We start from the raw sequence: 69,109 nt of genomic DNA on the forward strand, positions 1-69,109 counted from the left end.
TCCCCTTCCAACCGCCGGTCGGACGATCCCCGGCCACGGCCGCACTATCCGAGTCTCTCTTCATCTCCCAACCGAAGAGTTGCTGCCCGAGGCCGACCGCCCGACCGTGCCCGAGCACACCATCACCTTAAAGGGGCCTCTAGTCGAGATGTGGGCCGACGCTCGGGAGCGCGTCACGCTGATCCCCCTCTGCAACTTGGCCAATAGCCACATGCAGGAGGCCATGGGGGTAAGATCGTTCTCTGAAGCTCTGCCTACCTTCTTCCGATCGGCTGCTAACAATTTTCTTTTGCCAGAGATGGGTGGAGGAAATCGTCGTCTCCAATCGCCTAGCCATGGTGGACGATGAGTTGAAACAACTGAAGGCGGCTAGCGGTCCGTCCGGCTCTCAAGGCCCCTCATATGCTGAGCTGCAAAAGGAGCTGAAGAAAGCTTAAACTCTGCTGGCGGCCGAGCAGAAGAAGACAGCCGATCAGGCCCATGCCTTGGCCGAGTCCGAGCGACAAGTCAAGTCGCTCGACACAAAAATAACCTTGGCCACCACTCGGAAAAATACGGCCATTTCCGACTTGGAGAAAAGAACGTAGAGGCTCGAGGCCTGGAGCTGAAGATAAAGGAGTTGACAGAGCAGTTCGACCGGGAGAAGGCGGGCCGTGCGGCCGATGCAAGCAGGCATCAGGACGAGCTGAAGACTCTGCAGGAGTCCCTTGCCGCGTCTCAATTGGCCTTCAAAGAATACCAAGGGGCTGAGCCGAGCCGAGTTGCCGCTCTGAGACAGAATTACATCCGCTCGCCCGAATTCTCGGAGAAAGTCTGCGAGCGGATGTACACGGCCTTCGACCTGGCTATGACCGCCACCACCAAGTATCTGAAGTCGAAGGGGCATCTTCCCGAGTCCGCTGTTATCCCGGCCGCAGATCAAACGGCTCTCCTCAACAACATCCCCTCGACGCTTTATGAATATCTAGAGTAGGAATCCCCATGTAACTGGGCCGCTCGGCCAAACAATGAATCTTTTGTGTATCCTTGCCGCTCGGCACAACTTATTTTTGCTGTAGTTTCCTTTGTTTGCCCCGCGTTTGGCGTAAATAGATCTTCTATTCTTGCAACTTTGGATTTGGGCAAGAAATTTTTCTCGTCATCTTCAAAGTGTTCTTTAAAACTCCTCCGATCGGCTTCATACTATAACATGAGCTTAAGCCGCTTGTTTACAAAAAACGCGTTTCAGCATGCGACTGCATAGCCGCTCGGCGTGCGGACGTTATTCGCTCACGTGTTTCCATTTTTAATTCGTATTAACCGTCTTTTGCTTAGCACCTTACCTCAAAGGGGTTTTTCATCTATTTTTGCTAAGCGAGCCACTCGGCCGTATGTTGGCCTTAAAGAACAGGCTCTGTCGTCGATCGGCTCTTACCGTCGGAATGTATCACGTGGACGGTCTTCCGCTCGGAGGGTTTATAGACGCCGGCTCGTCTCTCGATATTTAACATCGGAGCTCGACGGTCTTCCGCTCGGAGGGTTTATAGACGCCAGCTCGTCTCTCGATATTTAACGTCGGAGCTCGACGGTCTTCCGCTCGGAGGGTTTATAGACGTCGGCTCGTCTCTCGATATTTAACGTCGGAGCTCGACGGTCTTCCGCTCGGAAGTTTATAGACGCCGGCTCGTCTCTCGATATTTAACGTCGGAGCTCGACGGTCTTCCGCTCGGAGGGTTTATAGACGCCGGCTCGTCTCTCGATTTTTAACGTCGGAGCTCGACGGCCTTCCCCTTGGAGGGTTTATAGACGCCGGCTCGTCTCTCGATTTTTAACGTCGGACCTCGACGGTCTTCCGCTCGGAGGGTTTATAGACGTCGGCTCGTCTCTCGATATTTAACGTCGGAGCTCGACGGTCTTCCGCTCGGAGGGTTTATAGACGCCGGCTCGTCTCTCGATATTTAACGTCGGAGCTCGACGGCCTTCCGCTCGGAGGGTTTATAGACGCCGGCTCATCTCTCGATATTTAACGTCGGAGCTCGACGGTCTTCCGCTTGGAGGGTTTATAGACGCCGGCTCGTCTCTTGATATTTAACGTCGGAGCTCGACGGTCTTCCGCTCGGAGGGTTTATAGACGCCGGCTCGTCTCTCGATATTTAACGTCGGAGCTCAACGGTCTTCCGCTAGGAGGGTTTATAGACGCCGGCTCGTCTCTCGATATTTAACGTCGGAGCTCGACGGCCTTCTCAAGGCTAACTTTAGTACAGCCCTTCTCAAGGCCATACTTTGAATTAATTTTGCTTCCTGCATTACAAGGACATGGGCAACTAGAATATACACAAAAATGAATTACATCAGTGCACCTTTCACCCAGCTCGATAAGGTTGGAGATGATTTGCGCTCCAAGGTCGGTCCAGCTGTCGTCCGTCTTCATCCTCCAAATAGTAAGCGCCCGAGCGGAGCTTTTCGATGATTTTGAAGGGACCCGCCCACGGAGCTTCAAGCTTGCCGACGTCGCCGACAGGCTTGACTTTCTTCCTGACAAGATCGCCGACCTGGAATGATCTGGGGATTACGCGACGGTTGTAGTTTTGCTTCATCCGCTGCCAGTACGCCATCAGCCGAACGGACGCCTTGGCTCTTTCTTCATCGACAAAATCCAGCTCCAGGTTCCTCCGATCGGCGTTGTCCTCATCGTAATTTTGGATCCGAGCGGACTCGACACCGACTTCAACAGGAATGACCGCTTCGCCGCCATACACCATGTGGAAAGGCGTGACGCCCGTTCCTTCCTTTGGAGTCGTTCGGATGGCCCATAAGACGCCTGACACTTCATCCACCCAACTTCTTCCCGAATGGTCGAGCCGAGCGCGCAGAATATGAAGAATTTCCCGATTAGCTACTTCAGCTTGACCATTGCTTTGGGGGTATGCTACGGACGTGAAGTGTTGCTCGATGCCATAGCTTTGGCACCAATCTTCGAGCAACTTTCCAGTGAATTATCGTCCGTTGTCGGAAACAAGTTGGCGAGGGATGCCAAACCGACAGATGATGTTCTGCCAGATGAACTTTTTGACCATCTGTTCGGTGATCTTGGCTAGCGGCTCGGCCTCCACCCACTTGGAAAAATAATCCACCGCTACTAACAGAAATTTCCGTTGCCCGGTCGCCATAGGAAATGGACCAACGATATCCATTCCCCACTGATCGAATGGACATGAGACTGTGGATGCCTTCATTTCCTCTGCCGGTCGGTGGTAGAAGTTATGGTACTTCTGGCACGAAAGGCACGTCGACACGGTCCGAGCGGCGTCCGCTTGTAAAGTTGGCCAAAAGTATCCAGCTAGCAGGATCTTCTTAGCTAGTGATCGTCCGCCCGGATGCCCTCCGCACGATCCTTGATGTACTTCTTGGAGGATGTAAGCCGAGCCCTCCGAGCTCACACATTTCAACAACGGGCGCGAGAAAGCCTTTTTGTAAAGCTGATCGCCGATGAGTGTGAACCGACCGGCTCTCCTCCTTAGCAGCTGGGCTTCATTCTCATTAGATGGTGTGGCGCTCGAGCGGAGGAACTCTATGATGGGTGTCCGCCAGTCGGTTGGAAATGTGAGGCCTTCCATCCGGTCGACGTGCGCCACCAACAATACTTGTTCAATTGGCTGCTGAATAGCGACAGGCGTTATTGAGCTCGCGAGTTTGGCTAACTCATCGGCCGCTTGATTTTCTGCTCTGGGTTTCTTCTGGACAATAACTTCTCTAAAATTGGCTTTAAGTTTCTCAAACGCTTCAGCGTAGAGCTTGAGCCGAGCGTTGTTAATTTCAAAAGTGCCAGAGAGCTGCTGCGCGGCCAACTGCGAATATGAATGAAGCGTTACCCAACCGGCGCCAACATGCCGAACTGCCTGCAAGCCGGCTATGAGGGCCTCATACTCTGCTTCATTGTTTGTAGCTTTATAATCCAGCCGGACGGATAAGTGCATCTTTTCTTCTTGAGGGGAGAGCAACAATATTCTGATCCCGCTTCCGAGCCGAGTGGACGACCCATCCACATATATTCTCCACATAGCTTCCGGCTCCGGCTTTTGCACCTCAGTCACAAAATCGGCCAAGGACTGCGCTTTGATCGCCGAGCGAGGTTGGTATTGGATGTCAAATTCACTTAACTCCGTCGTCCACTTGATGAGCCGCCCGGATGCTTCTGGATTCAGTAATACACGCCCGAGCGGGCTATTGGTTTTGACAATGATGGTATGCGCCAGGAAGTACGGGCGAAGGCGCCGAGCGGCGAGGATCAGAGCAAAAGCCAGCTTTTCGAACCAAGTGTAGCGAGATTCAACATCTTTTAAAATATGACTAAGGAAATACACAGGCTCCTCTCCGCTCGCCCTCACTAGTGCCGAGCCAATTGCTTGCTCGGTGGAAGACAGGTAGATGCAAAGTGGCTCACCTACAGCCGGCTTGGCTAATATCGGGAGGGAATTCAGATATGCCTTCAAATCTTCGAACGCCCGATCACATTCTTCATCCCAGTGAAATTTAGTGGCCTTGCGCAAGATCTTGAAGAAAGGCAGGCTCCGGTCGGCGGTTTTGGATATGAATCTGGACAAAGCAGTTATCCGACCGGTCAAACGCTGCACTTCCCTCAGATTTCTCGGGGGCGGCATGTCTTGTAGGGCTTTTACTTTGCTGGGATTTGCTTCAATACCCCGCTCGGTCACTATGTACCCCAAGAAACGCCCTCCTTTTGCTCCGAACAGGCACTTCTGAGGATTTAGCTTGACTCCATATTTACGTAGCGTTCGGAAAGTTTCTTCCATGTCCTTGAAGAGATCGGCCGCTCGGACGGACTTGATGAGAATGTCATCCACGTACACTTCCAGATTTCGCCCGATCTACTCTCTGAATACTTTGTTCATCAAGCGCTGATATGTGGCCCCCGCATTCTTCAATCCGAACGGCATCACATTATAGCAATAGGTGCCGTCGGCCGTCACGAAGCTGACTTTTTCTTGATCTTCGCTGGCGAGCGGCACTTGATGATATCATTGGTAAGCGTCAAGCATACATATTAATTCGCAGCCGGCCGTAGAGTCCACCAGCTGATCTATCCGGGGCAGAGGATAAATTCCTTCGGGCAAGCTTTGTTGAGATCCCGAAAATCTATGCATACTCTCCACTTGTTGCCCGGCTTGGAGACTAACACTACGTTAGCCAGCCAGCTCGAGAACTGCACCTCGCGTATATGGCCGGCCTCCAGAAGCTTCTCAACTTCCGCCCGGATGATGTCATTCTGCTCGGTGCTGAAATCTCTTTTTCTCTGCTTCACTGGCCGAGCGTCCGGTCGGACGTGGAGCTCATGCTGCGCTACACTTGGTGAAATTCCGGGCAGCTCATGGGTCGACCAGACAAAGACATCATGGTTTCTTTGGAGGCATTTGATCACTTCCTCCTTCTGGTTGGCCTCCAGATCGGACGCAATAAAGGTGGTGGCCTCCGATCGGGTTGGATGAATCTACACTTCCTCCTTTTCTTCATAAATTAAAGAGGGTGGCTTCTCAGTTATGGCGTTTACCTCGATCCGGGGTGCCTTCCGAGCGGAGTTGGCTTCTGCTCGGATCATCTCGACGTAGCATCGCCAAGCCGCGAGTTGATCTCCTCGTACTTCACCCACTTTATCCTCCACAGGGAACTTGATCTTCTGATAGAAGGTGGAAACGGATGCTCTGAACTCGCTGAGCGCCGGTCGTCCCAAAATGACGTTGTAGGACGAAGGAGAATCGACCACCACGAAGTTTGCTGTCCTCGTCCTCCTGAGCGGCTCTTCTCCCAACGAGATAGCCAGCCAGATCTGTCCGACCGGCTGAACTTCTTTACCCGTAAACCCGTATAGGGGGGTTGTCATGGGTAGCAGCTCGGCTTGATCAATTTGTAGCTGATCGAACGCCTTCTTGAATATGATGTTGACTGAGCTTCCTGTGTCAACAAATACGCGGTGAATAGTGTAATTGGCTATTACCGCTTTGATGAGGAGAGCGTCGTCGTGTGGTACTTCAACTCCTTCCAAGTCCGAAGGTCCGAAACTGATTTCGGGTCCGCTCGCTCGCTCTTGGCTGCAGCCGACTGCATGGATTTGGAGCTGCCGGACGCTCGCCTTCCTTGCTCGGTTAGAGTCACCTCCGGTCGGCCCGCCTGCTATGATGTTGATCTCGCCCCGAGAAGCATTGCTTCTATTTTCTTCTTCCCGAGCGGACGATCGGGGGCGTTCCCTTGACATCCGGAGATTCTCCTATCTCGGAGAGCGATGCCGCTCGGGAGTCTGTCGTTGTCTCCTGTCAGCTAACTTCTGCTCGGCTTCACGAGGCTTCTGTCGTCTGTCGGCTGATGGCGACCGACGACCGCCACCTCTAGGAGCGGGGTGGGCGATTAGTGGAAGGCTCCGACAATCCCTGGTGTTATGTGTGTCCGTCCGGTGAAAGGAGCAGAACATTGGAGTCCATCTCTTCCTTGTCCTTGGCCGCTCGGCTGCTACTTCTTGAACATGAGGTCTTGGATGAGCACGAATTGTTTCGGCCCGTGGTCCTCTGGGTGGCTGATGAACAGCGTGCGGCTTCCGTTCGACAGGGGGAGCCCGCTCAGCTGGAGTTTCTTTTTTCCGGGCCGCTTGCGCTTCCTCCACGTTGATGTATTCGTTGGCCCGGTGTAGCATGTGATCGTAGTCTCGGGGCGGCTTCCGAATGAGCGATCGGAAGAAATCCCCGTCCACGAGGCCTTGTGTGAAGGCATTCATCATGGTCTCCGAGGTGGCCGTTGGAATATTCATGGCCACTTTGTTGAACCGCTGGATGTAAGCTCGGAGCGATTTGCGGGCTTCCTGTTTGATGGCAAACAGACTAACACTAGTTTTCTGGTAGCGCCGACTGCTGGCGAAGTGGTGAAGGAAGGCCGTTCGGAAGTCTTTGAAGCTAGTGATGGATCCGTCCGGCAGTCTCCGAAACCACCGTTGAGCCGATCCTGAGAGAGTGGTAAGAAAAACCCGACACTTCACTCCATCTGTGTATTGATGCAGGGTTGCCGTGTTATCAAACTTGCCCAGATGATCATCCGGGTCGGTTGTCCCATTGTACTCGCCGATCGTCGGAGGTACGTAGTGCTTGGGTAGAGGGTCTCGTAGAATAGCCTCTGAAAATTGACGATTAATCCGCTCGGGCGATGAGTCCGTGCGGGGGGCTTTTCCTTTCCTGTCATCCCGTCTAGGCATTTCATCCGAAGAAGATCCCCGATCTCTATGAGTTGCTACGACTTCGGGGGTGCGGAATAGGGCTCGATGAAATGCAACGGTAGCCGGTTGTGCTTCCGCTCGACCACCAGACGCTGACGTTGCTTGCTGTTCCGGCCGCTCGGCTGCTGCTTTCTGTTTTTGCTCCACAAGCTTGGTGGCCCTCAATTCGACCAGAGCGTCGAGTTCCTCCGTCAAAAGTGTCACCGTGTGTTGTCGTCCAGCCTCGTCCATTGTTTCCGTTCGGATACAGGAACGTTCCCACAGACGGCGCCAAATTGATCCTGTCCGAATGCTGAATCAACGGACGCTGGGCACGTGGCGCTCCCGGCTGCTGACGTGGATCTTCGACTGGTTGCACGAACCTCCGGCGAACCTGCACAGAAGTCGGGCCGGGAAGGGGTTCCCGGCGGCGACCCTCCGACGCTCAAGTCAGGCAAGCAAACAGTGAAGAAAGTGGCTCCAGAGGAGTTAAAACGCGTACCTCCGGCGAAGTATGAGGCTCTTTATATAGGGCGGTGAAAGAGCTCTTGCACGCCCTCCGAAGCGCATACGTGTCCACAACCCATACCCCGGTATGTGGCTGTCAGAAAGCTTACCTGACCCATACTGCTACAGTCCAAGCATGTCCTCGATGGGACAGCGGAACCCCACGTCGCGTGATTTGGAGTATGACCATATCACGAAGCATGCCAGCTGTCAGAAGATGTCCCTTGTCTTTTCCCCCGAACTCCTGCCGTGTGTCCGACCGGCCCACGTCCGCCTTCCGTCCGACCGGTCATGTATGATGGTACACTTGGGAAATTATCAGTAATGTGTTTTGTGGCGACTGTTAGCAGTATGCTTCATGTCTTCGGCTGAGCGTGCTGTCCGCTCGGCTCTACGATCTTGCCCAATGAGCGCCGGAACCCCGACTTCCATAGGGGTGCCCTTTGCCCTCGGCTAAACACCGGGCGGCCGCCCGGTCGGTCAGCCCCCTTTCTCCGATCGGCCTAGTTGGTCCGACCTTCTTCGATGGACCGCCCGGCTCTTTGACTTCCACGTGGTGTAGACCCCTTACAACGAGGGTCCCCTGTTCTTATCGCCGGATCAACTAGTAATTATTTTCCGCATCATACTAGTTTTCTTTGTATAATTATTTTTAGAAATACCAAACACAAGAGGCATATCATTCTAGAGTTTTCGGATTTGTTTCGAATTTGTGTTTCTTTTGTTTTATTTTTCGAATTTGTGATTCGATTGTTCTTTTTGGTTAAACCTAATGTTATTTTAGGAAATTAAATATTGAATTTCTTTTAAAGGCTTTGTCGAGGCAGTAGTGGATGATCTCATACCCAAGAAGGTCTTGTGTCTCACCATGTTTGACCTGGGAGACGATTTTAGAAATAAATATTTAATTAACTTTGTAACATAGGTTGGACTTGGATCAATAGTGTTAAGTTCCGCTTGCGATCTAAGTCTAAACCATTAAGAACAGATAAGTTAAATTTGGAATCAATAATGTTAAGTTCCGTTTGCGATTCCTAATTTAATTTCTAAAGAACACAATAGGTTGTTTAGGAAAGGTTTGACACTTAGTACAAAATTTTTGTACAGTGGAACCGGTACAATCTTCCTAGGACCAACTAACATCCCCGTTCGGTTCGGCACGCCTATGCGTCCGACCATCTGGCGGCTGGGCGGACCCGGGAATAGACAAGACGCAAAAAAGGACAAAGGAGACAGATAGCAGGGTCAGCGGCTGGACTAGATAGAGAATCGTACGGTGGAAGTTTCCACTGTCCCGTCGGAGATATGCTCGGACGGTTGCGGTATGGCGTCAGACGCACTTTTCTGACACGACCATTTCTAGGTATGCTTTGAGGAGCGTGCACGCTTCGAAGAGCGTGCACATGCCTCGGGGGAGCCCTATATAAGGGCCCCCAACCTTCGACGGAGGTAGGCATTCTCATCTACTGTAGCTCTTGGCCTCGTTACGCTGTTTCGATTTCCTCTCGCCTGACTTGAGCGTCGGAGGACCGTCGCCGGGATCCCCTTCTCGGCTCGGTTTTGTTGCAGGTTCACTGGAGATCATGTCATCCCGGAGTCTACGCGGAGTCAGCAGAGAACGCCACGTCCCCAGCGTCCATCGACTCAACTCTCGGACAGGATCACCAGGGCTCTATCTATAGCCCACAAGTCGAAACTGACCGTTTGCTGATGTGGCACGGTCTGGGCGTCGCAGCATGGCAAATCTTATCTTCTAGCAAACGGCTATGCAACAGACGCTGGATAAAATTTTATCTCGCTTCGGACACCCAAACCATTGCTAATCCTGATCCACATCGCCGAGGAGTCGAGGCACCTCGGCTGGCACCTAAGTGGTATGGGCATTCGGAGAAACTCTGGGCACTCGGACTCTGGGCTCCTAGAAAAGAGTTAACTTTTAGTTGACTTTTTGTCCAAGTTTCCGCTCTGGTTCCGCTCGCTTCGGTGAACTCGACCATCCGGAATATGACTCACCCGAACTCATTTTCTAACCTTCTCCTCAAGCAAGCTTCCACTCCGGCTTCTCATCTCTTGAAAAACGTCGTACATTTCTTTCTCGTCCGCTAGCGTATTTTTCCGTAGCATCTTATCTCTCAGATGCACCGAGCCCGTCGACTCTCTCTCGTGTCATCCTTCTCATTAGCTACGTATTTCACTTGACTTCTTGTATTCCTAAATTTTCGCACATTTAGACACAATGATCAAACCACAACAAGATTTAATTTAACTTGGTTGATCACGTCAAAACTACCACAGGATAATTACAAATACCACATAATTTAGTATCCCATTTAGTAAATGTCAAAATAGCATGTATTTTTTGGTCAATTTAGAAATTTATGTATGCCCTTTGGTAAATTACTAAATTACCAAGATATTTATTCTTAGTGAGATTTAAATATTAGTCCTTTGAGCTATTTATTATTCAGCCAATATTTATAGAGGTGTAAATATACAACGATAAAATTAAAACTATAAGGGTATATATTGAAATATACTTAAAATAGAGAGGAAATGAAATATATTGTTAATAAGTTTGGGTAAAAATTAAAAAATACACTCCACTAAATTAATTCCTTAATTGTCCTTATTTACCAAACGGTTATAGATAATAATAATAATATATATATTAATAGGATAAAATGATAATATATATATATATATATATATATATATATTACCATTTTATCCTATTAATTTCTTGACTTAACAAGTGTCATTATTTGCTTGTCCTTTGTCAGGTATTTGGATTTATGTCATCATTACGTTCTATTTTAAAAAAAATTAAAATGATCGTGATGCGAGGGCCTTTACCCGGTCGAGTAGTCAGCCGACCGGTCCAAGGCCTGGTTCGGTTCAGTTTGGGGAGGCGAGTTTTTATCTCAGCTTTAGTGGGGGCATTCTCGTAATTACGGCGGCGAGTCGTCGCTTTCCCTGACGTCGACGTCAAATAGAAGGCCGTGGGCCTATGGCCCAGCAAACTGTTTGTTAGCATGAATTGACATTCTTGCCCCTTGCAGCTTGTCAGTTAGAACCCGTCTTTGCCAAAAACAAATTTTGCCTCTTTTTAAAAGTCCCCCTTGAAGGTTTAGAATTATCAACATACAGCAACAGTACACAAAAATTTCTTCACAGATGTCTTTATAGAATTTTTAGATTTTCCCTTTGTTAAAATATTTAATAATTTAAAATAATTTAATTTAATTTCCAAGTTTTGTAGAATGTGTACTTTGTGTTCTATATAATTTTGAACAATAGAGAACTTTTTAGTCCGATGTGATGATGCATTGATGAATTTTAAAACTTTAGGGTGGTTTTGATAACAAAGTAGAGATGAAGAATGGGGAGAATTGAAATATTCCTGGGAACGGCGCTCGTGCGCTGACGAGTGGCTGATGTTTACCGAGGCGACTCGGGGAGGAATCGCCGGGTTGTGACCGACTTGGGCCGGTCTCTTTAACTCGTTCCCGTGACTCGTCTTCCTTTAACTGAATTCCTCCTCCACCAAATCCCACTCTTCTTCCTCAGTCTCACAACCAAAGTTGCAACTTTGCGGTGGTTGTGACGCCGGCGGCGAGGCATGGTGGAAGAATCGGAGGCCCTCGCCGGATCTGCCGAGCAGTTTCTCTCCAGCGCCCTCCTCCTCCTACCCACTGCGATCGAGAAGGCCAGGTCCGCCTTGCGATTCGCTGGCCGTTGGAAGTCCATCGCCACCAAGCTGGAACTGGTGGCTCCGGCGTTGAATGACCTCGCTGGCCATCCCTGCTTCTCCCGCCACGCCCTCTGTCGGGAGCTACTCCAGTCCGTCGCCGCCACCCTCGCCGAGGCAGTCGAACTAGCCGACCGCTGCGGTGACCCCTCGGTTGGAAAGCTCCGGATGCAGAGCGACCTCGATGCGCTGGCTGGAAAGCTCGACCTCAACCTCCGGGACTGCGGGCTCTTGGTCAAGACCGGTGTCCTCGGCGAGGCGGCCCTCCCCGCTGCTTCCGCCGTGCGGCCTGGCGAGGCGGAGAGTGTGCGGGAGATGCTCGCTCGCCTTCAGTTCGGGCACGACGAGGCTAAGCACCGCGCTTTGGACGGGCTGCTGGAGGCGATGAGGGAAGACGAAAAGGGGGTAACGGCCGTCATCGGCCGGAGCAACGTTGCGGCCCTCATCCAGCTTCTGACCGCCGCGTCGCCGATGGTCCGCGAGAAGGCCGCCACCGCGATCTGCTCCCTTGTCGAATCGGGGAATTGGGACACGCTCCTCGTGTCCGAAGGGACGATTCCACCGCTGATCCGGCTCCTGGAATCGGGCAGCTTCGTCGCCCGAGAAAAGGCAGTGCTTTCTGTTCAAAAGCTCTCGACTTCCGCAGTCAACTCCCGCTCGATCGCCGGCCACGGCGGAATCCCCCCTCTCATCGATCTCTGCCAAGTCGGCGACTCCATCTCCCAATCGGCCGCGGCCGCGGCGCTCAAGAACCTCTCCGCCGTGCCCGAAGCGAGGCAAACCCTAGTGGACGAGGGCATCGTCCGCGTCATGATCAACGTGCTCGATTACGGCGTCGTTCTGGGCTCGAAGGAGCAAGCCGCCGAGTGCCTGCTCCAATTGACTTCCGGAACCGAGAAATTCCGGCAGCTGATCGTGTCGGAAGGTGGAATCCGGAGCCTCCTCGCGTACCTTGACGGTCCGCTGCCGCCGGAGCCGGCGATTGCGGCAGTAAAGAATCTTGTCGGATCCGTCTCCATGGAAAGCCTCATCTCGCTCGGTCTCCTCCCTCGACTGACAAACGTGCTAAAAACCGGATCTTTGATGGCTCAACAAACCGCCGCCGCGGCCGTGTGCAAGATCTCTGGTTCCCCGGAGATAAAAAAACTCGTCGGAGAATCCGGTTGCTTGCCATCTCTGATAAACATGCTCGAAGCAAAGAGCAATTCTTCCAGGGAAATCGCAGCACAGGCAATCGCAAGCTTGATCGCCTGCCCGCGGAATGGCAACGAGATCAAGAAGGAGGATAAATGCGTTCCCAATCTGGTCCAATTGCTCGATCCGAGCCCCCAAAACACGGCGAAGAAGCACGCCGTCGCGTGCCTCATGGCCCTTTCTTCGAGCAAGAAGTGCAGGAAAGTCATGATCTCCTATGGAGCCATTGGCTACCTCAAGAAGCTATCAGAAGCAGACGTTGCAGCCTCAAAGAAGCTGCTCGAGAGATTGGAAAGCGGGAGGTTGAAGAGATTCCTGTTCCACTGATTCAATCTAACTCCGAACGAAGAAGATGAATCAAAAACAGAAGAAAAAAAAACCGAAGAAAAATCTTACTCCATCCACTCTGTTCCAGAGCTCTGTAAGATGCAGTGTCAGTGTTCGACAAGCTGCTCGAATGGTTCTCAGTTTGCCAATTTGTTCAGTGTTGTTGTTTTGTGCAGTAAAAGAACAAACTGAAGTGAATAATGTTGGAAATGTGAATGGAAAAGATGAGGAAGGGAAGACAATTCTATTGTGAATGCCTGCTTTTATCTTCACACTGAATTTTTTTGGTTTCTAATGGATCACACATGTATAGGGAGAGTGGTAGGGATACAAATTCAGAGTTCTGGTTGTATTGAATTAGATGATTTATGTGTGAGCACGATCTATACGCGTAGAATGTCGGACCGATGAATAAAATTTATCAAAGTGATTGGATATTTCAAACTAAGCGGGTAAAAGCCATTGATCCGGCGGTAAGAACAGGTGATTCCCGTTCTGGAAAGTCAACGTCACGTGGAAGTCAAAGGGCTAGGTGGCCGACCGGATAAGGGTGGGTCGACCGCCCGGACGGCCCACCGGTGTCTAAATGATGGCAAAAGATGCCTCGGCTGGAGTCGGGGTTCCGACGCTCGCTGAACAGGATCATAGGGCCGAGCGGATGACACGCTCGGTGGAAGACATAAGGTAGCATATTGCGAGCAGTCCCCACATAGCACATTATCGAGGATCTCCCAAGCATACTAGTGCATATGGAGGGCCGGACGTGATGTGAGTGCCGGTCGGCCGGACGTGAGATGAGTGCCGACCGGCCGGACGCCCCGGCATGGAGTACGAAGAGAAGGACAAGGAACATCTTCTGACAGCTGTCATGCTCTAGGACTAGGCCGTACTCCAAACCTTACGACAGGGGGTTCCGCTGTCCCATCGAAGACGTGCTTGGACTGTAGCAGTATGGGGTCAGGTAAACTCACTGACAGGCCTTTACTGGGGTATGGGCTGAGGACACGTGTACACCTCGGTATGTGTGCACCCGCTTCTCCACAACCCTATATAAAGCCTCTCATCCTTCGCCGGAGGTACGCATTCTACGATTCTTGGAGCCACTTTCTTGTTGACCTTTGCCTGACTTGAGCGTCGGAGGGTCGCCGCCGGGAACCCCTTCCCGGCCCGACTTCTGTGCAGGTTCGTCGGAGGACCGTACGACCAGTCGGAGATCCACGTCAGTGACTCGAGGAGCGCCACGTGCCCAGCGTCCGTTGATTCAACTTTCGGACAGGATCAATTTGGCGCCGTCTGTGGGAACGCTCCTGCATCCGATCGGAAACAATGGACGAAGCTGGACGACCGCACTCGGTGATGCTCTCCACAGAGGAGCTCGATGCTTTGATCGAGACAAGAGCCGCCAAGCTCATGGAACAAAGACAAAAGTCACAAGCCAAGCGGGCGGAGCAGCAAGCGACATCAGCATCAGGCGGCCGAGCGGAAGCACCGCAGGCCACAGTTGCATTCCATCGGGCCCTATTCCGCACCCCTGAAGCCGTAGCAACTAATTGAGATCGGGGATCTTCTTTGGATGAAATGCCAAGACGAGACGACAAAAAAGGGAAAGCCCCCCGAACGGATGCATCGCCCGAGCGGATCAATCGCCAATTTTCAGAGGTTATTCTACGAGACTCTCTGCCCAAGCACTATGTGCCTCCGATGATCGACGAATACAATGGAACCACCGATCCGGATGATCATTTGGGTAAGTTTGATAACACGGTAACCCTGCATCAATACACAGATGGGGTGAAGTGTCGGGTTTTCCTCACCACCCTCTCTGGATCGGCTCAACGGTGATTTCGGAGACTGCCGGACGGATCTATCTCAAGTTTCAAAGACTTTCGAACGGCTTTCCTCCACCACTTCGCAAGCAGTCGGCGCTATCAAAAAATCAGTATTAGTCTGTTTGCCATCAAACAGGAATCCCGCGAATCGCTCCGAGCCTACATCCAGCGGTTCAACAAAGTGGCCATGTATATTCCAACGGCCACCTCGGAGACCATGATGAATGCCTTCACACAAGGCCTCGTGGATGGGGATTTCTTTCGATCACTCATTCGGAAGCCGCCCCGAGACTACGACCACATGCTACACCGAGCCAACGAATACATCAACGAGGAAGAAGCCCAAGCGGCCCGGAAAAAAGAAACTCCAACCGAGCGGGCTCCCCCTGTCGAGCGAAAGCAGCACGCCGCTCATCAGCCACCCAGAGGACCGAGGGCCGAAGCAATCCGCTCCCCCCATGCTAGGTCCCACGTGCAAGAGGAAGCTGTCGCTCGGCCCAAGCCAAAGAAGAAATTGACCCCAATGTTCTGCTCCTTCCACCGGACGGATACGCACAACACAAGAGATTGTCGAAGTCTTCCCTTGATCGCTCATCCCGTTCCCCGGAGTGGCGGTCGTCGATCGCCATCAGCCGACAGGCGACAGAGGCCTCGTGAAGCCGATCGGATGCAAGTTGACAGGTGACAACAACAGACTCCCGAGCGGCATCGCTCTCCGAGGCGGGAGAATCTCCGGATGTCTAGAGAATGGCCCCTACCGTCCGCTCGGGAAGAAGAAAATAGAAGTAATATTTCCCGAGGCGAGATCAACATTATTGTTGGCGGGCCGACCGGAGGCGACTCTAACCGAGCAAGGAAGGCGAGCGTCCGGTAGCTCCAGATCCATGCGGTCGGCTGCAGCCAGGAACGGGCAAGTGGACCCGAAATCAGTTTCGAGCCCAGGGACTTGGAAGGAGTTAAAGTCCCCCACGACGACGCTCTTCTGGTCAAAGCGGTAATAGCCAATTACATTATTCACCGCGTTTTTATTGACACAGGAAGCTCGGTCAATATCATATTCAAAAAGGCATTCGATCAACTGCAAATTGATCGAGCCGAGCTGCTGCCCATGACAACCCCCCTTTACGGGTTTACGGGCAATGAAGTTCAGCTGGTCGGACAGATCCGGCTGGCCATATCGCTGGGAGAGGAGCCGCTCAGAAGGACGCGTACTGTAAACTTCGTCGTGGTGGATTCTTCTTCGGCATACAACGTCATATTGGGGCGACCAGCTCTCAGTGAATTCCGAGCGATCGTTTCCACCTTCCACCAGAAGATCAAGTTCCCCGTCGAGGACAAAGTGGGAGAAGTACGAGGGGATCAACTGGCAGCTCGGCGATGTTACGTCGAGATGGTCCGAGCAGAAGCCAATGCCGCTCGGAAGACGCCCCGGATCGAGGTGAACGCTATCACTGAAAAGCCACCCTCTTTGATTTATGAAGAAAAAGAGGAAGTACAAATTCACCCGACCCGATCGGAGGCCACGACATTCATCGCGTCCGATCTGGAGGCGAACCAGAAGGAGGAAGTGATCCAATGCCTCCAGAGAAACCATGATGTCTTCGTCTGGGAGACGCATGAGCTGCCTGGAATTTCACCAAGTATAGCGCAACATGAGCTCCATGTCCGACCGGATGCTCGGCCGGTGAAGCAGAGAAAGAGGGATTTCAGCGCCGAACAGAATGCCATCATCCGAGCGGAGGTGGAGAAACTCCTGGAGGTCGGCCACATACGCAAGGTCCAATTCCCGAGCTGGTTGGCGAACGTGGTGCTTGTCTCCAAGCCCGGCAATAAGTGGAGAGTGTTCATCGATTTCTGGGATCTTAACAAGGCATGCCCAAAGGATTTTTATCCCCTGCCCCGAATCGATCAACTGGTGGACTCTACGGCCGGCTGCGAGTTGATATGCATGCTCGACGCTTATCAAGGATATCATCAGGTGTCGCTCGCCCGGGAAGATCAAGAAAAAGTAAGCTTCGTTACGGCCGACGGCACCTACTGCTATAATGTGATGCCGTTCGGACTAAAGAACGCGGGAGCCACTTACCAACGCTTGATGAACAAAGTGTTCAAGGAGCAGATCGGGCGAAATCTGGAAGTATACGTGGACGACATTCTCATCAAATCCGTCCGAGCGACCGATCTCTTTGAAGACATGGAGGAGACTTTCCGAACGCTAAGAAGGTATGAAGTTAAACTAAATCCCCTGAAGTGTCTGTTCGGAGCAAAAAGAGGGCGTTTCCTGGGTTACATAGTGACAGAGCGGGGTATCGAAGCAAATCCCAGCAAGGTGAAAGCCTTACAAGGTATGCCGCCTCCAAGAAATATGAGAGAAGTGTAGCGCTTGACCGGTCGGATAACAGCATTGTCTAGATTAATCTCGAAGACCGCCGATCGGAGTCTCCCATTTTTCAAAATCTTGCACAAGGCCACCAAGTTTCACTGGGACGAAGAATGTGATCGGGCGTTCGAAGATCTGAAGACATATTTGAATTCTCTTTCGGTACTAGCCAAGCCAGCTGAGGGTGAGCCACTTTGTATCTACTTATTTTCAACTGAATAAGCCGTCGGCTCGGCATTAGTAAGGGCGAGCGGAGAAGAGCCTGTATATTTTCTGAGTCATATTTTAAAGGATGCTGAATCTCGCTACACTGGTCTCGAGAAACTGGCTTTCGCTTTGGTCCTCGCCGCTCGGCGCCTCCGTCCTTATTTCTTGGCTCATACTTTCATCGTCCGGACGAATAGTCAATTGGGAAGAGTGCTGTTGAATCCCGAAACGTCCGGACGGCTAATTAAATGGACGACGGAGTTGAGCGAATTCGACATCCAATACCAGCCCCGGTCGGCGATAAAGGCGCAGTCCTTGGCGGATTTTGTCACCGAAGTACAAAGGCCAGAACCCGAAGCCATATGGAAGATATTTGTGGACGGATCGGCCACTCGGCTCGGGAGCGGTATTGGTGTATTGTTGCTTTCTCCCCAAGAAGAAAAGATGCATCTATCCGTCCGGCTTGATTATAGAGCTACGAATAATGAAGCAGAGTATGAAGCCCTTATAGCCGGCTTACAGGCTGCCCGGCATGTAGGGGCCGGACGGGTGACGCTACATTCAGACTCCCAATTGGCCGCTCAACAACTCTCAGGCTCCTTTGAAATCAACAACGCTCGGCTCAAGCTTTACGCTCAAGCCTTCGAGAAACTCAAGGCCGACTTCAGAGAGGTTATTATCCAGAAGATACCCCGAGCAGAGAACCAAGCGGCTGATGAGTTAGCCAAACTCGCAAGCTCAATAACGCTGGTCGCCATCCAGCAGCCAATTGAACAAGTTTCGCTGGTGGCTCACGTCGACCGGATGGAGGGCCACTCGTTTCTGATCGACTGGCGGACACCCATCATGGAATTCCTCCGCTCGGGAGCTACACCGTCCGATCGGGATGAAACCCAGCTACTAAGGAGGAGAGCCGGACGGTTCACGCTCATTGGAGACCAACTATACAAGAAGGCTTTCTCTCGCCCCCTGTTGAAATGCGTGAGCTCGGAAGACGCGGCGTACATCCTCCAAGAAGTGCATCAAAGATCCTGCGGAGGACATCCGGGCGGACGGTCGCTGGCTAAGAAAATCCTGCTGGCCGGATATTTCTGGCCAACTGTACAAGCAGACGCCGCTCGGACCGTCGCGACGTGCCTTTCTTGCTAAAGGTATCATAATTTCTCTCACCGACCGGCAGAAGAAATGAAGGCAGCTACTGTGTCTTGTCCGTTCGACCAATGGGGAATGGATATTGTGGGTCCGTTTCCTATGGCGACCAACAGCAAAAATTTTTATTGGTGACGGTTGATTATTTTTCCAAATGGGTGGAGGTCGAGCCGCTAGCCAAGATCACTGAGCAGATAGTCAAGAAATTTATCTGGCAACATATCATCTGTCGGTTCGGCATCCCCCGTCGACTTGTTTCAGACAACGGTGGACAATTCACAGGAAAGTTGCTCGAAGATTGGTGCAGAAGCTATGGCATCGAGCAACACTTCACGTTCGTGGCATATCCTCAAAGCAATGGTCAAGCCGAAGTAGCCAATCGGGAAATTCTTCGTATTTTGCGCACTCGGCTCGACCATCTGGGAGGAAGTTGGGTGGATGAAGTGTCGGGCGTTCTGTGGGCCATCCGAACGACCCCAAAGGAAGGAACGGGCGTCACGCCTTTCCATCTGGTGTACGGCGACGAAGCGGTGATTCCTGTTGAAGTCGGCGTCGAGTCCGCCCGGATCCAGAATTATGATGATGGCAACGCCGAGCGGAGGAACATGGAGCTAGATTTGGTTGACGAGGAGCGAGCCAAGGCGTCCGTCCGGCTGATGGCGTACCGACAACGGATGAAGCAAAACTACAACCAGCGTGTCATCCCCAGATCATTCCAGGTCGGCGACCTTGTCTGGAAGAAAGTGAAGTCGGCCGGCGACGTCGGCAAGCTAGAAGCTCCTTGGGCTGACCCCTTCAAAATCATCGAAAAGCTCCGCTCGGGCGCTTATTATTTGGAAGACGAAGACGGGCAGCAGCCGGATCGGCCGTGGAGCTCGAATCATCTTCAGCCTTACGGCCTTACCGAGCTGGGTAAGAGGTGCGCTGATGTAATTTCGTATACGTTTTGGTCGCCCATGTACCTGTAATGCAGGAAGCCAAAATAATTGAAGGATGGAAAATAGCTTCGCCGAACGGCTGTGTCAAGTTAGCCTTAAAGGTCGTCGAGCTCCGACGTTAAATATCGAGAGACGAGTCGGCGTCTATAAATCATCCGAGCGGAAAACCGTCGAGCTCCGACGTTAAATATCGAGAGATGAGCCGGCGTCTATAAATCATCCGAGCGGAAGACCGTCGAGCTCCGACTTTAAATATCGAGAGACGAGCCGGCGTCTATAAATCATCCGAGCGGAAGACCGTCGAGCTCCGAGGTTATATATCGAGAGACGAGCCGGCGTCTATAAATCATCCGAGCGGAAGACCGCCGAGCTCCGACGTTAAATATCGAGAGACGAGCCGGCGTCTATAAATCATCCGAGCGGAAGACCGTCGAACTCCGGCGTTAAATCATCCGAGTAGAAGACCGTCGAGCTCCGACGTTAAATATCGAGAGACGAGCCGGCGTCTATAAATCATCCGAGCGGAAGACCGTCGAGCTCCGACGTTAAATATCGAGAGACGAGCCGGCGTCTATAAATCATCCGAGCGGAAGACCTTCGAGCTCCGACATTAAATATCGAGAGACGAGCCGGCGTCTATAAATCATCCGAGCGGAAGAGGCCAATAAAAAGGACTGTAAGTGTCCAACTCGCCGTCAATATCGTTTGATCGTCTCTACGTTCCGCTCGGTTCAGAACCCGAGCGATCTCTGCTATCAAAGCGGAATATTACATATATAGCCGAGCGGAAGGGCAACGCCAAATACTTCGTAAAAACCCCTTTCGAATACTAGAGGTGTGATAATAGGCGAGCGGGCAACACGCATTAACTAGCAAAATGACAAAGTACGCGAAAGGAAAACATTGCATTAAGATTAAAACTTTAGGCCGAGCGGCATAAGTACAAAAAAAAGATCATTTTTTGGCCTAGCGGCCTAACTACATATAAAGACGTCTACTCAATGTAATCATAAAGGTCCTTGGGGATGTTTTCCAGGAGCGCCACTTGATCGCCGACCGGAATAGTAGTGGACTCCGGAAGAAGACCCTTAGACTTCAGATACGTAGTAGCGGCGGTCATAGCCAAGTCGAAAGCTGTGTACATCCGCTCGCAGACTTTCTCCGAGAATTCAGGCGACCGGATGTAGCTCTGTCTTAAGGCAGCGACCCGACTCGGCTCGGCCTCTTGATATTCTTTGAGGGCCGCCTGGGACGCAGTAAGGGAATCCTTCAGAGTTTGAAGCTTGTCCGCGTCGGCCGAACGGCCCGCCCTCTCTCTATCAAGCTGCTCCGTCAGCTCCTTTACCTTCAGCTCCAGGCCCCGAGCCTCCACGTTCTTCTTCTCCAAGTCGGAAATGATCGTGTTTTTTCGAGTGGTGGCCAAGGTTATTTTTGTGTCGAGCGACTTGACTTGTCGCTCGGACTCGGCCAAGGCATGGGCCTGATCGGCGTCTTTTTTTGCTCGGCCGCCAACAAATCTTGAGATTTCTTCAGCTCCTTTTGCAGCTCAGAATAGGAGGGGCCTTTAGAGCCGGACGGACTGACGGCCGCCTTCAGTTGCCTTAGTTCTTCATCTACCAAGGCCAGGCAGTTGGAGACAGCAATCTCCTCCACTCATCTCTGACAAAAGAAATAAGAAGTTGTCATTAGCCGATCGGAAGGAATGCATACAAAACTCAAAAAAAGAGAAAATAAACTTACCCCCGTGGCCTGCTGCATATGGCTATTGGCCAAATTTCGGAGGGGGATGAGCACGACACGTGCCCGAGCGTCGGCCCACATCTCAGCTAGTGGACCCTTCAAAGTGATGGTATGCTCGGGCGTTGTTGGTTGGTCAGCCTCTGGCAACAGTTCTTCCGTTGGAAGATGAAGAGTGACTCGTATTGTACGGCCATGACCTTGGGTCGTCCGACCGGCTTCCGGAAGAGGATCAGAGGCCGACGCCGAAAACTGAGAGTGGATGGTTGAACGCCTGACTGGTTGAGGGGGCGGAAGGGTGCTGACCGGAATAGCCTCAATAGGGGCCTCCGGCTCGTCCCATTCCGAAGGAGTCCGATCAGACGAAATGGCTTCGATCTCCGGAGCCTTTCCGCGAGCACTTGCAGTGGCTCGGGCGGAGGGTTGAACAGCAGATGTGGCTGAGCGGATGGGAGTCTCCACTTGGCGCCTTTTCGGATGAGGCTGCTCTTCTTCTGAAGCTGAGCCGTCACCCCGAGCGGAGGGCTCCTGGCTGAGGGTTGCCCCAGCCGCTGGCTCTGGGAGAGAAGCCTGAGCGGCCGACTCCCCAGCATGTGTCCCGCTCTCTTCTTCGTGCGAGCCGACCGGCTGGATGCCGAGCGCCTCCATTTCCTTTGTTGCCGCGGCTTCGAGCGCCGCCGCCTTTCTCTTCAGAATGCCGGCCATTACCGACTCCATGACGATGTTCGCTGTAAAGGAAAGGAGAAAAATCAGTTAGCAATCAAAGCAAACGTCCCAAGTAAAATCCTTACCGAAACCGATCGAAAGAGCAGTCCGTATGGGACTCAGACCGAAGATGTACATCACTCCTTCATGAAGAAGCTTATTGATGTCGAGCCGTAGACCGGCTAGCATGTTTGCAGCATGGAGGTAGTCCGGTCGGGTCTTGAATTTCTTCAGCTCATGAGTGGAGGGTAAGTCGACCTGCCACTTGGTCCGGAAATTGGCCTGATCGGGCATACGAATATAGAAAAAATACTCCTTCCAATGTTTATTGGAAGAAGGCAGTTTGTTAAAGAAGACTAGGTCGGGCTGAGCTTGGAACATGAAGGTGCCCGGTTCGGACTGCTTGGGGTAATAGAAATAAAAAAAGACGTCCGGTCGGAGGGGGATGTTGTGGATTTTGAACAAAACAATCCCGCAGAGGAGGCGGAAAGTATTGGGTACTAGACTGCCGAGCGGAACACCGAAAAAGTTACAAACATCTATAATGAAAGGATGTACAGGGAAACGCAGACCATCAATAAACTGGTCGCGGAAGACACAGAAAGCTCCGCGTGGCGGCCTGTGTGGCCGAGCGGAAGGACCGACTAAAAGAATTTCAAAATCATCGGGGATTTCAAAATTGTCTGTCAGAACATCAAAGTCACGCTGGTCGAATCGGGACTGCATGGTAGTGTACCATGGGCCGAGGGACTGGTCTTCAGGATGAGAAGAACTAGCCATGATCCGATCGGGAGAAATCGAAAAGGTAAAAAGGTAGAAGAAAGACGACAGCAAGCAAAAAGAGTACCCTGGGAGTGAAAACTAGGGAAAGAAATGCGGAGAAAGCACAGGGAACAGAAAGAAAAGAGGAGAACCTTACAAGAAAAAGGGGGGACCGAAGGAAGAACACCGGGGATCGCCGGAAGCAGGAGAACACGACCGCCTGAACTTTGGAGCGCGAGGAGTAACCGAAGGCACGCGAGAGAAGAAGTGAAACGACGGAGGAGGAAGCGAAGTTTTTATAAGGCGGGGGCCGGGCGGCCTCCACCGTTGGATCCAGGTCACGGGAATCAAAGTGCCCATCGCACCGTCCATTTCGAACCGCCTCGATCCCATCAAAGCACCACGCCACCGTCGTACGATGACAACAGTGTGCCACATGGCATTCAGCCATTCGAGGCATTTAATGAGCGCATGCTCAGCCTTAATGTCAAGAATTGACGCAAGTTACGAGAAGATCCGAGGAATGTTACGGTTGACTAACCTTACGGCCATCCCCGCAGAAAACCGAGCTGAGGATAATTGCACGAAAGCGCCGCTCAGCTAGATTTGCAGTCCAGTCAGTCGGACTAAGTGCCTCCTTCGACTAGACTTGAAGGGGAGATAAGTGATCCGGCGGTAAGAACAGGGGACTCCCGTTCTGGGGAGTCAACGCCACGTGGAAGTCTAAGGGCTAGGTGGCCGACCGGATAAGGGTGGGTCGACCGCCCGGACGGCCCACCGGTGTCTAAATGATGGCAAAAGGTGCCCCGACTGGAGTCGGGGTTCCGACGCTCGCTGAACAGGATCATAGGGCCAAGCGGATGACACGCTCGGTCGAAGACATAAGGTAGCATACTGCGAACAGTCCCCACATAGCACATTATCGAGGATCTCCCAAGTATACTAGTGCATATGGAGGGTCGGACGTGATGTGAGTGTCGGCCGGCCGGTCGTGAGATGAGTGCCGGCCGGCCGGACGCCCCGGCATGGAGTACGGAGAGAAGGACAAGGAACATCTTCTGACAGTTGTCATGCTCTAGGACTAGGCCGTACTCCAAACCTTATGACATGGGGTTTCGCTGTCCCATCGAAGACGTGCTTGGACTGTAGCAGTATGAGGTCAGGTAAGCTCACTGACAGGCCTTTACTGGGGTATGGGTTGAGGACACGTGTACACCTCGGTATGTGTGCATCCGCTTCTCCACAGCCCTATATAAAGTCTCTCATCCTTTGCCGGAGGTACGCATTCTACGATTCTTGGAGCCACTTTCTTGTTGAGCTTTGCCTGACTTGAGCGTCGGAGGGTCGCCGCCGGGAACCCCTTCCCGGCCCGACTTCTGTGCAGGTTCGCCGGAGGACCGTACGACCGGTCGGAGATCCACGTCAGTGACTCGGGGAGCGCCACGTGCCCAGCGTCCGTTGATTCAGCTTTCGGACAGGATCAGCCATTATTCTACCGTTTAATGTTATGCTTATAAGGATTGATTAGTAATAAAAGTGAAACCGTCCCCTCGGTTGTCCCTCCGGGTTGGTCTTTAACTATCCGGAAGGAAGGTAAATTATGAGAGACTTTGTCTAGCAACAATAACGCATGTAAGGAGGGTTTGAGACAACTAACGGGACATTTCGTACTCATTGAAAATTAACCTTAGATCTATTAGAAGTAACACTCTTGTATGAACGAACTGTGTTAATCTGTGGAGATTGCTGTCAAGGATTGATTGGCGGCAAAGGTGAAATTGTCACCTTAACGCCCCCTCTAGAGTGTCATTTCACTATCTACAAGAGAGGTAAATTACATGAGATTTCACCTAACAATAGCAGCACATGCAACGATGTGTTGAGACAACCAAGGAGGTATTTCACGTTCACTGGCAATCGACCCTAGGCCTATTGAAAGTAACATCACATAAATCAACTACGCCAGCATCTAAATCAAGGAACTGAATTTTATCACTTTGAAATTAGATAAATCTAATTTTAATTTTTGTATAATGTAAATTCAATAAATTCATATATCTCCGACAAATGTTGAGAAAATAATAAAATTCATGTAGTCTGCCCCAAAGGTTTTGAAAAATATAGATTTGCTACATTAACGACACTCCTAGTGACGACCTCGCGGATATGGAAGGATGTACATGCAGGTATACAGGCATCAGGCGCATGGTGGGACAAACCTCATGTCGTCAATTTTTGAGAATCGATCCCTGCCCATTACGCCAGAGATGTCATACGTCCACCATCTATACTACGCCCCGGGGCACCCCAAAGACTTTGAAACTCCTAACTCACTTTGTTCGACATTGTGTAAAGAACAAAAGGACACACAACAATAGTTAATATGCCTCCGATAGTATTCATCTTAGCCGACTCTAAAGAGTTTGCTACATTAGTTAAGCGCGAGAAAAAAAACCACTATTTCGATGGCTGAATGAATATGACCCATCTAGTTAGCTCCAAATATATTTACTTTCTTTGCTAATTTTTTTAACATTGTTGTTGTGAAGATAAAAAACTAACCAGAACTCATAACAAGTGTCTCGTGATCGATTAGTATTTTCGATTGAATATAATTGAAACTATTTGTTAGGTCATTGTAAATTAGGTCATGTTTGTGAAGTAGATGGGCTTCTAATGGAAGCAATTGAGGTACACTTGCAGGGTACTCATCTTTAATTATTGAGGCCTTTTAAGGTGGATTAGTTAAACATTGCATACTTTTCGATCTATCTTTGGCTATACTTTAACCTTTGAGGAAGTTTTAGTTTGCACCCTATAAGTTATTGCTATTCTTCAAGGGCCCCCTTCAATTACACCTCGAAAGGGCAATAAACTCATTTTTGAAAAGTTTAGGGGTTCTTTTGGAAGTATAACCTAAAGAGACCAAGGTAGAGTTAAGCAAGAAGCTTCTAGATGGAGAAATTGATAGAATATGACAACTTGTCCTTAATGGTCATTTTATCTAAAGAAAATTATTAGAATTTCTAATTTCTAAAAATGTTTTATGAAATTACTAGATTTGGAATGGGATAAATAAAATATATTCGGAGAATAAACATGTCTTTCCTTCTTTTGGAATTAAAAAAAAAAAAAGCTAAAATAATTACTTATCTTTTTTTTTTCAAAAAAAAAAGTGTAGAACCTTTTTAAAAATATTTTTGCACAAAATACAGAAAAATAAAAAGTATGAACAAAAGTTTCACCCAATCCCCGAGAGATTCTCCTTGGCCATGGGCCCCTCGGGCCTCGGCTTCGCCGTTAACTAAGATGGTGGTCCCTTTCCTTCGGTTGTCTCCAGCTGGCACCTGCCCGAGGAAAAAGCCTGCCCTCCTATCCCCACCTATTTTTCTACCCATTCGCGAACCCAGACCATTGAGCATGGACCCCACCCGTTCGGCTCCCAACTCCCAGATCAGTGACCGTGAACAATTACCGGAACGTGCTTAACGTTTTGCGGGTCTCCGATCGTCTGTTTAGGTCACGACATGTAAGTCCGGATGGTTGATAGTTCGTGACGTAATCAGCACATTCGTCACGAGAAAGAGGATGAGAATAGTGTATGCTGCTTGAGTTGAGACAGCGGATCTAGACGTACGACCCCCTTGGTCGAAACGACGAAGAAACTCACGAAGAAAAGGGCATTGAGATTAGGAAGGGCCACCAGAGCGTTGGGCCCACCGCCCATTAGGCCGGAGGCGGTCGACCCTCCCGGATCGGGCGGTCCACAACGCGAGTTGTGAGGGGCGGCGGGGCGATGCCGTCTAGTAGCCGTCCGATCTGGGGTTGCGGGCCCGGCTCACGCGCGATCAATGAATAAAAAGGTGGGTGGGGCTCGGCTTTGAGGGTTTAATTTGTTGGCTGCCATGGATGCTTCTTTGGCCAAGGAAGACGGCGGCAGCGCCGGGAAAGCGGGCGGTGCTACGGGAGGTGGAAGCGGTGGAGGAGCGGCGGCGGCCTTTCCGGTCCATCGTATGATCGCGCCGAAGCCGGAGCCAATGGAGTTTCTAGGCCTCGGTGCGCTTCCGATCGTTCGGCGTCCGGCCGCAAGGACCAAAGACCGGCACACCAAGGTGGAGGGGCGGGGGCGGCGCATCCGGATGCCGGCGGCGTGCGCCGCCCGGATCTTCCAGCTCACCCGGGAGCTAGGGCACAAGTCCGACGGCGAGACGATCCGCTGGCTGCTCCAGCACGCCGAGCCCGCCATCATCGCTGCCACGGGGACGGGGACCGTCCCGGCGATCGCCACCGTGGTTGACGGCGCGATCAAGATCCCCACCGACGCCCCTACCTCTTCCTCCTCCGTGGGGCTGGTGTCCACATCCGGAGAGGAGGAGTCCGCCGCCGCCGCGAAGCGGCGCAAGAAGCTCCAGCCTTCGCGCGCGTCCGCGGCCTCGGCCGCCTCCCTCGCCCCCATCGCGGCGGCGTTCTACCCGGTTCATGATCCCCTACTCCAGGGGGGAGGCGCCATCTCGATATCCACTGGGCTAGCGCCAATCGCCCCGACGGGGGTTGTACCGATGTGGGCGGCCGCCCCAGTTTCTGGCGGAGGGCGTGTCCTCCCACCCGGAGCTCTGTGGATGCTGCCGCAGCCTACGGCAGTGTCGGAGCCTTCAGGGCAGACTGCACAGATATGGGCCTTCCCTCCGGCCTCGCAATTCATAAACATCTCCGGGACACCGCCCGCAGCGGCGGCGGCGGCCGCGGCCGCAGTGTACCATGGCGGCGCCTTGGCTGGCGTCCACGTCTCCTCCTCCGGCGATTTCGAGCAATCGGCTGCACCCACAGAGAAGAAGAAGCAAGAGCTACAACTGATGGGATTACCGCCGGAGGCGGCTGGGCAAGACGACGAGGAGGATGAAGAGGAGGAGGAGGAGGAGGAGTCGGAATCGGGTGCAGCGGATTGAAGGTTTTCCACTTCAGCCCCTTATTTTTTCCTAATTGAAATCTGATATTAGAAGTCTAGGCGACAAAAATCCGCCCTTTCCTCCGGTTAACTTTATGGGTATGGTAAGAGAAAGGCTGCCCACGTGCGCACGTGAGCGGGGGTGTAAATTTCAACATTGTTTAAAATTGCCTGTTGGTGGTCCACGTCTCGCGTGGGTCATGCTCATCGTGGTCAAAGTTGCTCTGTGGACTGTGCTGGTGGGCCCCACCCCACTGGCCCCATGCGCGTGTTTGGTGGCGCCCCACCTCCTTCGAAGCAAGCTTGGCACAATTGATCATATTTTAACCTAAGATCACACGGTCCTCGTTGGCCATGTACTTTAAAATCAACGGCTCGGATCTAATTTGGTCGAACCACCTCGTTCAGTGTTATGGCACGACAAAGCACGAGCCCAAATCCTATGGAGTATCCTTTTTCCGATAACATAACGATCACTAACAATTGGTTAGCCATGGAATTTGCAATCAATGGCTCACATTGTCGTCGCTTATTTTTTTTTTTGTAGGATTTGTGTTCTTCTTTCTAGCATTACTCGGGCTCGAATTGGTCTATGTGTCGACTTTCCTTATGAGAAAATGGCAAAATTTCATAGGTCTTACTCAATTTCGTAATCAAGATTATAGTTTGATTCATAGTTTAGCATAAATTTCATAGGCATATCGAGATTTCTATAGTTTTAGCGCATCATTGGCTATCGGTATGCTATTTATTTGAGTTGAAATTTGAGAATTGTGTAGCCTTAGGATAGTGACTTAGATGAGACACTACGATGCGCATTTTGCTCAGTCGACTAAGATTTAAGCTAAATCATATTGACTATATTTAATGTGTTGGCCGATCAAAGTAAAACCTTTGATTGACCAAACAAGTTTTATATTATGGGAATTTTGATTTGTACAGTTGTTTTAGACAATGGTGGAGCCAGATATAGCCCCCAGGCTAATCGGACAAAAAAAGCTTCTGGGATATTTCTCTCATTTTTTTTCTATTGTTAGTATTAGTTTTAAAAGACAATTATGAGATAATTAATTTATTAAGTTAATGACTAATAGTTAATCTAATATACAAAATCCAATCCATAAGTTAATAGTTAATCTAATATATAAAATCTAATTCATTAAAAGGATAATATAGATGAATGAAGATTAATCAATAGAAGAAGAGCAAAAGACAAAGACTTTTGGTATTTCTTAAGACCTTTGGTATTCCTTGAATAATATAAAAGACCTTTAGAGCTTATTTTCATGTGAGACTCTTGATTTTTTTAGTCTTTTTTCCTCTTTTTTCTTTCGTTGATTTCTCTCTTCTTGCTCTTGGCCAAACCTCCAAGTGTGACTAGCTACACAATGATGATTTCTCTCTAAATCATGAGTTCGTGAGACGGACGGAATATGTTCGTGTGGATACTGTAGAGGCGCAATTATTTGATCACACTGAAATCCACCAAGGATAAAGTTATTGTCGGGAGTTCGTGTTTATGTAACAAAGGTATAACTCTTATCACAACTAGTATACGATTTTCTTTACATGATTTTTTTAGAAAGAATCTCGAAAATGCATTCCGTTGCGTTTGTGTTGTTTTGCGCTAGAGATCCCTACATCTATCTAGGCTACTTCCTCTCTTTTTCACATATTTTTTTCTTTTCCCATAGAAAATTTAGCTGCACTTCCTCGTCATCAATGTCGAACCTCGGGGTGTTGGGATGTATATACGAGTCACAAACGGGAATCAGATACCTCTCACACATACACATATATATAAATATAAGAATTTATTAGCCTGCATATTAGTTCGATGCACGCTTTAGGGATATCCTCACATGTCCGGGCGCTCGAAGTCCCTCTCGGGTGTTCAGATTCTCAAAAGTGACTCTGGAAGGGGGTCCGGGTGCCCGGACATAACACCCACACAGTTGAGGGGGGTGGGGAGAGCCCCCCACGTCGGTTGCCTCTCAGGTGTGTAACTCCTTTTCCTGCCAATATATATACACACACATGGTGTCGATTTGCTAGGCATTTCGTATGGGCACTTAAGTGTACACAGGACACTCAAAAGTGATCCAAGCATTTAATTGCAATTGGGTGTGCAGCGATATATATCTATATATAGATATATATGTGTGTGCGCGGCTGAGTGCGTGATTGAGTGGTCAACGCTCTCACGCGGTGCTTGTAGGTCCCATCCCATGTGGGTGTGTAGTAGTGCACCCCAAGTGTGGGGACCGAATTCTCTAGATCGCAAAGTGTGGTCTAGAGGATGAACCACTTCATTCATAGGTGGGATTTTATGGACCACAAATGTTATACAGGTAGGGTCCATGGGATCCCACCTATTAGTAACCCTTGGTCTAGGAGCATATCAGGGGTTGCGGTCTAGATGATCTCGGCTACCAAGCGTGCGCACTTGGGATGTAGCATAACGCTATATATATATATATATATATATATATATATATATAAGGATTTAATAGTTTATGTAAAAATAAATAAAAAATAATAATCACAGTTAGTTTTATTGACCATCCCTGGGATAATCGGTCCGATTTTACGAAAATTTTCCATCGGCCACCAGGATAAATAGGGAAGCGCACGCGGTAGCCAGCCTAGAAGTCAAACATTCTTTGATTGCGCCCCCCATTTGGAGGAAGAATTTTTACAAATACATCATAGTTAGGGATCGAATCGCGGATGCATGAGTGACAATCTGAATGTCTTACTGCGACATCATATCCCCGGATGATACATGATATAGTGGCGTAATCTTGATTATTAATCATCATCCCACATATTTTGATTAGTAATGTCTAGGTTGCCATATAAGTTGATGATTGTGCATGATAAGGTATGTAAAAGTATCCACATCAGTTTTTCTATCATTATATCTAAAATTTAAGATAAATAACTCACTTTATCAAATTTAGATAATTATTTTTCACTATATACTATATTAATTATTCTAAAATTTTTATTATTCTTAATTTTTTATTATTATTTTTTCTTTTTCTTCTATTTATTATTATTATATTTATTTAATGAGGGGAAGGAGAGATTGAAAACAATGAATGGAAAAAAAGAAATTAAAGAGAAATATTATTTTATTTTTAGGGTAGAGGTTAATTATTTAAATTTGGAGAATCATTATTTATCAAATTTAAATTTAGAAAATGGATAGAGTAATTATTTAGGATAAAATTTTTAAGAAAATTGATATGTTTAAGGAAAAAATCTTAATGAAAAATTCAAGGATAGACACATAAATTTATGGGGTCCAAAAAAAGTGAAATGGTGGGTCATGAATTTATGTGTCTATCCTTGAAATTTTTTTTGAGATTTTTTCGTTGAATATATCATTACTCAATTTTTAAATAGGATAGTTGATATGAATGCTGAAAGATTAGTATCTTACTTCACACACCACAATGAGTATCTAAATTTTTCTTTCTGTTTTGATATATTTTTTTACTTAATAATATTATAACTTAACTCGTAAAATACATAATAGAGATTTTTTAAAAAATAAATAAATAATTAGTACATTTTTAATTTAATAAAAAAATAAATAATGAATCTGATTTTGTCTAAATAGTGAAATATTTTATTTATTTATTATTTGTTTTCAAATTATTAACGACAATAACAACTGTTTAAACTTTTTTGAAATGCAATAGTTCGTTCAACAAATATATTTAACAAAAAGGGCCTTGATAATTCTTCGAAATGCAAGTGTTTAAACTTTTTTTGAAATGCAATAGTTCTTCGAAATTCCATTTTTTTTCCCACCTCTCGATTCTTATCAGTTATCGCCTTGATAATTTATGACAAACACAATTCGACGGCTGAATCCCTACCGTTTGCCATTCTCGCCGTACACATGGACGGCCAGGATAATTAGATAAGGCTTCAATCCGTGGGCCTGCTCTCGCCGCCAATAACATGTCTCGATTACTAACTTCCTCCACCTTCCACTATAAAAGCTCGACGTCCTCGTAATTTTGGTTATCTTTGAAAGAAGCCATGGCCGACGTCGACGTAGAGACGGCGGCTCCTGCCGAGAAGAAACCAGGGAAGGAGAAGAAGGCGAGGGCGCCGAAAGCTGCAAAGGAGAAGAAGCCCAAAGGTTCGAAGTCTTCCGCCCCTGCTCACCCTCCTTATTTCCAGGTAAGAACTAAAAAGTCACGTCTCTTTGGAATTTTGGTAGGCAATTTGATGCTTATTCTCGGAAAAGATCGATTTTCTGTGCTTCCGTGTGTTTAGATGATTAAAGAGGCGATTTTGGCATTGAACGAGAAGACTGGATCGAGCCCCCACGCGATCGCCAAATTCATGGAGGAGAAACACAAGGGAGTTCTGCCGGATAACTTCAAGAAGGTTTTGGCTGTCCAACTAAAGAATTCCACGACGAAGGGGAAACTAGTGAAGGTGAAGGCTTCGTTCAAGTTGTCGTCGTCCGGAAAGAAGGACTTGAAGAAGGTTGCTAAGAAACCAGAGAAGAAGCTGGTGGTGGAGACGAAGAAGCCTAGGGAAACAAGGAAGAGGAAGGTACCTTCCGAACCTGCGACGAAGAAGGCCCCAAAAACTTCTAAGGAGAAAAGAGCTCCCGCAAAGAAGGCAAAGGCGCCGCTCGTTTCTCCCAAACCAAAGCAACCTAAATCGATCAAGTCCCCTGCGGCGAAGAGGGCCCGAAAGGCCGCGGCTTGATGCCTTTGCTGTGATTTCGCCGTTGAGACTTCGCAGGCGAAGCTCTGTTTGTAGATAAACTAGTTTCAATTCTTCGGCGTCGTCGTTGTTGTAGTTTGTGGATAGATGAACTTCGACTATAGTTGTTTCTGGCGACTTAGTGACTGCTACTTGTGCATGGTTTATGCAGTTTCAATCTTGTTTTAATTGATGATCTTGATCAGAATCTGTGTTTCTTGGTGGAAATTCTAACAAGTTTCGATCTTGCATACAAAGATGTTTTGTTCTTATTAAATTATAGAGGGTAAAAATGGAAAATTCGGTAAACTATGGGACCAAAATGTAATTCTCTCAGCCGATTTAACGCTTCGTTCTACGCCGGTGGGTTAGGATATTTTGTTTTTATTAAATTATAAAGGGTAAAAATGGAAAATTCGGTAAACTATGGGACCAAAATGAAATTCTCTCAGGCGATTTAACTCTTCGTTCTCCGCCGGTGGTTTAGGGAGGCGAACTGGAGCAGTGGCTGTAAAAGTGGAGGAGGCGGAGGAAGGCTATGAGTTCGTTCACCGGAACACGCGCCGGTGACGGGGACTCGCCCGATCTCGTTTGCCAGCTTGACTGCGTCCAGGGCATGGTCGACGCGCTCTCTTCTGTCCGTTGGAAGCGTCATCAGGTTCATGTTCTTCGGCTCTTTCCTCTCCTTGTTAGGGTTTCATCTTACCCGCTTCCTCATCAGGATGCTGTGGTCGAGATTTCCGAACACGGACTCGTCCTCATCGTGGAGGAGTCTGGGTGCCTTCAGGCCAGGGTGTATCTGAAGCGTGAGGTATCCTAATCGATGAAAAAGAAATTAAAGTCTGCATCGTTTGGTATGAGCTTTGCTGTTTACTGGGATTGAAATGGTTGCTTTGTTTCTCGGCAGCTGTTTCTTGCGTATGAGTATGCGGCGGAAGGACGACCAAGGTTCGGCGTGAGCTTGGGGCTCTTCGTCGATTGTCTCAACATCTTTTCCACTCCTGGACATTCCCCTGCCATCGAAATCCGTTACCCCGGTCCGGACATGCAACTGCTTTTGAAGTAAGCTTCTTCTTTCTCTTGATTGTGTCTGTAGGTAAAGCTAAATTTCATTGCTGCAGAGGTTAGATTGTGAAGGTATGTGTAAATTCATCAAGCAGTTTGTGTTCTGTCTCTATGAATTCATTGTTTGTTAAATTGTATTGGGTACTCCTGTGATATCTACATTGCTGTGCTCAAAAACCAGTTGTTCTTTCTTTAGGTGCACTGTTGGATTCCTCCTTGTTCTTAGCAGGTTGAAGTATAGTTGTCTGATAAGTTATATGCGTTGGTTTGTGATGCGAGTAATCTATTTGATGTCAGTTTAGGTGCTTTTGTTTAGAAAGATATATATGGAAAGCTCTTGAGCCTGCATCCCCCAAATCTTTTTGATGAAGACAGATCTCCGATCTTACATCCAAGGTCTTTACCAGTTGCCCCAGCTGCCACTTCTGTCAGTTTAGGTGATTTAGTCTCTTTAGTCAAGGTGTGTTGAAAGAATATTGATCAGTTCTTGCAGATCCTGTAACATGATGGCTTTGTTTGCTGACAAAAGGGCGAATAGTGTTAACATTTCTGTAATAAAACATCCTTATGGTGTTACTCTTTCTTCTACTTGAGTTTAAAAATGTAGAGGAAACTAAAGAAAAACTATTAAAAACATTGTGATGATGGTTGATGAATTATAATAACTTTCACCATAAGCAGTTTCTGTCTCCTTTTAGAGAAGGATGATGATTCAATGAGATGTATATGTGTATTACACACAATTAGATTTGTTTCAATGACAAACTGTGGAGACTGTTACATTAATCAATAGTGTGAGTGTCTATGTTTCAGAAAACACTTTCGAGGGTAGCACAAACTGTTTTGAAAGAGGAACCTAATTTACTGGTGTTAACAGTGATATCTATTAAATTTATACTTCACTTAATTCTTTATCTCGGCATTCTTGGTAAGTTGTCAAAAAATGCATTAAACTTGAAGGCTGGAAATAGGCCTTCAAACTACTCACAACTTTATTGTGTGGATTATATACATGTAGAACCAGTATTCTGAGACTGATGATTGTTCGTTCAGTCGACCAACATTGTCTTGTTTTTGATCTTCAGTGAGCACTTTAAGGAGATCTCATAATATTTTGGAACAGAAACCTGTTCCGTTGGCACAATTTGACAACTTGAAAACTAGCTAATCATTGGCCTAATATCAAATTGATGAATGAAACATTGATCGACCAGGTGTCCTTTTTGGCGTACCTAAATCATCTCCTTCTTAGTTGTTTGTTTGTTTTTTGCTATAAACTTGACGATCTATGCTTTTTGTTGATTTTGCCATTATGGAATTCGGTTACATTTTTTGTTGCTTGAGATATTGAATGATATTATGAGCTCGAACCTATCTTTCGGCATTGTGAATTACTACTTCCATTGTCCCTGCAAAAGTTGATATCTTTAGAGTTCATAGGTTGGTCGACACTCCAGATACTTGTATTTATGCAGAGATTAGAACGAGAATTCCTGACACCATATCCTGGGACTATAACTTCGAACCTATTGGAAGTGTTCCTGTTAGCTTCACAGTCAAGGTAAATTCTGTTTTGCGCCAAGCTCGATGGAACTAATTATAATTCAACTCTGCTATGGTCGTTTAGTCTTCTGTTCTAAAGGAAGCGGTCGACGATCTTGAATGGCCTTGTTCGAGCATCCAGATAAGCCTACAACCAGACCCCCCTGCTGTGACATTTAGAGGTGAAGGTCATGGGGACTTGCAGGTTAGAGAAGTTTCTATACCAAATTCATTGAAGAACTGATGATAGCTTCACCCTTATCGACAGATTGAATTCCTGTATTATGCAAATACCGATCTTCTGATTGCGTTCCAGTGTGATCATTCTGTCTCGAACAGGTATCTACATTCCTTTCCGGATCCCCCTTGACAATGCCAATAACATCGCAATGTATTTTTCGTCGACGATATACACAGATACAAGTACAAATTTCTCCAAGCAGCGACATCAAACATTCCATTCAGTGTGTTGAAGGACAACAGAGGAAGCAAAGTGACTGTCGGGAGGGGCGGGATGCTAAAGATACAACACTTGGTATCGGTGAGACGATCGTCGGCCCAACATTCCCGTGGTGATCAACATCCTAGCCATATCGCTTACATCGAGTTCTTTGTCAAACCAGAAGAAGAAGAAGAAGAATGTCCTGTTGGTGACAATTAGGATCCTAGACTGGGTGTTTCTGTGACAATATTGAAATTTTGAGGGCTAAAGTGAGTAGAGTTTAATTCTGAGGTTCTTCCAATTTGTATTGTAACACTAACTAATATAAAAGTAGTGTTCAGGCTTTTGTTTTGCCTTCCAGGGGCAAATATGCATATTCACCCTTTAAAATATTGAAATACATGTTTATCAGTATAAATGTTAAAATATCTCTAAAATATTCTTATTTTAATTCGGTGAATGTTTATTTTTCTCTCTTTCTTTCATTTTAATTATTTTTTTTTTCAAATTTAATATCATCCTAAAACGTATAAATGCCGTTTTAAAGAGAGCGGATCCTCTGGTGAGTTATTTAAATCATTTCTGTTATATATAAATTATTGTAAAAGTTTATTACCATTTTAAGAAAGATATTATCTTGAATGATATTTATTAAATTTTAAATATAAATACACAAAATGGTGAGGATTTCAAGGATTGGATGTACTCAGGACTCCTATTATATTGAGGCCCATCAGATTTCATATATATATATATATATATATATATATATATATATATATATATAAATATATATGAAATTGTATATTAAGTATTTAAAATTATGATTAAAATAAATTTAATCAAGATTTATTTTAATTTTTTACTAGTCAAATTATATTTAGTCAATAATTTTTAATTTTTAATAGATAAAAATTTAATATTACATTATTAATTTTTTCTAAATTGTATTTTATTTATTTTTGTTCTATCTATTCCTTTGTTATATTTTTTTTTAAATTTTATTTTTCTTTCAATTTTTTAATAATTCACCATGTTTATTAGTTAACTATTTTTGGTTAAATAATTTTTCTTAATAATTTATCAAAGTTAAAATTGATAAAAGATAATTTAATTTATGAAACTCCTTCCAATATAAGATTTCAAGAAAGAATCTATTTTACGTAATGACTATATCTAGTATTCGAACCTATTTCTTTAAATGATATACAATAATTTTATTATTGTGTTAAGACTTTCTTTCATCAAAATTAAAATTGATTGATATTTTTTTAAAATAACAATTAAAATGCACATTAATAATATTATAATAACTTATTTCTCGTTTTCAAATTAATTAACATAAATATTTTTTATTTTTTAAATTTTACTAATAAAGAAGTTAAGTTTGACGCAAAGATAAAGTTATTGATACTTGATATAGTTTATTATTACTTCTAATTGTATAAATTATTATTGGTAATATATAAAATTGTTTTTTTAAATTTTACTAATAAAATTAAAGGACATGGTTGAATTGATTAATATACAATGGGCAAAAAATGCTCTTCCTAAAATAGTCAACTATAATTTTCTGATTTATTTTCTTATATATGATCATAAGATTGATTGTGTTAAGCTGCTAAATAACAACTTCTACTTTTGACTATAACTAATAAAATCAAACATCTCTAATAATATTTATTTTAAAAAAAATATTAAGATCGTATTTTTTTTCTGCCTGGGCTTCTTGAGACGGCCCTGGACGTTTGCACGAAGAGCCGTCGCGGAGGAGGTGGAAGAGGGGAACGCTGCCGACGTACAGAGGCGGAGGCGGAGGTTGAGGTGGAGGAGGGAAACTTCTTCGATCGCGGCGAGCAAGCCCGGCCGATCGAGATCAGGAGCGATTGGGAGGCACGGATTGTGTTGGAGAAGCGACTTCAAGAGCTGCGATCGTAGTACCGTCAGAGGTCTGCTCCATCTCTCTTGCTCTCGTAATGTTCCTATTTTATGGAAAAAAAAACAAATTTTCTTCATTTTGCTTGTATGCGTTCGGATATTTTTTCGAGATTGAGAATGCCATAAGCTAACGAGTTCATAAAACTGCGATTGTGTTTTTCAGCATCGATGAAAAAGAAATCGTGATAAATCACAGCTTTTGCTTTTGTTTCTTGAATTTGAAGATCTTTCTACTGAAAGTTACAAAAGAAGATAATGTGCTTTTGCGTGAAGACCTAAAAGTTCATCCAAAATCTCTTGGGGGATTGCATGGTGGTACCTTCCTATTTACAAGCTTAAAGAGAATTGACTTTGAGCAATTTCCCCATTTTGAATAAATTCCAGGTTGATGTTATTGATGTTTCACCTTTGTAGCCAATGATTGGGTTCAGTTCAGTTAACCACAATGGCAAGGCAGGAAAGGATTTCAGAACTGAGCTAGTTCCATGTGCAGTCAGAGTGAGAAAGGTTCTGATGGGCTTCTTGTCACCCTGCAAAAGACGACGTCAAGGGATCGAATAGGTTTGCACCTGAAAAATAACAAAGTCTATTTGCTAAGGACGAGTGTTTGACTTGATTGAATGCAACACAACTCAACTCATTGGCCATTGCATCTACCCTTTGCAGTTAATGCACCATATGTAAGCATTCCTCATAATGGAGGTTGTCTTCGATCCGAAGGGCTTCCACGCAATGCTCGTTAGAGGGAGGCTATCGTGCCCCGATCATCCAGACAAAAGGTGAACTCATGGACCTGTAATTCTCTCAAGGTTATATTCTCTCTGACTGTGGTTGACTACTAGTGCAGTCCACATTCCAACCAGAATGTAGGCCTTACAAATGGTCCCATGTTTTGTTGCTATACACTTGTGCAGATGTAGGCCTTACAAATGAAGTCCCTATCACTTTTCTTGTGTGGCAGCAATGAATCTCTTTATCCTGATTCATATAAATTAAATGATTGATCAAGAGCATGGCCAAGTTGTTCATCCCCTTGCCTCGTATCGAGTCCCTTAGCTTCAATCTCACTTCACACAAGCAACTGCTGAGCTCACTTCCAGAGAATTTGGACCATGTACCAGACAAACCCTACCTTCTTATGGTCAGTATTCTTCCTCAAATCTGTAACTCATGTTTCATGTTTCTTTCCCTTTTCTTCATGAAACATCTATACAAACATTACTCATTTCATGGTAATATACTTCTACTTTTTGCCTCTGTAATCACTGCATCATAATTGATACATAACTAGGTTTCTGCCCGAGTGCAATGGACCTTCTGTGTATGCCAACGACAAAGCTTCCAATTGCAAAATGGCGCGGCAGTGGTGCGCGCAACTATTGCATTCGATGTGCAGGGGTCATAAGGCCGACTGGTGTTCCGGCACCGATGGGCCAGAAGACACAATACAACGATGGGCTGTTTGAGAAACTGTTCATGTCGTTGTTTGCTCGGAAGATGGAGAAATTTGCATCCGGTGGAGCAGAGAAGAAACAACGTGCATTCTGGGATATGGATTATGAGAGTTTTGTAGATGTTTCCAAGAGGGTGATGACGGGGAGGTCGAGGAAGCAGCAGCTGGAGGTTGTTAGGGAGGTTCTTCTATCCATGCTCCCTCCTGGTGCTCCAGCACAGGTTCCAAATATAACTGTTTGCATAGTATTTGTTTATTTATGTGTTTCTTTCACTGGTATCTCATTTGTCTAGTAGTTAGTATATTTTTATAGTGTACTTGATTGATAAAGATAATTATTTCATTTTTCATGAATTCTAATTAACTATCCTAATATTTGATTGTAGAAATCAACTTTGAATTATGATTTCCTTGCAATTGTGGTGGTTTAGAGAGAGTTATTTCTTATTTTCTTCTAAGAATAGTTATTTATTTTTTATTTCATTATTCATAAAATAGATATTCTTACTTCGTTCAACCCCCACTTTGATCCATTGTTATTGTTACAGTCATAAGCATGGACTTGAAAATCCTATAATTGAATACTATATAACTCATAAGAAGTCGGACACTCTCAGCAATATGTAGGTAGAATTGGCCAATTGAGCTAGTCTGATTGAGCAATCAAGCGAATTGGTAAGGCCAAATGGCTTCATACGACTAGATGAGTCAGTCAGGTTAAAGAGGGGCAGACTAAGCCCGAATGAGCTAGTAAGATCAGGTGACTAGTAAGGTCGAATAAACCTATCAAAATAGATGAGTTTTTCGGACCAAGTTGGTTGAACAAGTAGGCAAACCAAGCGAATTGAACTAATCAGTCGAGCCAGGGGGCTGAAGGTAGTTGGAGGTAGATCAATGTGCCCAGTGAGGCAGTCAAGTAGAGTTGATCAGTTATTTCTAATCAGGAAGATCGTTTGAACTTGATGAGTTTGACAAAATATTTATGTAGAAATACTTTGCCATCGTAAAAATTATTACTTATCTATTCTTTGTAAAATTCCTATGAACTAACTATAAAAATAACGTTCTATGTCTATTTCATTTCATAGAGCAAAACAAGAAACACTTATTGCTTTTTTATTTTTATTGTCTATTTTGTTTTTAGGAATAATTTGCATTCCTTATTTATTCCATTTTATGAACCTAACTCACTATTGAATTGTAGCAAGAATTACTGATAAGAGAAGGTTTACTGATTGGCTGTTTTTCGATTCCAGTTCAGGAAACTGTTTCCTCCAACGAGATGGGCAGCAGAGTTCAATGCTGCTTTAACATTGCCTTTCTTTTACTGGTTAGTTGGACCATCTGAGGTACTAGTTATTTACTTGCTCAAGGTTAATCTGTTACATCTCGTGCTATCAGTTGTTTCGGTCGCACGTTTAATGTTTTAAGGATTCGTTTGTTTGTTAGAAAATAACTTCTCTATGTAAAATAGGAGAATTTTTCAAGAATTTTGCTATGACTGTAAATATTATCTGAGACACAATAGCTATCAAAGAGGGCTCTCAAAGGGGGAGAGAATATTCACGAATAAGATCAATGAATTTCCTTAGTAATTGCTATGCAATGCTATATGTATGTTAGTACATTGTCACAGGAGTTAAATTTCTCAGTGGCTGCTTTAGATTTACACTTCTACTTATTTCGATCGTTCCTTGTGTCTCAGGTCATTGAAGTGGAAGTCAATGGAGTGAAACAAAGAAGTGGAGTGCTTATTAAAAAGTGCAGGTGTGCATTCCTCTCTAAATGATTTTTTTCGACTCCTTTTCAACCGTCTGATCCGGCTAGGATTTGATTCCCCACCGTTGATATAGACATCAATGGCCAGAATCAAATTCTGACTCAATTGGATGACAGTCCACAAAGAACCTAGAAAACCTTATAAAGCTCGGATTTACATTCAACTAAACACCTTTTCTCTTATTTTTACTCGATTTATGCTACACATTTTCAGGTACTTGGAGAACAGTGGATGTGTCGGGATGTGTGTCAACATGTGCAAGTTGCCTACTCAAGACTTCTTCACCAATGACTTTGGACTCCCCTTGACAATGAACCCAAGTATGCGAAACCTTACTCAATCCATTGAACTTGACTTGAACAACACTTTGGTTGATCATATTGTTTCTATATCCACTTTTCATTACCAACAAGATTCGAGGCCTTCCATGTTTGTTAGTTAAGTAGCGAACTTGATCACAAAGATCACTTGATTATTTCTTAGGTACCGATGAACATTTACTTTAATTCGGGAAGTGAAGCCCTATTTCTTAGCCATGCAGTGTTCTTTTCGTTAGATAAGCACTCATCTCGTCGCCTTCACTCCTAACTTGTCACATTCACTTCTTTCCAAGTGAAGACTCATTTGGTATGCGAAACCTTACTCAATCCATTGAACTTGACTTGAACAACACTTTGGTTGATCATATTATTTCTATATCCACTTTTCATTACCGACAAGATTTGAGGTCTTCCATTGTTTGTTAGTTAAGTAGCGAACTTGATCCCAAAGATCACTTGATTATTTCTTAGGTACCGATGAACATTTACTTTAATTCGGGAAGTGAAGCCCTATTTCTTAGCCATGCAGTGTTCTTTTTGTTAGATAAGCACTCATCTCGTCGCCTTCACTCCTAACTTGTCACATTCACTTCTTTCCAAGTGAAGACTCATTTGGTGTCGTCTACATCTAAATCCAACCTCAGGTTGTTTCCTAGACGACTTCAATCCAATCCCCTCCACTCCAACCGAACTGAACGAATTTCAACTGAGCTATGCGCCTTGATCCAACCCAACTTGAATAGTCATCAGACTTTACTATGCACACATTATGGTTAAAGATAACATTCTTTGCCTGGTTAAAAACTGCAGATTTTGAGGATATGAGCTGCGAAATGGTGTACGGTCAAGTGCCGCCGCCTATCGAAGAAGATGCTGCTTCAAAGCAGCCTTGCTATGCCGATATCTGTAAGTCAACCACTGCTCGCACCATCGAGTAGTTCGAAATTCCATTATTTTGATCTTCTGAGCTAATTTCTACAGGTTCCATGGCCAGCTTCAGCTCACCCTCTTGCCCAAAACTTCAATAACAACAGCACTTGAGAACGATGCCAGCCATTTCAGCAAACAACACTATACACTAGCTTTAAAGTCAACACTATTCCAAATGCTTAAACCAAATTTTATATGTATGAATTTCATATTAATTTTTTTATATAGTACATGATTTAAGGAAACAAATAATAAAAATTGCAGTTTATAAATTTTTTAGAACCCTAGTTTATATATAGTACATGATATCAAAAACTATAGTGTTGATGTAAAAAAGTTATAGCATATCATATAAAGTTAGTACTTAACAAACAACGGAAAAGAGTTACCATCTCTTTGGGAGGAGGTGAGGGAAGGGTAAGTAAAGGGAAAGTTATATTTACTTATTTAGGAAGGAGGTGAGGGGAGGGATAGGGAATTTTTATCCTCTTTCATGAATTTTTATCCTCTTTTATCCTTCAAATGAACTATTTCCTTACATTTCAAATCGGGATATAAGGAAGTTATCCTTCATTCCCTTCCCTTTTCGTTAATGAATATTTTCTCATCCCATCCAAACATAGGGTTAGGAGGGGAGAAAGAAATCAAAAACTATAATGTTGGATGTAAAAAGTTATAGCATATGATATAAACTTAAGATTTAACAAGGAAAGGAAAAGAGTTAAGAGGGGGAGAACTATTGGAGTGAAAAATAAGTGAAGTGGTTATTTTAGTAAAAGTCAGTTCCATATTATCTAAGAAGGGGTGAGGATATTTATCCTAGTACAATGGTCTTTTGTATAAGGGAGGTCAGACACTTAATAAAACATGTTACATTTATTGAAAATTGATCTCAAAATCTATTGAAACAATCATCCATATAGTTACCAATCACCCCTAACTCGATCATTCGCTGGTTTGGTTTGATTATTAGACAAATTAATATCAACATTTTACGTATCATATTTTTATTATATTTTTTCTCTTTCCACATTCAAATTTTTTTCTCTTTATATTTTAGTTTTTTGTTCGATCCATTTAAAAATTTACTATTTTCAATTTACGCTATATAAATATATTTTGGTTTGAAATAAGTTGGAACAAAAATCAATGTGTTCATATTAACCTAATTAATGTATTTATTTGAATTTAAATGCAAAGCAAAATGAAAAAGAAAATGTAAAAAAAGAAAAGTGTAAAATGGCAATATGATAGAAATTTGGGCAGGTTATATTTTTAAGCCCTAAAGGCCCAATTCCTAACAAAAGGCACACTAGCTACTGTGTGGCGAGTCTTCTTCCAAGTCTGCTCGCCCTTTCCTCTCTTCGACGTCGATCGCCAATGGACGACGCCATTGGTCGAAGTCGAACGTTCTTATCTTGTATCGTTACGGATTCCGATGCCTCGCGCCCATCTTCAATTCAAGCAGAAGAGAGAACCAAGAAGATGACGTCGTTTCTGCGCTTCGTGATCTGTGAGTACCACCTCCTCCTACTTTTGAATTTAGTTCATCCGCAACATTTCAACGTATGGATTGCTCAATCGAATGCTCTTGAGTAGACCGTAGCCTACGATATCTCAGATCAATGCAGCTCTCCAGCAAACTACGCCAAAATGCTGTTTTTTGTTTCTTTTTAACTGTCCTCGATCACTTAAAGAATGATAATTGAACCCTAGACACTGGCAACTATCCATGGCCACTGCCGACTCTTTGCCTGGTGGAACGTAGAACAAAAGGTTTCAATACCATGACACGAAACACTTAGATATCCTCTGCTTAGCCTCTTGTGCACAGAACTTGTAGCAACAGTAGATACATCGACCGTTATACAATCTCTTGATTTCCCCCTGAATAGGTATGCACTCTAGTTCATCAAAATATTTGTTTGGCAAATAAATAAACTTACATGCTCATCTGTTAGCCTTCTGTTTTCCTGTGGTTATGTATGCACTCTCTAATTCATCACATTATCCATTTGGCATATAAACTAACAAGTTCATCTATTACCCACAAAAACAAGCATACAACAACAAAAAATAAGCGAGGATGTATTGCTAGGGAAGAAAACTAGATGGCAGCAATGATAACACATCTCTTAGACAATTACATAACAAATCAACCCCCCAAAAAGAAGAAAACTTGTTTGGTTGGGTTCATAATTATAGGTGATGCTTCACTAGCAAGCAAGCTACATTTGCCAGAGCTGCAATGCCAAACCTTGTTCGAGAACTAGGTCTGGCAAATTTTATGCACCATCTTTTCCATGGGTGCCCATGTGAGATTCACAAGTAGTGTCCATTGTTAATGATTAATGACTGGAACCTGTTAACCACTTGTGGAATATCAATACATACGATTTATTTTTTTATTGCTAGTAAGTTGCTCAAAATTTTGTATTCAAAGTATCTACAAAGACATACCTTCTTCTACCATAATCTGAATACTCCATCTATCTACTTACATAGACATGTGGTGTTTTGTCGCTGCCATTAACCAATGAAAATGGTTGATATATGGAAACAAGAATCAAGCATGATTGGTTTGTGAAAGCTAATAATGTGATGCTAAGTGAGATGAGATCTATCGAGCATGATGTATCTGGATTAAATAAATAGGTGCACGCGACAATCATGAATCTGGGTGGATACCTGCATATGTGTTTCATCTGTACTTGTGCTTGGTTCTACATTCAAGTTCTTCTGCTTTTGCTGGTCACTAGCAACTCCAACAGCATTGTCTGTATGTACCTCAGGCTCGGCATTTGTATTCAAAGAAAACCCTGCCAATGTACCGAACTGCTGTGGTCTGGGCATCAAAACTGGAAATCCCTGACCTTGTATTCCAAATATCGAAGGATTTACAGGTCCTGGTACTCCATTCAAGCCAGGTATCCCTGAACTTGAAGTGCAAAGAAATTGTGATGCATGCATAGGTGAAATTGGAATCATGGGACAACCTGGGGCTAATCCCATGCCTGACCCCATTCCAACACCTATTGGAGGGAAATGAGCGGCCATTGGTCCACGCATGTGCTGCATTGCTGGTGGAAACATCATAGGGGGTGGCAGGTACAGCCTGCTTCCCATGGACATGATCTGTTTTGTATGACAGAATTGCTGAGTGTGGCAAAACAAACTGGACAATTCATCTAATAAAGTTCTTACCTGAACTTGCATCTGAAGTGTTTTAAGATACTCAATGGCCTCTTCAAGCATTGAAGCTTTGTCCACCTTCAAGAAATTATACACTTGAATCAGCTTATACTTATTTTACTTAATGACACTCTTGCCGGAATAAAATTAGGTTATTTTTTCTCAGTAATCCCCTCAACCTGTGTATGGTATTAATTCAAATAAATATTATAAGTATGCTCATGATACTATGGATACTTACATTTAGGTCCACGCCGCTCATTAAAGTGATTTAAATATATTATTAAAATTCAGTTTGTTATAGATACATTTAATTCTATATCCACTTCAGGATTTGATTAACATGTCCCTTAGTTGGTCATTAGAATTGATAAACAAGTTGATGAACTCACTGAAATCCACTTTCTCTTTGATGAAATGACAATTGATCGCAATGTCCTTTGTTCTTTCATGAAACCCAAATTAGAGTTTATTTATATAGCTGCATGGTTGCCGAAGTAGAGCTTCATTGGCTCTATGATATTATGCCCCCAGCTTCATTGCTCCTTTCTTTGGCTATAATATTAAAATAGTATATCTAGTGTAATTCTTCAATCTATGTTTATTTTTTATCTAATTCTTCTGACCTAACTAGCCGGGGATTGAAACCCTAGGAAGGAATGAGATTTTAAACCATATCTAATTCTTCTTACCCCGCATGATGGGAGCTTAGTGCATCGGGCTGCCCTTTTTTTATTTTTTATTTTTTATTTTTATCTGTGAGGCCCTCTTAGCTTGCTCGACTTGCTCGATTTAATTGACCTAACCAGACTACCCAATTCACTCATTTAATTTATCTTAATTGTAACTTTGAGATGTTAGTTTGTTAGTATGTATTATATTTGATGAAGCGGAATGGAAGTTTCTTTCTTCTAAAGTATGAAATGGATTGAGTAGGATGAACTATTTATTGAAATGCATCATTCCATCTCAAATTATTTATCCAAATATTGAAATTCAATCATACAGGAATGGACTGTTCTGATGTCATTCCATTCATGTGTACCAAACACTACCTTAGATAGGAGAGCTCTCCATATTTTAAAGATACTTTAATGGCTCTCATTTGGAGATTAAGATTAAGAGGTGGAATTTTATTTTCTTTTTGTCACTTCCTACTCGCTTGTATATTGTCTCCATAGGGGGCCCAACATTGTTCCAGGTAAAGGGGGGCTGTGATACAAGGCTATGGGGGTTAATTAGATTATTTTTCCTCGATAATCTGCTCTTTCCATGTATATTGTTAATCTAACTAAATATTACAAGTAGATCTATAATACTATTGACATTTACATTTAACTCATCAACAGAAACCGATGATATTACTTACTGCACAGAATTAAAATATAGATTACCTTGTTACAGTTGGGGATAAGCTCTTGCAGTGCACGCATTTTCTCATTAATCCTGTTCCTTCTCCGCTGCATATAGAAAGTGTATGCATTCAGTCTGTGCTTAACCCAATTAAAGGAATAGAAAGCAACTCGGCTTGTTTATCTGTTTTTAATGGAAATTTTTAGAACATCTGTGACAAATTATGCTCATGCACTCACTCTTTCTGACAAGTTATGAACTTCTGCAGTCCGACTTCTCTTTGTTCTTGCATCACGTCCACTTGGCGGTTTTCTTATATTGATGGACTCATCTTGGAGATCCTACATGTATTTGCCTCAAAACAATTTAGAAGTGAAATCTGATACAACCTGATATTTGGCAAAACTTGTGCTGTTATCTCTGACTTACTTCGCTGTGGCTGAGGTAATCAGAATCTTCTGCATCATATTCTTTTCTCTTCTTGCCATGGTTTGGTTCATTAGATGCAGCTCCAGTGATATTCTCTGAACACACAGATGAAGATGGTATTACTGCTTCAGGATCTTTTCTGATGTCATGCCTACACAAGGCCACACTGGCTGCAAAGCTCGAACTTGGAAGATCATCTAGCAATTTAGTGTGCTTCTCAGTATTGTTCCTCAGAGCATCTCCCGTGCTAATTTTATTGGAAAATTCAACAGAGTTTCTGCCTTGAAGAGTCTTCATGGTTGATCCGAATTCCAACCTGTGTGGACCTGAGCCTGATTGCCCTGGTACCTTATTAGCCTCCTTACTACCTCTAGTTCTCTCAACAAGTGTCAAGGTGACAGGATTTCTGCTTGGAGTTAACGCTTTCTCAATGCTTTGCAGTCCAGTAGCATTATGGAGGCCAACCTTGGCAAGTGCGGCAGGTCTTATGAAATGTGAGAAGTTCATCAGAGTTCCCATACCGCCTTGTTGTTGCATCTGCTTGCAACTTGCTAGTTCCTGATTCTGAAACTTTCTGTCCATCACATCCTGGCATTGTGGTTCTTGAGCTACATTATCATCACTACTTCTGATGTCAACTACTGTCAACTTTGAATTAAGAGCTGACGCTGGACATTGCTGTAGATGGCTGGCCCTGATTCTGCTTGAGCCCAAACTACTCCAATTAGGCGGTTTAGCAACATGGCCATGTTCCACATTGTTTGAGCTTCTAACTTCTTGCCCTAACCCGGCTGTTCGACCGGTTCCAGCAACATTACTCCTGTGCGTTGAAAGAGGATTCACATCAAATGCCGAGAACTCATTCAAGAACTCAGCGCAATAATCATTCTGGAGAGTCTCACTTGGCAAAATTTCCTCGATCGGATAACTGATCCATGACACAACATCATCATCCTGAGCATTCGCTCCATTGTTGGCAGAATGCCTTGAAGGTGGATGCCCACTACCAACTTTTTCCCTGCTCTCCTTTTCTTGTACCGTACCATACCGGGGGGAGAAGCCACTACTTACACAAGAGCTCTTCCTACCTTTATTGGACTGGTTCTGCATCAAAATTTGTCCATTCTCCCATACCAACTCAGTGAATTCATCGTCAGGTCTTGGGACAAATCCATTAAAGATAAGGTAAGATATCAAACCGGAGCATGCAATGGATCACAACGACAAACGTGAACAGAATTGAACATGTCATGCACCAAGTCAACTTGGGTAAGATGTACACTTACATAGAGAACAGATCCGATGATCCATTTGTCATCTTTGGTCGTGTGGTTTCTTGCCCTTGCCTCATCATCCACGGAAGGAGTTCATGATAGAATTGGAGCCTATCAGCCTATTTTTTCTGCCTCAAAGATATGCAATGTTTCAGCTCAGCTTCTAGATCTCACACTTTACAAGCATCCACTGTGTCCTGCAGCAGCAACACAAAGATATTTCAGCCAAAGATTCAATTTTTCTCACTAGAACAGAAGAAAGATCCAAGCTTTCTCGCAAAAAAAACAGAAAATGGACAGAAAAAGCTCAAAAATATTTCCCAGAGGAGGAAAATGAGCAGATGCAAAGGCACTAACAGCAAGTTAAGACTCCAAAGGAGGAGAATAATAAAAACAAAAAAGCTTCGACCGTGCAAAAATCGCTGAAGGGAACTCCAGTGCTTGAAATTCCTGAAGAAAACTCTTCCACATGGTGATATCTCCTGACTGCTCGGCAGCTGGACCTTGATCCCAACACCATTAATTGGCAGGGCAGAGCAGAGCACAAGGGCACAAAGCCAGGTAATTGATCTCTTTTTCCTCTCTCTTTTTCCTCTTTACTTGCTTATCCACGTCTTGTCTTGCTTTCTGGCAACATAGCGCGAATACTCAAGGTACAGACTCCCAGTTCTTATCCTGAAGCCTTAGGCCATGAAATTGTGTGTCTGTGTAGCAACAGAATTCTAGAACTGAAGATTAGGCCTACTGTTTCCTCATTGATAGCAACGTAGTGGTGGACCTAGATCTTCTAGGAGTCACTGAAAACCCTAGATTCAACATAAAGCCTAAACCTACACTTGAGTTTTTTCTTCTTCTTATGTTTTTTTTCCAGTCCCATTTGAAGAAGACACAGTTTTTCTTTTTCTTCTAGCTGAGATTAATACATGAATTAGATGGGGAAGCAAAACTAGTTAAACTACATAATTAAATTTGGATTATAAGATAATTATTTGATATTTTAAGACTAGGATAACTCTGATTTGGTTGGGGAGCCATTAATGTTAATCTGACTTTGAGTCAGAAATCAAACATCCCTTAAAAAATAATGAATTTGAGGGTAATAAAGTTTCAATATTTTTTAATTGCCATTAGTTATTCAATGTATACCGATTAATCTTGGATTAACTAGTTTAGTTCCATATAAATTTTTTAGTGGTAAAAAAATAAATTAAAAAATCTATAATGAATGCATTTGATGTCCATTAAAAAAAATCATGAATTTAATCCTTAAATGCTGGCAAAATTCATCCAAACCCAAATCGAACCCATTCTCCAACCGGTTTATCATTGAGTCCACTACACTTCGGGCTGTGATAGGCTGACTGAATTCTTATTCACTCAGAGAGAGAGAGAAAGGGACACATTGACCTTGTCATGCCTCATGAGGCCCACTATCGACCACCAATCAGTGCTCTGCCATCATCATCAACCTCCATGGGCCCTGCTACCTCTGGTAACCATCATCAAGTAGTAGCAGATTGAGTTCCACTTAGTTCAAATCTACAACTCATCCCTTAGATTTTCTCCTGCATTCTCTGGCCTTTTGCTTCTTCAGCCATATGCTGCCGTACTGACTAGGTCTGCAATGTTTCTCTTTGAATGGCAGCCATTAAAGTACTCCTCCGAACCTCTGATTTCCAACTTATGGAAACAATGTATGGAAGGGGGTACCCATCTCTACCTGCCACTTTATACCCTCATGATGAGGTTTTGCTTTCATGGTTTCTTTCTTTATCTCTTGAAACGCTTGAGCAGGAAGATCTGGCCAGCTGCCTCTCTCTATCTCTCTCATCTCACTTGCTACTTCCTTTGTAAATAGATAGATGGACGTGGCAGTGGATCTGATTGAGTGGCATCAATGAGATGAGACTGAAATGACCTCTGATGGGGACTCGCCTCAGATGGAATAATACTGCTCGAGAAAGGAATGGATCAAGTCCAGGTACAAGTCACCTCCTTTTCCTTTGCTCCATTGTCATCAACTCTCCTCTCAAATAATTTGATTCGTCTGTGTACTTTGTTCATTGCTTGTCATGTATCTTATCTTTGTTGGTGGGGTTCAGACAATTGCACTACTGTAGAATTCACTTTTGATATCTATGTTAACTCTCCGTTTCAATTGAGTCGAGTTCAAAAGTATATTGGCCAACTCACCGTTTGAAATTTACTAAAGTCAATCGAGTTGAATCATCATTAGAAGCAGTGATATTAGTTTAGTGTAGAGCAAATCTTAATTCCATATAAGGAATTCACTTTTGATATTTATGTTAATTCTTTGTTTGAATTAAGTTGGATTTGAAAGTATATTAGCCGATTAACCGTTTGACATTTACTAGAGACTCAACATTTATCTAGATTTCTTTCTCATTTGGTCACTAAGGTCAGTCGAGTTGAAACATCATTAACGTAGTGTAAATTGTTTAGTTTGTGAGCAAGTCTCTGAGCTCTGAAGCATGAAGTGATAATGTGGGGTTGCATGGATCAAATCATAGAATTGTTTAGGGCATGGATCTTATCTTAGTCGGTGGGGTTCATAGAATTACTTTACCGTAGATCGAATCATAATTCCATCTAGAGGACTTCACTTTAGATATTTATGTTAGCTCTTTGCTCAAATTGAGTCGAGTTCGAAAATATATTAGTTGAATCGGCATTTGAAATTTACTATAAACTCAACATTTATCTAAATTACTTTTTCGTTTGATCACTAAGGTCAATCAATGTAAATTGTTTAGTTTGTGAGCAAGTCTCTGAGCTCTGTTAGCTGACTTGCTGTAGTCAATAAGAAACTAATGGGAACAATTTTTAGAATTTTAATTTAGAAAATATTAAAATTAGAAGGTTGTAGATTTCATTTCAATTTTGCATGTTATAATATTCATATCAGTTCTCATATTCAAAGATTTTATTTTAAATTTTGGATAGATTAACTAAAAATTTTCTGTATCAGTTACCCTATTCATTCCCTAAATTTAGATTTGATGAATAATGATTTTTTAAATTTAGGGAATAAAAACTCTACCCTAAAAATAAAATAATATTTTTTTAATCTCTCTCCTTCCACTCAATCTCTTTCCTTCCACTCATTCCATAAATATAATAATAAAAATAGAAGAAAGAGAAGAAAATAATAAAAAATTAAAGATAATGAAAATTTTAGGATATTTGATGTAATGTATAGTGAAAAATGATTATCTAAATTTAATAAAGTGAGATATTTATTCTAAATTTTAGATATAATAATAGAGAAATTGATGTGGATGTTTACGAAAAATCTAGATGATAATGTTTAACGAATTTGAAACTTAATTATTTATAATATTAATTTATGTCTATTGTCTGTAATTTGTTAATTATAGATTAATAAAAGTAAATTCATAATTGTTTTATAGTGTGTTTTTTTTTTTTTAGTAATTCATGCAGGAAAAAAATGGATATGATAGTTATAATGAAGTGATGTTTTCCTTTTTTTTAAGAAAAGTTATTATAATATACTCGATCTAATTGTTTATGTGATTTGTCCAACTTATTTAGTCTATTCATCCTTTTTATATTTAATCAATTCTTTTAATTAGTTGACTTATCTAGTTCTCTTTTTCGTTTAGTCAATTTACATTTATTTTGTTAGTCAACTTACCTCGACAATTTAGAATATTTTATTTAGTTCATTTTACTTAGCACTCAACCATTTTTTATTTTACTTTGAAATTTATTGTCTTCCTAATTTTTTCTTTGTAAAAGAAAAATTCTTTTATAAGTTGTGGATTAGTCAATGATGGTATTTAAAATTATAATTTTAAACATAAATAAATAATAAAAAGAAATAAAAAAAAATAAAAATACTTGAATTTATATGATTTGATTAGTCATTGTTGCTAATTTTCATTTAAAAAAGAAAATGGTATTTCTCAAAAAAAAATAAAAATCGGGGGTTGGTACAGGGACCAGCCCTGCTACGGCGGCCGTGCCGTGAGGATGACGACAGCGACGACTCCATTTACGTGGCGTCTGTCCCTTCGCCTTCCACGGCGACATTCTGTGGTGGGGGCGCCACAGGCGATGGCCGTCGCGTGGGCGTCACGTGAGGTCACGTGGCCGCGGCCCTCCCAGCCATTAAGTTTTTCATGGGCCCCATGTCGGATTCAAGTGGGCCCGAGCTAGGGTCGGGGGAGGAGTGGTGCTGGTTGATAACTTTCCCGTCACATGCTCTATTATGAGACCTTGCATCCCATCAATGGCCAATCAATCAATCAATCCCTCTCAGGCCTCATCTGATCTCCCACTATTCTTTTCTTTTTATTATCTCTTAATTTTTTAAATTTAAAAAAAAAAAACGTATTTTAGGGGTTTCTGGCGTAGACTTTTTCATATTGATGCTAAAATCTCTCACTGAACCGACACTTGATTCTTCAGCTTGTTCTTCTAACATGCTTCCATCCTAACGTTCAGAACCCTTTATTTCTTCTGTCACTTTTAATATTGATTGATTAATCCGTTTAAAAAATTAGATATCTGAATTATATATTAAAAAAACAGTAAGCTTATATTAGTACCAGAAGATCCAGTTTTGATGGCTAAATAAGTAGATCAAATTGCACATGGATATATAACTTAATAATTAAGTAAATTGTAGATCTTATGACAAAGGTTGAACACACCAATATAGTCTAAATGGATCTGGGTGAAGAATTCCTAGGTTTCAAATTCCATTAGCAATGGCATCTCGGAGTTTTTTTTATGCACATGTAAACATAAACCGCAGACAATGCAGATGATAAACAATTTGGCTAATTAACACAGCCAAAGATTGCATCTGACAAACTGAGGATTACATTTTACTTGTTAAATTCCCAACTTATAGATCAGTTCAGAAAATACCTGACCTTGGTAGCTTCTGATTGATGTACGAAAGGTTGCAACTGGCCATGGAACAAGACATGGAAGGCCTTTTAGTACTAGTAATATAACAAGAGAAAGTAACAGAGTTAAACTGTAACAACATAAGCGAACTAGCTCGACCGAAAAGACAACAATTCTGAGAAGGGAAAAAAAAAATGCACACTAACTGACTAGGACCGCATGCAGTAGCCCCAATAACAAGAGATAGCTGTCCAAATGAAATTCCAGACCTTGAAATTTTTCCTGCGCTATTAATAAAGTGTGAGTTAAAAAATAGTCAAACAGTATGGACTTTCACTGATTCCGTTTGGAATCGGTGAAAATTAGACCACACTTTTATAATACTTTTGTAACCTCTGCATTAATTAAACGTTATATCAATATAAGAGATATATCAAATCTATATATTTTCATTGTAGTATGTAGTCTCATCACTTACACACTGTTTATATCATGTATTCTGCACAAAGATATAGTCTTATGTGTCTTTGATAATCTCATACGCAATATTAATTATGGAATGAACTCTTGACTTAAAAACTCATTGACTTTTTGGGCCTTGCCCAAATAATTAGATAATAAGTTAGTAAGAAAAAGGGTCCCAACCTCTAATCATGGGCTAACAGGTCTTCTTATATATTTGTCCATCTTATAGGGAGTTGAGGAGAAGGGCCTTGTGAATCGGAGATCTGATCGAGCCAATCAAGAATTGAGTGGGAGGATATAGGGGACCAGATCCCCATATTTCTATGATCCAATCAGGAGGATGTAGGGGAGCATAGCCTGTGATTTGATCGGGAGTATGTAGGGGAGTAGAGCTCCGAAAGGCGGAGATCTGATTGGGAGGAGATAGGGGTGTAAAACCCCGTGAGCTTGTGAGCTATTCGAGAGAGCATAGGAGAGCAGAGCCCCGTGAGGTGGAGATCCGATTGGGAGGACGTAAGGGAGCAGAGCTCCGTGAGCCCGTGAGCCATTCGAGAGAGCATAGGAGAGCAGAGCCCCGTGAGGTGGAGATCCGATTGGGAGGACGTAAGGGAGCATAGCTCCGTGAGCCCGTGAGCTTATCAGGAGAGCTTAGGGGATCAGAACCCCATGAGGTGGAGATCGATTATGAGGACATAGGGGAGCAGAACCCCATGAGCCTATGAGCTTATCAGGAGGGCGTAGGTGAGAAGAGTCTCGTGAACCTGACTGGTGTAGTCAGCACTAATAATCAAACTCAGATTTTGATGTGTAATAAATGATAAAATTAGATTGTGTGTTTTATAATGCTTGGACCAAATGTACAGACTGAAAGACTTGACGGGTCTAAAGGATCAAACACTATATTGAATTCCAGTTAGATTAGGAGGATCATATAATTGGCAGAAGGTCAGATAGCTTAGAGAGGACTTGATATCTGGCAGAAAATCTAATTGGGTCAGTATGACCTGACAATTGGCTGAAGTCCAAATGGGACATCTGAGAGGAAGACCTGGTAGATCAGACGTCATGTCTGCAACTGATAAGTGGAGGTAAACAATTGGAGAAGAGAGATTCAGTGAACATGAGTCAAAATGGGACTGGAGTCAGACGTCAAGTAAGTCTGCAAATGATAGGTGGAGGTAAGCAACTGGAGGAGAGAAATCCAATGAGGATGAGTCCTAATGAGATTGTAAGCGTTGGTCTAACTTAAATCAACTTTAGAAATCTAAGTTAAGACAAAGACTAGATACTAGTCTTAGACAGACATAATTCATAATTATAATTATCTATGCTAACTCTGTTTTGTATGTATTTTTTGTTAGTTTGAATTAACATATTTTGTAGGAGCTTAGAGCAAAAATGAAGTTCAGATGAATAGTACTCAAGGTACCTCAGTTGAGTAGAGGGCGCCCTGAGTGAGAGGTGGTAGGCGCCCTAGATGGATGGATGCACCCTAGAGGAAATAAACTTTAAGGATGAAGTTTTAGTATTAGAGGTGCCTTGGTTCAATAGAGGCGTCTCAAGTTGGAGCAATGGAGGCACCCTAAGCTGAATGGAGACGCCCCTAAGTGGATAAAAGTCAAACTTCTCAAATCAGATCAGCGTTCATGGATACGTCTTGGATGAACCGAGGCGTGCCCAATACCCTTTAACAGAGGGGTTCAGCCACAAGTTTCAACATCATTTTTTTTACAAACTTCCAAATTTATTCTGCTGTGTCATCTCTTTTCTACTATTGTGTTGTGACTCTACTAAGCGCAACTGCTGTAGTAAGAGTGACACCGATATCGAGCTTCGATCTTCAACTACAATTCTTGTCGGTAAAAATAGTGTTTTCTTTTGGTTGCTGTTATACTTGCATAGAAAAGTGTAGAGAGTTACATTTTTCTCATTTTTGTATTCGACTTCTCTACCCGAAGGTTCTTCGGGAGAGAATTTAGTGATTGCCCAATTGAAATGGTCTAAGGGATCATGGGTATTGGAGTAGTAATCGCAGAACTATGAACCAAGTAAAAGCAAATGTGTTCTTACTTTCTGCTATGCTTTTTCAATTGTCACTTTTCTACCCCGATTGGTTTCGATCATACAAACCTGTGTGTCTATCGAGTGGTAGTCCCTGATGTCCAGATCAACCCTTCACTTGTGTTGATTTACCTTAACTTTTGACTAGCACGTTAACTAGAAGATTGATGTGGAATCCCCTATATATCTATCACATCACTTCACAAACTGCAAAGACAATGAAAAATGCTCACTCAATACAAAACATAAGAAGAAAGAAAAATAAAATAAGCTAATAAGTCTCCAAAAGATCCAACCAAGTAAATCTTCAAACATTCAAAACCAAAGCACACCTCAAGGAAACACCTAGTGACTTGAATTGACTTCTTAAGCTCGTGGTCGGTTGCCCCAGTTCGATGTTACCTGATTTATTATAAATGTGGCTTGTTGTTGCTTTGCATGCTCCAACCCACATAGTTTGTCACATGCCATTGCATGTTGATCGCTCAAGTTGATGAATGTTCCATATAAGGAGGTATCTCTTGAGCAAAGGAGAAGAAGCAGATGCAATTCTAATTCTGTGTGCAAAGAAAGCTCTTCTTTGTACAAAAGAGAACCAGGAAAGAAGAGAAAAAGAAAAGCAAAAGAGAGAGAGAGAAATTCTTCCACCTGCTTCCCCTTGTTTCTTCCTCGTTCATTCTATCATGTAATTCTTCGCTTGACAGACACTCGTGATAGTATTTAGATATACGCTCAGGTCTCCACGCCAACCTGCACTAGGTTGTGTTTATGATTTTGTCATTTTCCATGGAAAAATAGACGTCTAAGCATGATGTCTTAACACTGTTGGAGGGGACAAATCTATTTTAAGGAGTCGGTCTCACTGCAAGACTCGACATATTTGTTCCTCGAACAACGCTCCTCCAATCCTCTCAGACTCGGGCTTTGGATTTATTCGGCATCTGTCCCGAGCCTTCGACATCAACTCGTCAATCAGAGCACTGATTGGCTAGACGACTTGGTGAATCGATAACTCGACAGAATTCCCTCTCCCACTCAACCTTGGGCGCAACTCCAAACAAAGTTGGTGATTGCCCAGCTCAACTAGGATAACAGCTTGAGATAATTAGTTTAAATCATCTTGAAAGATAGGTAAGTACTGTCTCTTCAACAAATTATGGATAGAAATCCACTGTAACAAAAATAGCTTTTCATTGCTTGCTATTAACAACACACATTGAAAGCATGTCGTTAATAGTATTATTAACGACGTGCATGTTGATGCACACTGTTAATAGTATAAACTTTTAAATCCAAAAGATCAACAAGTCTAAATTGACAACTAAATCAGACTTAACAAAGAGAAATGTCTAAAGCAAGCATCATCAAATGATATTTACAAAAGAACTCACCCTGAGCATCAAAGTGGAGGTTGAGTAGGAATATTGGGAAAGGGAGGCTTTGTGGCTCTGCTAGAACCTTGGGAGTAATATTGGCACTGTTATAAATACATATGCCTAGTTTGAGAGGCTCTAATCTCCTCCACCCCATGGTGATGTTCTTCCCTTTTCCATTGCTATCTTTGCTCAGTTACGAATTGTCTTATCTCACCTCGAAATTGTCTCTCATCTTGCCACTCAGTTGCCTCTTCTTGCCTTCTTCTTTCATTAGCTTAGAAATACAACTCAGCCACATTATAATACTTCTCAACCCTCTAGAAATGTCATGTGAAGCCATCAAATCCACTTGCCCAGGTCCCTCCTTGTTGCTCCAAATATTGCCTCATGACAACCTATTCTACATGAATAGTATCAAGACTAGAGCTAAAGTTAGAAAATCATATGCATGAGGTCCATAAGTCACTCAAAATGATAAAAGGAGAGTCTAGCCGGTTCAGTGTAGGGCTCATCCCTAAATTATGGTGGCTCCTCTCTATCTAAGCGAACCGCGGGGGCATGAGGTATCTTAAAAGGGGGTATGTTTGACTCTTTAGCTTGAGAAATAGGTGGGATTTGCATTAACCTCCAATTTACAAGGTTGGTTATAGTGGTGTATTCGATATTGGGTAATCTAAAAGGTGCTCGATCTTTCAATACAAAGCCAAATGAATCACCATCATAGACTAGCATCCTTACAACTAGACATGTCCCAATATCTAAACTCGAACTCCCCTCTAGAATTTCCATCTCATTCAAGTTGCATCCAAGGTTTTTAGCAATATGGGTAATAAATCCACCAATCATTATTGCCCCTGAATGGATTTTCCCAACCTTAACCATGTGTCTAACAAAATGAGAGTCATAATCAATATCTCCTTCATGCAGCATATACCATGAGCATAAAAGTTCACTAAGTCTTACAACTCCTTCACTATCCCCCCTTTCAAAAATGCTATTGGCCATCACTTTGGATGTAACATAAGACATGATTTTGAAGATGAGATGCTTTAGCTCTTGAGGATTCATATTCAATTTTTTTGATCAATTCTTCTCAAAAGGTGGTGCATAAAAGTCTCTAGGTATTCTTCTCTTCCCTCCCTAAGGAAATATGAAACTATAATTAAATTATTTTAATGTCCATCTATAATTATCATTAAACAATCTGAACATGATCTTCCCATCCTCGCAACCTCTCCCTATTAGCATCCAATGAGCTCAAAAACTCAAGAGTTGTCCTAGTGTAAGTAGGATAGTGTATACACATCAACTCATCCCAATTTACTTTACTTATCAACCATGATATGCCATCCTTAATATCTAAGACATCCATAACCTTCTCATCTATGTACCTTGTCGGTGCAATCCTTCATTTAACAAGAATATTATAACATGCCTTTTGAACTTCATCACAAAAAATAATACCGTAAGGATTGTTACCCTTATCGCGTGCTTCTTTCTCCTTCTCCTTTCCTTTCCCTTTGGATGTGGAAGCTTCCTCTCGCCTTGTTCTTTTCATCTTCTCTTCAAGATCTCAAAAATAAGAAGCAGGGATTTAGGGCAAGAAGGTGTGATCTCATGAGAAAAAAGAGTGGAGGCATGGTTGAGGGCTAAGGGTAAACTCGAGGAAGAGGTCTAGAGGAAGAAGATGTAGGGTTTTGGAAGATAAGGTGTAGGCATAGGCGTGACGAGCTAGGGTATAGGGCAAAGGCTTTATGTAGGGTTCACACGACATTGGTTGTGCTGCTGACCATGGGAACCCATGTTGCGTTCAAAGAATTCAACATGGGTCATGTTGATGAGCACGGTCGCCAAATTGATTCCCACTCCGATGTTTGTTTGATGACATGAAAAATAAAATGACTTGATTAAAAAAACTTTAAAAGCAAAGATTAACAATTAAAAAAGTTAAAAATATAAGAAACAAAAGACTAAGATTGTCTCCCAAGAAGCCTGGTTTAAGATCCTTAGCTCGACCCATTTTTAGAACTCAACTTGGAGCTTTTACTTGGAGAGAGTTTCTCTCTCCGTCTCCAAGTGATTCAAATTGGAAAATCTCTTCTCTTGATGGGGTTCTTGCTGGAGTAATATACTTATTTTGTTTCAAAAGCTCTATATTTAGTTCAGTGTCCAAGGGTCTTTCAAAATGACCTTCCGAATGCTCAGAATTGCCTTTCTCCCCTTATTCTTCATGGATATCACTTGATATCTTGGAGTGATCAAACTCCAACTTATTGCTTCCCACCACAAATGAGATCTTGTGATTCTTTACATCTATAACTACTCCAACGGTGGCTAGGAAAGGTCTCCCAAGAATGATCAGAATCCGAGGGTCCTCTTCTATTTCCAATATTACAAATTCAGTTGGCATGACGATACCTACAATTTTATATATGTGTTTGAGTCATGCAAGACTTGGAGAACCACATATGAGAAACTTTGCGAGGTCAAGCTTGGTAAGTTCATTCTATGGCCTAGGTCTTTGAGTTCGGCGAAGGATGATGTGGAAGACATTCGAGGGACCGCTGGATGAGGAGTAATGAAATGGAGCCGAGGGAGGTGGACTTCAAAGCAACGTGAAGGATGACACGGAGAGGAGCTATGAGCTCAAGTGCATCTGAGGAACAAAGGTTAAGGAAGAGAGTGTCAAGGGTAACTCTGGAGAGGATGAGAGTTGAGTGTTTGTAAGAGATCAGTCAACTGATGATATTACCAGTTGACTAAGGCAAGATCATGGGGGTACAGAAGGTTCTATGTCCAAGGCTAGTCAACTAGTAGAGAGTCATTCTGTGGAGTACCGTTAGTTATGTCTAACGGTAGCATCAGTCGACTGATGGTGTTTTTAGTCGATTGGTGCTCAGGAAATGAGTTGACTCGAGACCAACTCTTTCCACTCTATTTAAAGGAAGCTTGGGGTATGAAGGAGGTAACTGATTGTTGCATACTTCTAAGTGATTGCCCTCAAGCTTCCAAGTCTAATATTCTTCTTCCTAAACCTCATTCTCAATCTTGTAAAGAAGAAGAGTGCTTTGTGCGAGGTTTGCTCTACCTAAAAAGAGTACGCATTATCTGAAGATTGTTGGAGACTAATCCACCGACGGATTGAGGGATCATCCACCTCAAGAACAAGTCATGGAGTAGGAGTTTTATCTCAGAACTACATTAAACAACCTTGTTATAATTTATTGTCTTACCTTGTTTGTTTTCATTATTTCATTATGTACTAAGAAGTTGTAGGAAGTGAAGGGATTGAGTGACCGACTATTCAACCTCGTTCTAGCCGGATCACGATCTTTAACAAGTGGTATCAGAGCAAGGTTAGCCATTCACCTGACTAACTGCTAAAAAGAGCAGTTTCAACACAATGACCGACCTAAGCATCCAACCACCGAAGTTTGAAGGAAATTTCTCTTAGTGAAAGAAGAAAATGGAGGTATTTTTGAAACCGATTTTGAAATAATGCTAATAATGGAAAATAATTTTGAGATGCTTAGGGATGAAAACAATGTGGCAACCAAAAAATCAAGATGGACTAAGAAGCAAAAGAAAGAGCACTTAACAAACTCAAGAGCAAAGTATCATCTCCTAAATGTGCTTCCTTAATAAGAAGTCAATTGGATTAGTGATTACTCAAGTGCCAAGAACATGTGGGAAAAATTGGTTGAGCTTTACGAAGGGACGTTAGAAGAAAATTGACAAGAAGAAACATTCTCCGATCTCAAGTCGACAACATCAAGCTTGAAAGGGGAGAAAAGGTATACATGTTACATTCTAGAATTAAAGAGATCATCAATGGACTATTAAGTGTAGGTGAGATATTTCAAATTGGGATGTGATGATGAAAGCTATCAATGTTTTCCCAAGAACCTCCACATAGACGTCAATACTAGATTTTTTTCTACATTTCAAAGAATCTAGATGTATGTACCCTAGATAAATTCTTGTCAACTATGGAACTTCACAAAACTCACGTTAAAGGGTTAGATGGAGAAGCTCATAGATCAAGGGGAGTAGCACTTGTGGCTAACATGGAGATGGGAAAGATAAAGAAGTCACTATCTCCACCGTCCTCCGATTTTGAGAAGTCATGTACTTCAATGGATAGTGATCAAAAGACATATATTGTAAGAAGGATGAGAAAAGCATTTAAAAATTTTAAATCTAATAAATCACATGCTAGGAGAAATTTAAGGGGCAAGAATAGAACAAGGAAGATCATATGCTATAATTTCCAATAAGAAGGGCACATGAGGGGTCAATGCCCTCTCTTGAAGAAAAAGAAAGAAAAGAAGAAGACAACAAAAAAAGGGAAGAAGACCCAAAACTTAAAAGTAACATGAGATGATCCATCATTATCGGAAGAAAAAGAACATCATGTATTCTATTTTGCTCTGATGGGAATTGATGACCTTGCCTCCACTTCATCCGAAAATGAACAAGCAAGGAGCTCAAGCGAAAAAGAGAGGAACTCAAGTGAGGGGGAGGACAATCTCCCAATGTGGATTTTTCAGTTAGTAAGTGATAGTTGGTTTATTGGGCATATCATTTTGATGGCTATTCTATGATTTTTGGGAACTAATGTTTTTATAAATCAATTTGTTAGGTAGATTTACAAAGCTAGGAATATTTGAAGTTGATTTTGTTGATTGCTCTATATTCAGGATTTTTTACCTCATTTTGTAGGAAACCAATGGGGTTTATTGAGCAAGGGATTCAAGCTATTTGAGGAGTTGGGTTCATGTAACCAAGAAGAGTAGCTAAAACCATGCGAACCAACTAAACCCAACCTAAGCTAGGTGACTCAAGCCATTTGATTAGCCACTGTTGAGCCGAATTCAAACAGGGATTTATAAGCCCAACTTCGACACGGTGAACAGTGGCTTGCGCTACTGTTACCGTGTCATCTTCATCTCCAGGCGTGGACGCAAGCTCCGTTCCTTGATTCAGATCTGAGATCTAGTTTTCCTCGTTGACGGAGAGTTCTGAGCAACCAACGATCAACGTTCGAGAATCAAAGCATGACAGGCAGTGTTTTCCCTGTTCACAATTTTAGCTTCCGCATTCCCCAATCGAGCACAGATCAGAGAGCGTTTCCCCGATCTGAGTTTTTCATCATCCAACGGAGGTGCCAATGGCGTTTTCTCGATATTTCTGATTCCACTTCATCTTCAAATTCATCTGCAACTTCTAGATCAATCCGATCAATCGATCAAAACAAGTGATTCCGGATTCCACTTCCTCTGTTCTTCGAGCATCGAGAATTTCAGTTGATTGCGAGCTTGAAGGGCGGTTCCCAGGAGCTATGAGCATCTTCTGAATTAGCTGATAGTTCGGAATTGCTTCATTGATTGATTGAAGGGTGTTCTCCAGGAGTGTTTCTATTTGACAGAAGGAAGAAGGAGCTCGATCAACGATTTGAGTTGAGGAACGTTTTCTTTATCCTTTTATTTTTCCATTTATTTGCTTAGATATGATGATCTGATTACTTTTATCTGTAAATTCATTTCAGTTTAGAATCTCTGCAATTTGATTGTTGCATTTTATCCATTACTTTACTATATCTGAATCCCTTGATCTTACCTTTGGTTCGTTGCAATTTGAATTGTGTAAGCAAACTGCAGTTAGGTTTTTAGTCAAATAAGTGATCATGTTGAGTTCAAATTTGTATTTCTTTGTCAATCTATGCAATCTGCTGAGAGTAATTTAAGTTGCTTAATTTGAATTGAAGATCATTTCTATTCTTTAATTGAGCTAGCATGATCATATATGCCTTATTTGTTTAACTTTCGGTTGCTTTCTTTTGTATAAATCAAAACTTAAACACTCATTTGCATTAGAAAACCCAAAATTAGTTTTAAATCTAGAATTCACACATATTTGTTAGCCATCCTTGGAAAAATATGACTTAGGGCTCTTTACTACATCTTTATTCTTTGAATTGTCAGGGTTTTCAATTTTAATCAATTTGAAGTACCACGTGATATGTAATATGGTCTACATCAGTAAGGTATATAATCTTCCCACTTACGCTCTAGTTAAAGTAATTTCAAGTTTAAGTAAAGATTAGTTTAAAGCTAAAAAAAATAAATCTTTAAAAGATGATATTAGTTTTCTAGAGGGAAAATTAGAATCCATGCCTTCTAAGGTTAATGATTCCTCTAGTAGGCATGCTTCTTCTAGTACAAATGTTTCATGTTTAGAAGAAGAAGAAAATAAGAAACTAAGGGAAAAGGTAGAATACCTTAGTAAGGCTCTTGAGAAATTCACAATTGGCTTCAACATTAAACATGATCATAGAGAGTCAAAGACCAAGTTTTAATAAAAAAGGGTTAGGATACAAGGAATGAAAAAATAAAAAAAAACTTACTATTGCCTAATTGCTAGAGGGCAATCAAAAATGAAGAATGTAAATAGAAAATAGATCCTTAAGTAATACTTAGTTAATCAAATTAGAAAGAATTGCTATTGGATGCCAAAGTTAATCCTCAAGGGTTAGATAATTTTGAGATAGTCAACCATAGAAGACTTAATTCAAATCCTTTATAAAGATTGACTTGAGACCTAAAGGGGAACACTTAGCCTTGGATAGAAATTCATGATAAAAGGGTTAAGTAGAAATTACCTTCATTACATCTCACAATAAACTATAAGCATGACTTGCTTTACAATTCTAGACATGGATGTGGATGATACATTTAATTCACTTAGGCTTATGGTAACTTGATGAATTATGAAATGTATCAAATATAGTAATTATTGGCCATATAGAGGAAAATAAATGTTTAATTAATGAGCATCTTGCTCATAGATCATAGTTGGACATTTTAAATATTTTGAAAACAATTCTATGTTTTGTAAACTGTGGTTTAACTTTTTAAAATATAAGAATTCAACAAGTGTTCAAAATTGATAAAACATTGAATGGTTTTAAGGTTTTTGAATATTTGTTAAAACTTAAAAAATACAATAAATTTTCATGAAAATGTATTTTTCCTTATTAGAGGAGCTTCAAAGAAATATGTTGTCAAGATTTTAGGATTTTTTTTCTAAATTTTCTAGAATTTTTTCAACATTTTTAAAGTTGGCTTCAGAAATCAGAATTTGAACTAAAGGTGTGCCAGTCAACTACATTAGAGGTCGGTCGACTGGTAGTTGATTTTTTAGAATTCTAACTATATTTCAGAAATTGATTTTGGTTTACTCTAAGCCAAAGTTGATACCAAGGTGTGCTTGGTGATTAGGTACAATCTTTTGATGGTGTCAAAGGGAGAGAAAAAAAGTAAGGTTTAAGTTAGAAACTTTTATTTCTCCATATTTGGTTAAGAACTTGAAAATTAAGTGATAGAGAAAAAGTTAAGGGGGAGCTTGGATTTATGCTTTATGTTTATATTTTGCTTTTAATTTTCAAGTTTTCTTTATGCCTAACTTAAACATATTGTCACACATAAAAAATTAGAGATTGTGAGTGCAATCAACCTAGGTTTGATTAGGTACAATCATAGTTTTGATGTGTGTATCAAAGAGTTTAAGTTAGGTTTATATATATTTGATATGTATGTTTGAGTCGTGTAGGACTTGGAGAACCACATATGAGAAACTTGGTGAGTCCATCCTATGGCTCGAGCCCTTAAGATTGATAAAGAATGATGTGGAAGGCATCCGAGGGACCATCAGATGAGGAGCAATGGAGTGGATCAGACTTCAAAGCAACATGAAGGATGACACAGAGAGGAGCCGCGGGCTAAAGTGCATCTGAGGAATGAATGTTGAGAAAGAGGGCTTCAAGGACAACTTTGGAGAGGATGAGAGCTGAGTGTTTGTAAGAGATTAGTCGACTAATGATGTTGCCAGTCCACTAAGGTAAGATCGCGAAGGTACATAGATTCTGTGCCCAATGATTGTGAAAGTCAGTCGATTGATGGTGTTTCTAGTCGATTGGTAGAGAGTCATTGGCAGAATCCTAGATTATGTGGAGTACCGTTGGTTGTGTCCAACGATAGCATAAGTCGACTGATGGTGTTTCCAGTTGATTGATATGCAGGAAATTAGTTGACTCGGGATCAACTCTTTCCACTCTATTTAAAGGAAGCTTGGGGCATGGAGGTAACTGATTGTTGTTATATACTTCTAAGTGATTGCCCTCAAGCTTCCAAGTCTAATTCTCTTCTTCCTAAACCTCATTCTCAATATTGTAAAGAAGAGGAGTGCTTTGTGCGAGTTTTGCTCCACCGAAAAGGAGTGTGCATTAGCCGAAGATTGTCGGGGACTAATCCATTGACGGATTGAGGGATCCTTCATTTCAAGAATAAGTCGTATAGTAGGAGCTTTATCTCCAAACTACATTAAACAATCTTGTTAGAGTTTATCGTCTTACCTTGTTTGTTTTCATTAATTCATTACATACTAACAAGTTGTAGGAAGTGAAGGGATTAAGTGATTGACTATTCAACCTCTCTTCTAGTCAGATCATGATCTTCAACATTATCTAGACAGTCAAGGTTAAAAAAGTCTAAAGAACTAAGGTTGAGAAGGAAAGAAAGAGAGAGAGTTGAGAGAGCAAGAGAGAGAGAAGGAGAGATGATCTTGAGAGGGAAAGAGCTTAAGGAGATGGTTTCGAGGATTTTGATTTTATTATAATGTTAATTAATGTCCTATATATTGTTCACCTCCTTTCCTCCATGATTACACTCTTGTAGGGATTCTAATAAAGTTATTGGTGCAACCCCACGACGGTCTCATCGGAGTGTTCTCCCCATTAGCATTGAATGCTACTAAGTAGAGAAGGTAATGTAGAAGGTTCAGTTAAAGCATTACCTTTTGTCACCGAGGGCCTCTTTAATCATACGATCTAGATTACACAAATCATTTCCTAGGATAGAATTGGTGAAAACTCATTGTTCCTATCCAAAAGCTGAGTCGATGGACGCTGGGGATGTGGCGCTCCCGTTGACTGGTTGAAGACTATAAGCGTAGATCTCCCGCCGACGTGGACCTGCAAGCACAATGCCGAGCCGGGGAGGGGTTCCCTAGCGACGGCCCTCCGACGCTCAAGTAAGATCTCCGGTAGAAAAAAGTAGAGCAAAGGGGAAGCGAGAACTGTAGCTATAGTAAAAAAGTGAGCATACCTCCGCCGAAGTCTCAGGTCCTTATATAGGGCTCCCTAGAGGAGTGCGTGCGCGCCCCGAGGCGCACACACTCCTCCAAGCATACCTGGAATGGATGTGTCAGAAAAGCGTGTTTGATGTCATACCTTAATAGCACGAGCATATCTTTGACATGACAGTGGAAGTTTCCACTGTACGATTCTTTGTCTGACCATGCCGCCGACCAGGCCACTTGTCAACGACACTGGTTCCTAGGAAGATATCGCCAACTGATCCCTTTGTCCTAAACCAGGCGGAGCGAAGGAACCGCTCGGCTAGCGCCTTCCTCGGGCCGAGCAGAGGAGCCGATCAGCTAACGCCCTCCAGGTGACACCAAGGTCGGACCGATTGCTGCCCGCTCGGCCGGTGATTTAATGTTCGACTCCACCCTGTCGAGCGAGGGAGCCTTAACTGCCGGGTTGATGTCGTGTCCCTTGTTAGCCGAGCGAGATGGACGTTCGGCCTTCGTCTCTTCCCGCTTTGCCTTATGAGCGTCGGAGACTCAGCATCAAGCCGAGCTGTTGAGATGTCGGGTCTACTATTCTTCCTGCCGCTCGGGCAGGTATCTTGCCTAGTCGGACACCTACCCTGGATGTTGACCACTTTGACTTCCTACCGGGCGGGCCTCGTCTTACCACCGGATCACGTGCCTCCCCCTTAAGTCTAGTCGAAGGAGGCTACAAGCCCGATTGACTAGACAAGTAGCCTGGTGAACGGTTGGCCGGTCGGCTACTAGATGAGTTGGATCCCGCTCGGTCTCCGTAAAACTGATTTGTCTCCCCCGGTCGGTGCTTCGTGCCTTTGTACTTAGGATATTTTGGATACTTTTCCTCACTGCTTTCGAAAGGGCGCGAGCCGGTCAGCTAATGTTGACGTCGTTCGAATCTCCTCGTGATGCGTGCAAATCACCTCCATTAAGGCTGAGCACACACCCATTAAAGGCTGCCCTGTGGGAGGATGCCACGTGTCGTTGGTGCAATCACCGCACGCCCAAGGTGACAGCTGCTGATGTGACGTTTGGCGGTTCAAATTCAACGGTCGGATGTGCACTCCAATTCCTATACCCTAGATCGGACGGCTCCGCTCGGACGAACCCTATCTTTATAAAGTCGCCTCGCTGATTCCTGCTCCATCGTTGTTGCCTTCGTGTTCGTGCTCCGGCGATTGTCCGCATTCAGTGCTCCGGCGATCCCCGACTTCCTCCTCCCGTGCTCCATTTCCCTTTAAGCTTTGACCTCTGTTCCTTCGTCTTCCTTTCTAGCCTTTATCATTTTTCGGTGTTCCGTCATTCTATTCAGTGAACCCCTTGTCGATCCTGCTTTGTTTTTCTGGCGGTCCCCTTAGCGAAGCCTTCTGCTTCTTTGTTTTCCGATTATGGCCAGTTCCTCCCAGTCAATCGACCCGGCCCCTGGTCTCTGGTATACCACCATGGAGACAGGTTTGATGCGGGCGACGTGGCATACCTGATTAACGCTTTTGACATCCTGCCCGATCATGAGATTGTCCTGGTCGGACCGTCCGATCGGCCACACCACCCGTCGACCGACACTATTTGTTTCTTCCGAGACCAGTTTGTGGCCGGTCTGCGGTTTCCCATCCATTCGTTCATCATCGAGGTTTGCAACTATTTTCGAGTCCCACTCGCCCAGCTCGTTCCCAACTCTTTCCGCTTGTTATGTGGTGTGGTTGTGCCATTCAAAGTGCACAACATCCCTCTTAAACCTCAGATTTTCCATTACTTTTACTACCCCAAACAGTCTGAGCTGGGTACCTACTTATTCCAATACCGTATTGGTCTGATCTTCTTCGACAAGATGTCCTCCTCCAACAAACACTAGAAGGAGTACTTCTTCTACTTGAGATTTCCCGAGCTGCCCCACTTCCGAACCCAATGGCAGACCACCCTGCCACCACCGCCCGAGCTGAAGAGATATAAGACTCAATCGGATTACCTCAATGCGGCTAATATGTTAGCCGGGCTGAAGTTCGACATTCACAAGTTGTTGCCAGAGGGCGTGATGTACATGTTTAGGCTGAGTCCAAGCCGAGTGAAGCTCCCGAGCAGCCTAGGTATGAAATTTCTTTAACATTTTGCCTTTGAGTCTAACTGATTCTGTTCTTCTTTTGCAGCTGATGTCATGATGCGTGGCCGGGCGGCTGGTATAATGAAGGCCAAGCAGGCCGAAATCGAAGCAGCGGTTGCCAAGGAGATGGAGCGACTCAGCCTGCCTCCCGTTGGCTCACAGGAAGATACAGCCGGGGAAACAACAACTGCGAACGACGAGACCGACGAGCGGACGCCTGCGTAGTAGGGGCGACCGACCTAGGATCGGTTCGCGGCGCGCCCCCCGTCATTCCTGCTGAGTGTTCGGGGTCTTCGGGCGACAAAGTACCGCTCTCCCGCAAGAGACGCCGAACGGAGGCGCCTTCTTGATCCACTACTTCAGCTGTCCAAGTTTCTGCGGGGAGAGGCGTCCTGTCCCCAGCTCCCGCAACAGTGGAGGCTACTTCCTCCGATCGGACTCCGTCCGTGGCTGAGCTACAGGAGCCGCTCCTCATTCAGCCAATCACCTCCCTTCCTCCAGCTAGGCGAAAGATAACCCGATCAACCATTCTTCCAGTCCGCCCTGCCCAAGCCTCCAGCCCGTCTGCTTCTGCTCAATCAGCACCGGGCGAGAAACGATCCATCACTGCTACCCTTCACTTTCCCACTGAGGATCTTCTTGCGCCAGACGACCAACCCAGCTCTCCTCAGAACCAAGTCTACATCCGGGGTCGACTCGCCCACATTTGGGAGGAGGCGAGGGCGCGAACGACCATGAAACCCCTGGGCGCACTGGCTGACAGCCATCTGGAGATGTCCACTGGGGTTAGTATTTACACATCAGTTCATAAGTTACCTCTGCTTGGCATTAATCTTTGCTTGCAGTTCTCGGTGGAGAATATCGCTATGTGCCAGCGACTGGCCCAAGTAGAGGATGAGCTGAAGAGGCTCAAAATTTCCGGAGA

General features: G+C 43.8%; 6 protein-coding genes and 2 long non-coding RNA genes across 22 annotated transcripts; 6 read left to right on the forward strand and 2 right to left on the reverse strand.

Annotated features, from left to right (window-relative positions):
• The first annotated feature begins 11,178 nt into the window (after positions 1–11,178).
• LOC122027351 (U-box domain-containing protein 15-like) lies at positions 11,179–13,305 on the forward strand. The gene has a single exon (XM_042586301.1). The coding sequence runs from the start codon at positions 11,361–11,363 to the stop codon at positions 13,008–13,010; it is 1,650 nt and encodes a 549-aa protein (XP_042442235.1). The 5' UTR covers positions 11,179–11,360; the 3' UTR covers positions 13,011–13,305.
• Positions 13,306–26,594: 13,289 nt separating this feature from the next.
• Positions 26,595–27,880, forward strand: LOC122028067 (transcription factor PCF2-like). The gene has a single exon (XM_042587090.1). It carries the CDS (start codon positions 26,623–26,625, stop codon positions 27,661–27,663), a length of 1,041 nt encoding a protein of 346 aa, XP_042443024.1. The 5' UTR covers positions 26,595–26,622; the 3' UTR covers positions 27,664–27,880.
• Positions 27,881–31,692: 3,812 nt separating this feature from the next.
• LOC122027151 (histone H1-like) lies at positions 31,693–32,604 on the forward strand. Its single transcript, XM_042586044.1, has 2 exons — positions 31,693–31,862; positions 31,959–32,604. Exons 1-2 carry the CDS (start codon positions 31,719–31,721, stop codon positions 32,400–32,402), a joined length of 588 nt encoding a protein of 195 aa, XP_042441978.1. The 5' UTR covers positions 31,693–31,718; the 3' UTR covers positions 32,403–32,604.
• Positions 32,605–32,849: 245 nt separating this feature from the next.
• Positions 32,850–35,838, forward strand: LOC122027150. Of its 6 annotated transcripts, none has more exons than XM_042586041.1 (7): positions 32,850–33,057; positions 33,121–33,210; positions 33,307–33,461; positions 34,905–35,025; positions 35,107–35,211; positions 35,323–35,345; positions 35,424–35,838. In XM_042586041.1, exons 1-7 carry the CDS (start codon positions 32,938–32,940, stop codon positions 35,665–35,667), a joined length of 858 nt encoding a protein of 285 aa, XP_042441975.1. In that variant the 5' UTR covers positions 32,850–32,937; the 3' UTR covers positions 35,668–35,838. The 6 variants fall into 6 exon arrangements, with proteins under 6 accessions (XP_042441975.1, XP_042441977.1, XP_042441974.1 ...); XM_042586040.1 differs by having other exon boundaries at positions 32,851–33,057; positions 35,092–35,211; XM_042586038.1 differs by having other exon boundaries at positions 32,851–33,057; positions 35,092–35,211; positions 35,275–35,345; positions 35,424–35,837.
• Positions 35,839–37,178: 1,340 nt separating this feature from the next.
• LOC122026980 (beta-carotene isomerase D27, chloroplastic-like) lies at positions 37,179–42,114 on the forward strand. Of its 5 annotated transcripts, none has more exons than XM_042585754.1 (11): positions 37,179–37,397; positions 37,550–37,701; positions 37,801–37,947; positions 38,053–38,195; positions 38,301–38,527; positions 38,678–39,060; positions 40,096–40,188; positions 40,545–40,606; positions 40,833–40,939; positions 41,750–41,845; positions 41,921–42,114. In XM_042585754.1, the coding sequence occupies exons 6-11, from the start codon at positions 38,695–38,697 to the stop codon at positions 41,965–41,967; spliced, it is 771 nt and encodes a 256-aa protein (XP_042441688.1). In that variant the 5' UTR covers positions 37,179–37,397; positions 37,550–37,701; positions 37,801–37,947; positions 38,053–38,195; positions 38,301–38,527; positions 38,678–38,694; the 3' UTR covers positions 41,968–42,114. The 5 variants fall into 5 exon arrangements, with proteins under 5 accessions (XP_042441688.1, XP_042441690.1, XP_042441689.1 ...); XM_042585756.1 differs by having other exon boundaries at positions 37,611–37,701; XM_042585755.1 differs by having other exon boundaries at positions 37,550–37,947; positions 38,053–38,165; positions 38,348–38,527.
• A 1,753-nt stretch (positions 42,115–43,867) lies between these two features.
• LOC122026978 (transcription factor PIF3-like) lies at positions 43,868–49,019 on the reverse strand. Of its 4 annotated transcripts, none has more exons than XM_042585749.1 (9): positions 48,527–49,019; positions 48,130–48,314; positions 46,844–48,002; positions 46,654–46,755; positions 46,456–46,521; positions 45,074–45,139; positions 44,558–45,025; positions 44,330–44,392; positions 43,868–44,241 (listed from the first exon to the last, which is right to left on the reverse strand). In XM_042585749.1, the coding sequence occupies exons 2-8, from the start codon at positions 48,195–48,197 to the stop codon at positions 44,363–44,365; spliced, it is 1,959 nt and encodes a 652-aa protein (XP_042441683.1). In that variant the 5' UTR covers positions 48,198–48,314; positions 48,527–49,019; the 3' UTR covers positions 43,868–44,241; positions 44,330–44,362. The 4 variants fall into 4 exon arrangements, with proteins under 4 accessions (XP_042441683.1, XP_042441685.1, XP_042441682.1 ...); XM_042585751.1 differs by having other exon boundaries at positions 43,868–44,231; positions 44,558–45,004; positions 48,527–49,018; XM_042585748.1 differs by having other exon boundaries at positions 43,868–44,231; positions 48,527–49,018.
• LOC122026981 lies at positions 48,539–50,275 on the forward strand. Its single transcript, XR_006124227.1, has 2 exons — positions 48,539–48,678; positions 49,976–50,275. It is a non-coding gene; the product is annotated as an uncharacterized LOC122026981 (long non-coding RNA).
• Positions 50,276–53,094: 2,819 nt separating this feature from the next.
• LOC122026982 lies at positions 53,095–58,898 on the reverse strand. 3 transcript variants are annotated; one of them, XR_006124230.1, is made up of 3 exons: positions 58,398–58,898; positions 55,612–55,749; positions 53,095–53,303 (listed from the first exon to the last, which is right to left on the reverse strand). It is a non-coding gene; the product is annotated as an uncharacterized LOC122026982 (long non-coding RNA). The 3 variants fall into 3 exon arrangements; XR_006124229.1 differs by having other exon boundaries at positions 53,095–53,298; positions 58,398–58,897; XR_006124228.1 differs by lacking the exon at positions 53,095–53,303 and having other exon boundaries at positions 55,611–55,749.
• Between the last annotated feature and the right edge of the window lie 10,211 nt (positions 58,899–69,109).

The sequence above is a fragment of the Zingiber officinale genome, chromosome 10A (genome assembly GCF_018446385.1).
Source record: "Zingiber officinale cultivar Zhangliang chromosome 10A, Zo_v1.1, whole genome shotgun sequence".
NCBI lineage: Eukaryota > Viridiplantae > Streptophyta > Magnoliopsida > Zingiberales > Zingiberaceae > Zingiber > Zingiber officinale.

What these genes read in the sequence shown, in the direction of transcription:
- LOC122027351 (XM_042586301.1), top strand. Translation starts at nt 11,361, where the DNA reads ATGGTGGAAGAATCGGAGGCCCTCGCCGGATCTGCCGAGCAGTTTCTC.
- LOC122028067 (XM_042587090.1), top strand. Translation starts at nt 26,623, where the DNA reads ATGGATGCTTCTTTGGCCAAGGAAGACGGCGGCAGCGCCGGGAAAGCG.
- LOC122027151 (XM_042586044.1), top strand. Translation starts at nt 31,719, where the DNA reads ATGGCCGACGTCGACGTAGAGACGGCGGCTCCTGCCGAGAAGAAACCA. An exon ending in CTCACCCTCCTTATTTCCAG is followed by an intron (nt 31,863 to 31,958) that starts GTAAGAACTAAA and finishes CCGTGTGTTTAG; the next exon opens with ATGATTAAAGAGGCGATTTT.
- LOC122027150 (XM_042586038.1), top strand. Translation starts at nt 32,938, where the DNA reads ATGAGTTCGTTCACCGGAACACGCGCCGGTGACGGGGACTCGCCCGAT. An exon ending in TCCGTTGGAAGCGTCATCAG is followed by an intron (nt 33,058 to 33,120) that starts GTTCATGTTCTT and finishes CTTCCTCATCAG; the next exon opens with GATGCTGTGGTCGAGATTTC. An exon ending in GACATGCAACTGCTTTTGAA is followed by an intron (nt 33,462 to 34,904) that starts GTAAGCTTCTTC and finishes TAGAGTTCATAG; the next exon opens with GTTGGTCGACACTCCAGATA.
- LOC122026980 (XM_042585752.1), top strand. Translation starts at nt 38,564, where the DNA reads ATGTTTCTTTCCCTTTTCTTCATGAAACATCTATACAAACATTACTCA. An exon ending in CCCCTTGACAATGAACCCAA is followed by an intron (nt 40,940 to 41,749) that starts GTATGCGAAACC and finishes TAAAAACTGCAG; the next exon opens with ATTTTGAGGATATGAGCTGC. An exon ending in GCCTTGCTATGCCGATATCT is followed by an intron (nt 41,846 to 41,920) that starts GTAAGTCAACCA and finishes TAATTTCTACAG; the next exon opens with GTTCCATGGCCAGCTTCAGC.
- LOC122026978 (XM_042585749.1), bottom strand. Translation starts at nt 48,197, where the DNA reads ATGATGAGGCAAGGGCAAGAAACCACACGACCAAAGATGACAAATGGA. An exon ending in ATTACCTCAGCCACAGCGAA is followed by an intron (nt 46,756 to 46,843) that starts GTAAGTCAGAGA and finishes AAATACATGTAG; the next exon opens with GATCTCCAAGATGAGTCCAT. An exon ending in TTATCCCCAACTGTAACAAG is followed by an intron (nt 45,140 to 46,455) that starts GTAATCTATATT and finishes AATTTCTTGAAG; the next exon opens with GTGGACAAAGCTTCAATGCT.